At 41.3% G+C, this 72,089-nt stretch overlaps 1 protein-coding gene across 2 annotated transcripts; it reads left to right on the forward strand.

Moving 5' to 3' along the window:
• The first annotated feature begins 16,107 nt into the window (after window positions 1–16,107).
• Window positions 16,108–54,963, forward strand: LOC131246217 (F-box/LRR-repeat protein At3g48880-like). Of its 2 annotated transcripts, XM_058246126.1 has the most exons (3): window positions 16,109–16,513; window positions 22,987–23,058; window positions 53,946–54,963. In XM_058246126.1, exons 1-3 carry the CDS (start codon window positions 16,182–16,184, stop codon window positions 54,460–54,462), a joined length of 921 nt encoding a protein of 306 aa, XP_058102109.1. In that variant the 5' UTR covers window positions 16,109–16,181; the 3' UTR covers window positions 54,463–54,963. The 2 variants fall into 2 exon arrangements, with proteins under 2 accessions (XP_058102119.1, XP_058102109.1); XM_058246136.1 differs by lacking the exon at window positions 22,987–23,058 and having other exon boundaries at window positions 16,108–16,513.
• Window positions 54,964–72,089: the final 17,126 nt, after the last annotated feature.

The raw sequence follows: 72,089 nt of genomic DNA on the forward strand, positions 1-72,089 counted from the left end.
GCCACTCACGCACCATCATCTGTGCCACCAGCCCTCGTGGTGACGGCTGAGCGCGTCCGCCACCACATTTGCCTTGCCGGTGGTACCGAAGGTCAAAATCATAATCTTTCAAAGAACTCCATCCATCGCCTCTGCCGCAGGTTCAACTCAGACCGAGAAAATAGATACTTCAAGCTCTTATGATCCGAGAAGAGCTCGAACCTAGCCCCATATAGATAATGCCTCCACACCTTCGGTGCGAAGACGACGCTGCGAGCTCCAAATCATGAGTGGGGTAGTTCGGCTCATGGACCTTGAGTGGCGTGAGGCATACGCCACCGGCTTCCCATGCCGCATCAGGACAACACCAAGCCAACTCTGGAGGCATCGGTAAAAACAACAAAACCCTCACTCCCATCAGAATAGTGAGAACAGGAGCGGACGTGAGGCGATCCTTCAACTCCATAAATGCCTTCTCGCAAGCGTCACTCAGATGAACTCGACGCCCTTCCGCGTCAACCGGGTTAGCGGTGCATACCGGAGAAACTCTCGATAAACCGTCGGTAATATCCCGCTAGACCAAGGAAGGCTGCGAATCTCGGACGCGTTCTTGGCTGGCCCCACCGACGCAACCGCATCAACCTTCGAGGGGTCCACAGCGACACCCTCCCTCGTCACCACGTGACCGAGGAACTTCATCTCCTCCTGCCAAAACTCACACTTCTCCAACTTCGCATACAGCTGGTGGGCACGGAGGGTCTCAAGCACAATCCGCAGGTGCTCAGCATGGTCCTCTCGAGTCCTTGAATATACAAGAATATCATCAATGAATACCACCATGAACTGATCAAGGAACGGTCGAAAAACCTCATTCATCAGCTGCATGAAGATAGCGGGCGCGTTGGTCAGTCCAAATGACATGACCAGGAACTCGAAGTGACCATAACGTGTCCGGAAAGCCGTCTTCAGAATGTCCTCCTCTCGGACCCGAATCTGATGGTAACCAGAACGCAAGTCTATATTAGAAAAATACTGTGCACCCTGCAACTGATCGAACCAGTCATCAATACGGGAAGCGGGTATCGGTTCTTAATGGTGACTCTATTGAGCTCACGATAATCTACACAGAGTCGCAACGAACCATCCTTCTTCTTCACAAACAATACCGGGGCTCCCCAAGGTGAACTACTAGGACGAATGAAACCTAACTCCCGGAGCTCATCCAATTGCTCCTGTAGTTCCCGTAACTCCATTGGTGCCATCCAGTAAGGGGCCTTCATAGGGACAGTACCGGGCACCAAATCAATCTGAACATCTATCTGCTGATGCGGCAGCAATCCTAGGATCTCCTAAAATACATTTGGGAACTCGTAAACTATCGGCAACTGCACAATACACCTTACCACAGACTCCTCAATAATACAAGCCAACAAACTCGAAGCGACTCTCCTCTGGGCTTGGTGACAAACTGAAATACTGGCAAGCCTGGGATTGGCAAGCCTCGCGGCACAGTCCAAGATGGCACCATACTCCGCAAGCCAGTCCATTCCCAGAATAACATCAAAGCTGACATCGGCATTACGAACAGATCGGCAGGAAGGAACATCTCGCCCACTAACACCAGGCAAGAAGGACAGCGACGGGTTAACACAATAGACTTCCCTATGGGAGTCGAAACGGCTAAGGCCTCAGACACGGCCTTTGACGGAATACCGGTCGATCGACAAAACTGCTCGGCCACAAAAGAATGGGAAGTGCCAGAATCAAACAGAACATGAGCAATGCAAGTAGAAACAAGAAGAATATCCTCAACGACTCCACCAGTCGATGACTGCGGGTCCTAGCCTCGCACCTGCTGTGCGGAATAAAAATAGCCCTGAGCTGGTAGGGGAAGCAAACTGGAAGACTGAGGGTCCTGAGTCTATGCCTGTTGGGTTGCGATACATACTGGACCCAGGGACTGGACATATGGATATCCCCTCTGCTGGTGTTGGTGCTGCTGCTGTCTCTACTGCTGCGGTCTCTGCTGGGGAGGTCTGCCTGGCTGCCTCTACTATAGAGGAGGAGCCCTAGGAGCAAGGGCTGGAAGCTGCGCTCTTTGCTACTGCTGCTGAGAAGGACAAGGAGGAGGCAACTGTGGTGGCCTTTGCTGCTGAATGGGGAGAGGGCACTCATGCCTTCGATGCCCGGTCTGTCCATAACCGAAGAAAACACCAGAAAAGGGGCCGGAAGATGAAGCAGCTAGCTGTGCTGATGATGAGGAAGAAGCTACTGGCTGAGCCGCAGGCTGTCGAAACCCTAATCTGCCCCTCCATCTCTGCTGACGGTGCTACATGGAACTGCCGGTTGGAGCTCTCCTCTTCCGGTCTCCACCGGAACTCTGCTCTCTTGATCTCTGGGTCATAGCCCAATCCTCCTCATAAAATAGTGCCCAATGCATAACCTGGTCGAACGTCTCTAAGCAATGCCCTACTACACGACTACGAAGGGCAGGACGTAAGCCAGTCACAAAACGATGGGCCCTCATCTTCTCATCGCTGGTGAGATGAGGAGCAAATAAGGCTAAGAAACGGGCCTCATACTGAGATACGTCATATCACCCTGTACTAGGGTCTCAAACTCGATCGCCCGCTCGATCTGAACGGGGAAGAACTTCTGGTCAAAGCGGACCACGAACTCCTCCCATGTCCAAGCAAACCGAGGCCCGACCATCCTAGATACGGATGACCACCAATGACGGGCCTCACCTCGAAGAAGATATGTCGCAAGGGATACTCTCGACCCGCAGGACACCGAATAGTGTCAAAAATCCTCGCAACCTCGGTGCTCTAAGTCAGCGGCAGAAGGGTCGGGGTCACCACTAAACCTCGGGGATCATGCCGGAACTCTCGAGCTATCGCACTAGCACGCGGTAAGTCGAGCCCAGAAACCTCGGTGCAGTGGTGACGGGGCCGCAATGCGGTGGCAACAAGTGCATCAATGCTGAAATGCTCGGCTCCTATAGGTACTGTCGGAAAGGCGGGCGGCACTCGCCTCAGTGGAGGCACGGGGTGGCCGACGGAGCAGAGCCTCGATGAATCGGAATAGCAGTGAGTAGGGGAATAGGTGGGGAACCGGAGCAAGGAGGTATGGGCGCTACGGGCTCAACTGGAGGAACAGGCGGATCGGGACCTCTGGAATCGGATCCTCAACAACGGGAGCCGGATGTGCTCGAGTAGAAGGGTAACTCGGGCACCTCGTCCACGTGCACCACGACCACGGGTGCCACGACCACGGAGCCACGTCCACGCGGCATCGTCTACAAAATAATGATGACTCAAGGAATCAAGACAATTACAGGCTCAATACGGAGCGAAAGGAAGGATCTCGGGACACTACTTGTCCCATGTTCTTAGCAGACCTGCGATGTCATCCTTAGTCTTTCCAGACACAACAACATGAAGAGCACGTGTCACGCCCCAAGCTCGGTAACCGGACTCACAAGGAACCCGATGGCCGGTTCTGGCCGCAACAGCCTCCGTAGTACCCCATTCTCGGCTCCTGAGGTAGGTTCCGATACTGGGATCCTACAAGGAGGATTTTCATAACAATATAATCACTTCCAATTCAAGCATACCCAAGATCACAGCAAGTACATCTGAGAATAACAAAGGCACACATCACAAAATCCACTAAAAATTTGAACTTTTACAATCATCCAAAAGGTCCAAAAGGACATACATGAGAATAAAAGGAAAAGAGAGAGAAATCAACAACACTGGAGTCCTCACTGCTCAACTCTACTCCACGCTCTGCTGCTACGGTGCCTACCTAAAGTCTCCTGCACGTATCAATCATGCATAAGCTTATAGAAGCTTAGAGGGTGGTGTAAGTGTGTGACAATGGTGCACAGAAGAATAGTAGGAGGTATAAGGAGAGAAGCATAATCAATGAACATATCACTAGTCTTACCAAGGCTTACCATGAATGCGATGCAATAAGTAATGAGTGCCATACCAAGGCAATGTATGAAGGGGGGCTTGTACAGCCAATGCTAATGCGATGCAAGTAATGTCAGTGCTCATATCCAAACCATATGTCAAGTACGTTTCGAATCATAAGGAAATCACCGGGGTCCATTACACTGCTGAATGACTACCGCTCTGCAGACCCCATACAGTCAAACGAGCGTAAGAGACCTCACTACCCGCCTGTGGACAGCCAATCACCAACAAGGCCTGAAGGTAGCGGACCCATTTACGAGCTGGTCAGACTCAGCCTAGCAATGCCTCCTCTCACCAGGCAGGTAAGGCTACACCCCTATCCAATCGACTACACGACAGTGGGAGTCGCGGCCTAACGGTATAAGGCCCTCGTGCGCTCATGTATTCCATCCGGTCACGGCGTTGGAGCAGATCCTTAGTATCATGGAAGTTTTGGGAATCTCACCCATGGGCATCCTATGCACCCGGTATGCTCAAGTAATATTTCCGGTGTCCACACATGTGGCCATCCACAAATGTCCCTGTGGAGGCAAGGCCCTGATGAAGCAAGGGCGGTATCCTCATGAAATGCGATGCCAATGCATGAGTCGCACACACAGATAATGCACAAGTTTCAGGCACTCAATGTGCACAAGGGGAGAAACTCCATCCCTGAATGACCACTATACAATGCAATCAATTCATACAGATGATGCATATGGGTCGCAACAATGTAAGTGTGCTACCTGTGGAATATGAAATCGTCTGTCCCAAGGAGGGTTAAGATCTAGGCACATCGACAGGTATTCTAAGAAGAAGAGAAGTCCTCTAGTGGGAGCCCGGTACTTTGAGATGACCCACAAACTAAGAGAGTCAAAATCTTAAGGAGGAACTGTCCTAGCCAGGCCCAAGGTGGGCCTTTAACCACCTATAAGGGCCTCTATGGGCCTACCTTAGGGCCACCAAGGAAGACATCTAACCTCAACTAGGTCCCAAAAGGTAGCCTACTACATATGCAAAGAAAGGTCCAAGGCACAATCAACCCATGGCCTAGTGGACCATACACTAAGCCCAAAAACAAAAGCAACCTGGGGGGCCCTTAAGCAAGGTTAAGGCCCAACCATAAGGGTCATAGGTTCATTCATTGTGGTGGGCCTAATGGGCAGCCCATTATCCCAACATATGAGAAATCCTTAAATTTTTAACACATGTAAGTTGGGCCTTACATCTCGGCCTAAGTATGGATTTATTATAGTGGGCAAACAAGGGCCCAACTACTTGAGTATTTGGCCCATAAGGCCCATCACAATGACATGGTAAATATAGGACCCAAGGGTTCAATGGGCATATCAAAAGTTCCAGCCTAACCAAGGCTATAAGGCCCATACTTAACTAAGAGACTAGCCCAAGAAGAATCCTATTTGGGATGGGCCTTTAATCATACACTAATTAAGCCCAAAAAAATATAAAATTAAGATGGTAAGATACTGACATAAATCCTCCTCAAATCTAGTGGGCCATATTGCCCCAAAGAACATCTATAGGCAACAGTTAATGGGCTCAATGCCAAATTCCAGCCCACCCAAATTTCTGGGTTGGTTGGAGTTCAACATTAGAAGTATTTCTTAGTATAATTAATTCTGGATGACTCACACACATCACTGTGGGCCCCACCAGATGAGAGAGGATATACAATACATATATGAAATGGGCCAGACTGTTAGAATGCAAGCCCAGCAGTAGCCTAAGGTAGGGATGTCCCATGTGTAGGCAGTCCTATGGGCCTGGGGTATATGGCCCAAAAATCCACCTAATGTGTTCTAATTGAATAAAAAGGGGGCAAGTATGATCAATCCCCTAAGGACCCTACATGGATGGGTGGTGGGACATTCAACACATCGAGGTGGGCCTACGAAGCAGGCTAGATGCCCCAGCCTGGGCGTCCCTGCCTAGCAGACCACTTCCAGCCATACCACGGGCAACTCAAATGTATTTTGGATCTGAAATTTTACAAAGTGATACTTCCATAGGTGACCTACACCCCCACAAAATTTCAAGATTTTTGGACACTTATAAATATTTTAATTTATTTAAATAAAATAGACTGTCCAGAAAATCGGACTGACCTGGACGTCCCAACGTGGTGGGCCAGTCCGGCCCTTGCCACGGTGTACACAGAGGTCCATTGGCCCTGAAATTTGGTAAGTGGGTCCTAGAATGGGTGGAACATATCTCCACAAAATTTCAGAATTTTTAGACATATATTTTTATTTTAATTTATTTAAAGAAATCAATCTGTCCTAAAAATCGGACTGATCTGGACACCGTATTGTAATGGGCCAGTCCAGCCACCACCATGGTGTGTACAGGTGTCCATTGGCCCCAAAATTTTGTAGGTGGGTCCTACCATAAGTGAACCACCTCTCTGTAAAATTTTATGATTTTTGGATACTCATAAATATTTTAATTAAATTAAGAATTTCAATCTGTCCAGGAAGGGATGTTGCTGTCCATGCATTGTTTACCCAATAAGGTGGGCCCAACCTTCATCCAAGAGGGGAAAAATGGAGGTTTAGTATTTTCTTCATAAAATAAGGTAAGGTGGGGTCCATAAAAGTGGCCCATCCTTCAGAGAAACCAAGCTCAAGTGTATGTTTTCCCTCCATACATGTGGGTTGGACAGCCCAACAAGGTGGACCGCCCACCCCTATGGGCCTCCTTTTTGGGTACCATATCATGGACCATCTGAGGTATGACCCATCACACCTCATGGTGGGGTCCACACCTTCTCATTACACTCCATACTTATAAAGAAAATGATGACAATCATGATCCAAAAATCCATGCCAAAGATTGAACATGACAATCCATGCAACAGTCCAAGTTTTTGGACAGCAATACATGGCTGGACACATCAGCCTATATCTCAATAATCTCAGCCATAAAAAGGGTGTGTGGCCTTCCTCAGTGGGCCCCACATAAGTTCAAATCACATACTAGAACTAGGACACTTGCATGCATTTGATTAAGGTGTCCGATGATCATGGAGTTAGGTGATAAGAGCATCCCACCTTGCTGGATTTTTATTTTTATTTATTTTGGGACATCCAAGGCCCACTATAAATGGGCCACACACACACTATCATCCATACATCAGAGAAAAGAGAAGAAGGAAATAGAGTAATCCGGCCATGGGGGTAGGGCCCCGCCACTAGTGGGCCCTCCCAAGAGTGAATCATACCCATACAACTACATTGATTTTACATGCAACATAAAATCACTACATGCATGATATATAATTGTTATGGATGGTTGGGATGCCATCCCAACATGATCCTTAGGGTCTAGATGACCTTAAGATGGAGTGGATTATAAAATACATCATGATGGGGTCCATGGAGAATGGCCTCATCATGGATCATGACATGCATGTAGGATGGGCCAAAGGGCCACATCCATGGGATCAAATGGGATCCCCACCATGGATTGGTGGGTCCCATATGATCCATCTAGAAAGAAAAAGATCAAAGGTTAGAAAATAAGATCAACAATTATAATCACCCACCTTGAATCTTCAAGCTACCACCAACACTAGGTACTCCAAGCTCCAAGCTTAAAGGTTCAATGGTCAAGATGAGTTTGTGATGGCTAGATGGAGGAAGAAAGGAAGGGAAAGTTGCTGGAAATTGGGAGAGGGAGGGCTGGAAATTCTTCCATGAAAGAGGAAAATGAGAGAATGAAGGAGGAGAGAGAGAAAGGAAAGGTTGTAGGGGAGTCATCATTACTCTCCCTCCTTGGTTAGAGAAAGAAATCATAACCTATGGTGATACAAACAATGCTTGCTAGGGTAGGTTAGGTGTGGGTAGTGTTTAGGATGGGTAGTGTTTATTCCATGGGAATTGTAGTGTGTGTGGGTGGTGTGCATGGGAACTTGTGCACGAGAGTGGTCCATATGCTTTTGTACAAAAAGTGGGCCACATGATGAAATGCTCACAACTTTTGATCTATAAGTCGGATGGACTCACAAGACGCGTCGTTGGAACTGCGGCGATGATGCGGTTACAATGGCATAGGTCTCAACTCGATCCGAGTCGAGTCTTTATGACTGGGCTCACAGATGACTGTAAACACTATCTAAGGGTCACGGATCACCGAGATTCGATCAGTAGGACCGTGGGATCAAGATGGACGGAATGCATACTCACACGCACACATGCACACATACGAACTCGGGTCGGGTCTCACAGTATCTCCTTTTTTTCCTAGTAACGGCGCCAAAAACTTGTTCACAACCCCAAGTGTAGGGTTACGATGTGGTAATAACTTGGTGAGACCGAAGTCAAATCCACAGGAACTAAACTTGTACGTATTATGAAAATAACTAGAACTAGAACTAGAAGAAGATCTAAATATGGTCCATAATCAAAAGGGAACTAGGGTGCCAAGGATCCACTTGTAGGTATCAGGATGCTACATTACTTGATTCAAGGAACACAATTAGAATTGGAGTCCTATCCTATCCAATTGGAAGATAAATTAATTAAATCAAATATATAAACTTTTGATTGATCAATCCTCAATGAAGGAGTATTGTGAGGATTAGAAGGGATTACATCACCCTACCATGCCCAAGAGACGATGGTGAACAACAGGATTTACCAATCTCACAATCTCAAAACAGAAAAATAAGATATCCAAAGCTATCACAACATCTATTGTAATTTGAGTCACAATAAATCATAGAAAACTGAAAATATTCCTTTAATATCAAACTAGAAATCAATAAGGTTCAAGAAAAATAAGAATCAAAGCAAGAAAAATATCCCAACATGCTACAAGCTTTACCTCTTAGCCCTAGTTAAGAGGTTTAGCCAACCATAGACATGATTGGATCTAAAACCATAAAAGAAAGCATTAAAAATAGAAAAGGAAAGAAGAAAAACTCTTGGGAGGCTGCTCCACCCTTTGGATCTGCTTCTTAAAACCTAATTCATGTTTAAAAGTCCTTGGAAAACTCATATTTATAACTTTGTCCATCTAATTTTAGAAAACCGCCTCAAATTTATGCACTCCGCGTAATTCTGCGTAACGCATTCGATGTCATTGAAGAGCCTTCTATGTTATCGAACATAACTTGAATCCGGAAGTCACGCCTTTCGCATTGCGTAACGCCTTTCACACTATGTAACTCTTCATGCCATTGAACATACCTTCGATGTCATTGAACTACTTTCGATGAATCAAGAATGTGTCCAGAGTGTTCCAGCAAGTTGTTCTAAAAATCCACAAAAATCTTGATGTCATCGAGCAGGTCTTTGAGCAATCGAACAAGTCTTTGATGTCATCGAGAACTGTATACAATTTGTCTAGCAACAAAACTTGATTTTCTGTAATTCTTCGATGTCATCGACAAGTGGTCGATGACATAGACGGTGAAGTTCAGATTCTGTGAATTTCTGCACTTTGCACTTTCGACTTTCTTCTTTCTCCACTTGGTTTCCTTGGATCTTGGGGTCTTGAAATCTTCATTCTTGGTCTCCTAAGATCGATTTCTTGCCTTGGTGATTCTCGAGCATTAAATCCATGCTTCTAATATTATTTTCAATCCAAGCTCTTAGATTCACGTCGCAATACAAACATGTATAAAATATACCCATTAAGAATTATCATGTTTATAAAACCAAGACATAAACAGGGGGAAATATGCAATATTTGACACTCAACAATATTGGATTATGTATTGTTAAATAATTATTTTATTTCTTTTTATGCATTTATGTTTATGTTTATTTTTTTATAATAAATTGCAGGAAATTGAAAATAAAATATTAATAAAAATTAAAAATAAAAAAATTTCAAGTTTTTCTGGATTTTTCGACCAGTCGAGCACGGGCTCGGGCTAGCCGAAGATCGTGCGGATTTGACTCAAAAAGGGAAAAATTCCCAAATTCCTTTCATTCTACATTTTCTTCCTCGGCTAGCCGGTGCCTCATTTGACCAACCCATCTTCTAAACTCACTTGTAAGTGATTTATTTTTATATTTCTTCTAGTATTTAGTAGTCTCATGCTAGATAATCATATTTGAGTAGATTTTTCATCATTTGAAACACTTTTTGTTGTGAGTTTTAATTCAAATCTGTCTACTCTTTTTCTTTGATATTTTTCTTGTGCAATCTGATATGGAGCATAAAACTAAGAAAATGGCTCACAAGAATCGTACCGGTTCATCTTCTAAATCAACCCCTCTTGGTGTACAGACACGACGGACACCGGAGGTTGATCTAGATTATGTTTGGGACTTTCGCATAAGAGACATAATCATAGAAAAATCTGCAACTTAGACCACATTGCTGGGTTTGGTCTTGTTCCAATTCTCTTCGAGGTTAGATGGGAACACATCTTGAGTTGGGGTAGAATGGCTTACCGCTTCATAGTGTAGGGCATGTATGCGTCCATATGTGATGTTTCACTTGAGAATTTGACATTCTCAATTAAATTTGTTGAAGAAACATTCACAATAACGCCACATGTTATTTTTACATTGATGGATATAGTTGTTGCGGATGATGGAATACCAATTGCCACATTGTCAGAGAAGATATCGAACTCTGAAAAACAAACCATTACTCGTAAATTATGTCACTTTAATGCTGAATGGCGATCGGGTAATGCCCTTCCCGCTAACCAAATGCTTCTAAAATACCACGTATTGCATCGGATTTTCACATCTAACGTATATCCTCAAGCCGGGAATAAGACTGATCTTACTCCCTTCATACTTAGAGTATTTTACTTCGTTGTATCAAGTATTTATGTCTATCTGCCTTAATCTGTTACATCATCATTCAGTTTCGCTTGAATTTCAAGCACGGTTCAATTCCCTTTACTTGTCTCATGACTTGCATTGCATTTCACTACAATATTCAAATTCCTACATATGAGGCACATGAATCTGAACTCTCCTTTAACAACTTAAATCTGAATATGATGAACCTCACTCCTCTTCCTGGAAAAAATGAAGAAGAAGAGGAAGCACAACCAGCTGCAGATACTACAATGGAAGAAATTTTTAATGAGTTGGACAATTTAGATGATCTATGTGATTTCGACTACCATCCCTCTCAGTTTGATGAGAGACTTACTACTCTGGAGAAGAAAGTGGAGTCCTTGCATGTATCGCAAGCTTCATTAGCCCAAACCCAAAAGTCTACAATGAAGTACATAAAGAAGTACTTCCATCGCATCAACTGGAGTTTGAGGCTAAATGATCCCTCGATGCCCGTTCCTTCTTCCTCTTGCTCAGATTAATTTAGATTTTCTTTATTTTTCAGACTTATGTTGGTTCTGTACTAAAACCCTATTTTGTGTTTGTCTTGGTACTTTGGATACTTTTGCTAGACACTTGCCTTTTTTATTGATGATTTCATATGCTATGGAATGTATGAAATGAATGCGATGCTATGTGTATGGAATTCTATATGTGTATTTCACAGGGGGAGTGCTAGTTGAAGGTTACGAGAAGATTACAAGACTTCAAAAGATGTGGGTGATTGCATATTTGTAATGTTAAGTGTTTTGTTTTGTCACGAAATAGATAAAGGGGGAGATTGTAACTGCTAGGATGTTGATCACACATAAGTTGTTAAATTTCGTAAAGACAAAACCACTTCAAAGTAGATCTTCAAAGATCGGTCTATATTCAAGAGAAGATCAAACTCAAGATCAATGTTTGTTCAAAAGAAGGTCAAGCTCAAGATCAGTCTATGTTCAAGAAAGGATCAAGCTCAAGATTGGTGAACTAATATTCAAGATGAAGTCTGAGACAAAGTTCGAGTTTGAGACTAAGTTCAAGCCAAAGAAAATCAGATATTTGATATATATTAGGTGGTATAAAACCCTAAAAAGACCTTAGGACTAAGTACTTTCAAAATTATTTAATTATGAATTTTTTTCACTTATTTTTTTTTTAGAATTTGACCAGCCTAACTTTTGGTTTGGCCAGCCCAACTTCAAGCCCGAATCGAATAACAACTTTTGTTGTAAATTCGGCTAGCCCGGGTTTTGGTTTGACTAGCCCGAGCTTGAAATTCGGCCAGCCTGAGAAAGTTCGGGTCAAATTTCAGCAGCATCAACTTTTGAATTTTAGGAGAATTCGGCCAGCCAAATTTTGGATAATCCTTATGCTGTGCAATTTGAAATCTGTTGAATTGAATTCGGTAAACTCGAGCTACTCGAAGTCTATCTCGGGCTAGCTGAAGTTCTAAATTCTTTGCCTATAAATTGAGTTCTTCTCTCATTCCGAATTACACAAGTTAATCATCAAAATTCTTCTGCAAAAAAGAAATAAGCTCAAGTTATTAGCAAGTTATTGGACGGTATTTATAATTTATGTAAATAACGTTTTCAATTCCTTTTAGTCTCAGATCTTTCAAGTTTAAATCTAAGAGAGTAAACTATACTCCTCTTTGAGATCTAAGAGAATTGAATTAAGTAGCTTTTGGGTTTAACATAATTAAAATAAATAGAACCCTAGACCCTTTCTATTTAACTGAACACGGAACCATCTACATTCAAGAAAGAGGTCCTTCTGCTACAAGATTCTGCTACATCTTATACGTTGAAGATAAGTATACCTTCTATAAACTCTTTTTAGGTTTTTCTGAGATTTCCTGTAAAAATCTCAGTTAAGGTTTTGTCTGAGATAGCCTGGTAAAATCTCAGTTTGGGTTTTTATTGTGATAGCCTATGAAAATCACAATGAATTGTAGCAGGTTATTAAAGTGATCCTGTGAAAACTTTTTCATAGTGAAAGCCAAATTTACGAGGGAAGTAATTTTGGGAGTAAAGTAGGTGTGGTTGTTTTTAAAGCACCGAACCACTATAATTCTTTATGTCATGTGGTGAATGCTTTATTTATTTTGGTGGATTGAATGTATTTAATTTCAGTTGTGTGGTGAATGTTGTAATTCTTTAATTAACTCTTGCAAGTTTGAGGTTTTGATTTTAAAGAAATTCATGAAATAAGAATGTCTTGCCTAAAACTTTAGGTGCAGGTTGTCCTACAAATTATTTCGAATCAAGGTTTCAATACTCAAATAAATGAGATCTTTGTTTTATTTACATATTCAGCATTTGTTTCGATTATTTGGCATTATCCTATTCATCCCCCCAGGACATCGTAAACTCTCCTTTTCACCTTTTGTTGAGTAGTTCTTTGCAGGCTAGCGACTTTCTCAGCGTTGGAGTATTTCCGGACTCTATTGAGTAGTTCGGTCATCGTCGTAGGAGGGTTTTTATTGAGTGAAAAAAGAAACCTTCATTTTCTTAGGCCTCCCATCATGGTAGTTAGAGTATTCTCCTCTTAATGTGCTGCACATGCATCGTTTCCAAGTTGAAACACTCGATATAGTCTTTCAGTAGGTCGCCTTCTTTCTGAACTATATTAAGGAGGTGAGAAGAGGGCTTTAGGCTTTCCTTTCCCCCAATAAAGTTAGTGATGAAGGCTTTGCTGAGCTGTGTGAAGGAGCTGATCGATCGTGGCTTCAATTGTCGGAACCATTTCTGAGCTGCTCCAGGCAAGGTTAGTGAAAATGCACGGCACATGATATTAGTTGATGAGCCGTGCAATTCCATCCAAGCCCTGAAGGATTCTAAGTGCTTGGCCGGGTTAGAGATTCTGGAGTATAAGGTGATCTGAGGCATGCGAAACCTTAGCAAGAGCTGTGCATGCATGATGTCGGCGGTGAATGGAGGCTCGGTCTCCTCTAGTATTGCTTTCACCGAGGTCAGGACATTCGAGCGGTAGGCCTGCTGGATGTGTCGTTGAGTTCGGCTTCCCACGTATCTTCGCTCTCAACTATTACTTCGGCCTCTGCCTTGGGAATTTTACTGCGTTTCTTTTTCTCCAATTCGTGGCATATGTTAGATGCAGCCAACATCGCGATGCTTGAAATATGGGAGGGTGGTGGTTTTGAGGTTTCGACCTGCTTGCTCCTTTGAGAGCCAGTAGATACCTCGGACTAGGAGGGTAGTTCTGTAGTCGCTCTTTTTGAAGCTTGTCTAGTCTTTTGGACGGGATGAGGTTGCAACTACTCCAATAGTCGCTTCATTGAATTCAAGTTTTTATTCGGAATCTCAACTTGTTGTTCGAGGCAGACGAGCTAGCCTCCCTTGCGCTTAGACCACTGCATTGGTCCTGCGAGCACAGAGTTAGCCTGAATTTGAGACGAGGAATCCCGTTGGCTAGCAGACTGCTCTAGTGGGGTGAGATCAGGGGCAGTGGCAGAGGGGGCAGTCTTTTTTTGCCCTTTTGCCATTATTGAGCCCGAAGAGATGAGAACGACTTTCGATGTTGATCCCACAAACGACGCCAAATTGTTGATGAAGAAATCTGGTTAGCCCTCCCTAGGCTCGCGAACCTGCACAAAGGACAAACAAGGAAGACCTTATCTCGTGTAGGGGACCCTCCAATGCCTAAGTCAGGAAAGGAATCAGGGTCTAGTTGAATATTGAGGGTTTAGGGTTAGAGATTGCACGTACCTTTCACATTTGGGGGCTTTCTTATTTATAGGTGGGGAGAGGCGGTGTCGTAGAAGGCGTCTCTCCCTGTTTTGGCAGAAACTAATTATAGTAGGATTCAGACTCCTTGCGTGGCAGATCTTTCTAGATCCTTGGCTAGAACCTTGGGGTGATTCGTGTAGGAGTCGGTTTTCGCGATCTTTGGCTGAGAACGTGGACAGACCTGATAAAGGTCAGGTCAGATCCCGCATAGGGCAGGTTTAGCTGACCCGAGGCGACCTGACCTTGTCTTCCACAGAGGTCGGGCTACGTTTGTTAGAGGATGGGTCTAGTCGACTTGAGGTAAATAGCTCAGATCGTGGTTGGTCGATAAGTAACGGGACTTGTTGCTGAGAGGTCGAGCTCGGCCTTTCTCCATACTAGTTTGGGAAGATGAGAGGATGAGCTCAGCCTTTCTTCATACTAGGCTGGGGAGACGAGAGGTCAAGCTCGGCCTTTCTCCATACTAGGTTGGGGAGACAAGGATTGGGGGTTGGACTGTAGGGTTGCGCCTGCTGCTGTCTGAAGTGCTGACTTGGCCTGTTAATAGTAGGTCGGTCTATTTTCCCATAACAATTCTTGTGAGTTAGATCCAAATCTCAAGTGGACCATACCATAAGAAACAGTGGTTGTTGAACCTTCACCATTAAAATTTCTTTCCTCTACAAAAGTTTTAGATCAACTTTATATGTTTGATTTCGCTTCATCTAAGCCCGTGTGCCCTAATTAACAAGCTAGATGGCAAATGAACGTTGAAACGCCCTTGGAAGTTTCTGCGGTGGGTGTTCATTCGCCACTGTTTCTGTGGTTCACTTTGAGTCATGGCCTCACCGAAGCAGGTGCTTCCCTTACAGTGGGGCCCACCTTGGTGTATGTGTTGTATATCTATACTGTCCAGTATTTTTAGCTCATTTTAGAAAATGGTCCTAAAAATTAAACAACTCTAAATCTCAAGCGACCACGCCCTGTGAAACTTGGTCATTGAATATCCACCATTACAAACTTCAGCGGGCTCACTGTAATATATTTGTGACATAGGGCCACTGTAATGTTTATTTGTCATCCAACAATATTAGCTTGATCAGAACTTTTGTAGCCGTCGTGATTATTTCAATGGTCTATCACCACTGTTTCCTACGGTGTGGTCCACCTAAGATATGGATCCGTTAATTTTTGTGCTATGCCCGACCGGCTGGATATACAACACATACATCAAAAGTGGCCCCACGGTTGGAAAACACCAACAATAATGTCACCGATAAAACTTAATCCGCCGTCTATGTGACCTTGTGAAAAGATTAGATGGCAGATAAACTTCAGTGTGACTTGGGAAAGTTTCAACGGTAGACATCATTATCACTGCTGATTCCTTCGATGTGGTCGACTTTGAGTCTTTGAGCCATGGATCTGCCTCTTTTTTCGGTTCCTGTCCTAAAATGATCCCGCAAAAAATTGGACGGCGTGGATAAAACCCATACATCATCACGTTGGGCCCACGGAGCCCCTCCCTATACCTAGTGTGTCCAACGGGGGCAGGCCTAAAGCAGCTTCCGAGTTATGCACGACACGTGTACAATGTCGGACTTCCTGCGTATCAAACGTCATACGGGGCGAGAGTTAGAAATCCTCTCACTCCTCCCCAGCGTCACGGCTCCTTGTGAGCAGAGAGAGAGAGACGAGCTATGGAAACGGAAAGGAGATGGGAAGACCTACCAATGGATTGTTTAGTCCACATTTTTGATAGATTGGGCCTGGAAGACAAGTCATTGGGAGTGCCTTTCGTCTGCAATTCTTGGTACATAGCTTCTCTCAACCCTCTGTGTTGGAAAGTCCTCGATTTCCGTCCCCTTGATTTTGAGTTGGATAGCCCCTTCATCCGTCGATTCCAACAAGAATACCGTATCACCAGCTTCTCGTTTACCGGATTCCTGAAATTCGCAGTCAATCACAGCCGTCGATCTGCCAACATGATCCTCTTCCCTGAGAAGGGATTTGAGAGGATCGAGTCCGACGGGTAAGCAACGAAACTCCCACTAACCGACATGCGTGCATGGACGGATGATCAGAACGGTCCAATAATGACACTCAATGGTTTTGTGGGGTTTAACGTGGGCCATTCATAATTGTTTCCATCAATGGTTCACGTTCAGCTATACAATTCGATGGCCAGGATATCATCTGTTATTGTTTTTCTTTTCATAAATTTGAAAAATGAGAAGATGGACGGTCTCTGCGTAAAAAACTCTATTGGGTCTCGACAGGACACTGAAAATAGTATGGCTCAATGATATCGGTGATCACAATGAAACACCTAACAGTGATTACGATATCGATACTATCGGCTGATATATCAATATTGCATGTGGCTGATACGATATACAGGAGGAGTTATTAATTTCCCTTCTATTGCATAAAACATTGCGATATATTGCCGATATATCACGATGTCGATGTATCTATACGTGGCGATAATTTGCCAAAAACCCTTCATAAAATTCCCCCGTATTGTCAATGCATGTGATATGTATCGGCAATACATTGCAATACATTCCCCCACTGGAAATTTGAAAAAAATTCGCCAGAAACCTCACAAAATCCATTTTCTCTGGAATTTGTTTGGGGGAATCTGTTTTCATACTTGTATTGTATGATTTATGAATTATATGAACTCATTTTGGATATAATTACATCACTTCTATCACAATGGTTTATTATTATTATTATTATTATTATTTATTTATTTAAAGAAAGCTATCCCAATGCGTAGTTTAGGACCCTGTACAAAGGAAACCTGTTGTGCATACTTGTTTTTTTTTTTTTTTCCTAATATTTTGAGTTCTAAATGTATAATCATGTCTCTTTCAACATATCTTGAAGTTTTATTTAAAAATTCCATCATTTCCCAATGTTTTCCTCAATTAGCGATAAATTCTTCAATACATGCGATATTTCCCATGCGATACCAATATGTTGCTGTATCCCTAGGGTGCAATACATGCATTGATACTGATATTTAAATCACTGAATCTAATTAAATCCCAATCACACAACCAAAAAAATCTATTACATCCACATCTTGAAAAAAGAAAAACTGTTTTGAAAAAGAGAGAGAGAGAGTTACAATTCCCGGAGGGGAACACATCACTTCCCCATAACGTGATGACTTGGTCTGTTTTCAAAGTAGATTTCCACCAAAATTGGTTCGAGTAGAGTTCTGCCAAAACTGAGTGGACTTAGTACGAAATGATATTTAGAACCATGGTTTGGGAGTTGGGAAGTTTTCCTTTTCTTTGTTTCTATATTAGGTTCATATTTTGCATTTATGTATTGTGTAGCTGTACATAATGTTTTGCATATGTGGGACCATATCGGGTGCAGAGAAGTGTTCTAAAACCTGGGCCCGATCACAATCAACCCCCAAAACGGGTTGGGTCAACATAATAGTATTGGTTGGCATATTGGCCAAAGTTTGTCCTAAATTTTTTTAAAAATTATTAGGAAAATATGAAAAAATGCAAAACATCAGAATCTATCATTTTTTAATGTTTTTAAAATGTATTCAATTGTGTATTGCACCATTCTTTTATAAGAATGTTGTCTATTGGCTTGATCTCTTTCAATCAAATATGCCCTAATCTAAAATAAATCAAGCATGCTTAGAATAGGGCCAATTATATTGAAATACAACAAAAGGAAGATGAAAACAAGAAAAAAAAGATAGTTTTCGTCTTCATCTAATTTTACCCAAAGATGGTTCATTTCACTTCAATTTATCGAATATCGCTCAAATATTGTGTTTTGATCGCCAAAAGAAGCTTAGATCCAAATATAAATGAGTTTTTAAGCTTCCTCCATGGTTGAAATGAAGAAACAAGCAAAAAAAACTTGAGAAAAGTTTCATTTTTTTTTTTTTTTTTTTGAAATGGCTCTTTATAGCCACATCTACCCTGTATTTGTGCTGATAAGGGTTGTATCTTGTATCGGCCAATACAGCCCTTTTATTTATTTATTTTTAAAACAGATTTGTTCACCCCCACATCACATAACCAGGGTGGTTGATACAGTTACGATATGGCCGGTATCCTAACTGATTTTCAAAACCATGGTTAAAGCTTGAACACACAGCCTCTATTGGAGAACCGAACATCTTAAACATTGTGTTTTGGTTCATGGTAGCTGTTAATTCCTTTTAGTTTTACTATTTGAAGTTAAGTAGATTTCTATGGCCAGAACAGGTCTAGCCATGGTCCGGTCCAGGTTTTAAAACATTGGTATGGAGTATTAGGAGTCTAGATGAAAATGTTGCTAGTTTTTGGGAGTATATTTGGATGGGTGTTGGTGGGCTTAACATAAATTCGGTTTTATATTGGAAACAAATGACTTGACATAGTGTGGAGCTACAATTATGGCCTGTATAGGAGATTGTTGAATCTGAAATATATACCAGACTTACAGAAGAAGGGGATCCTTTCCAACTAATAGCCACCACATGCAGGAAGAGAGATTAACAGGGGATGGAATGTGGATAATTCAGGCCAACGGCAAGGAGCTTCAAAGGGAGTATATGGAGATCTGCTAGTACGATGTCATTAGAAGTGACAGCATGGGACAAGGCTAGCATGGATCAGTGGTTCAGCCTTGTGGTGCATCGTGCGGGCAGAGTAGTGGGGTTTTCTTTAAGTGGGAAGAAGGAGATATGACAGCCATGTTTCGGCTACTAGAATAACGTGACAAGATCAATAACCAGGTTGAGAGCCCAAATCCGATCAAGAGTTGTAAAAGGAGGTTGGAAGAGAGAACTTCTTAGGTTAACTTTGGAGTCAGCTATGATTGTTGAAGGGGCAGTTAGAGAGGCTCAATGGGAGGTAAGTGAGGAGCAAATCATCTCGTTGGTTCGTCAAGTAATGGGGCAAGAGCCAAATCGTGGGGAAAGCTAAACAAGAGCAGTTCAAGTTCCAAATCAATGTTTTTTCGTGGAATGTTAGGGGACTGGGATGTCTGAGAAAAGGTTGAAGATTTTAGAGAATTTTGTAAAAACAAGAAGACTCAGCTTTGGTCAAATTTCATGAAACAAAACTTCAAACACGGGACAAAAGATTGTTATCTTCCCTTTGGGGTACACTTGAAGGCTTTTAATAGGAGTCTAGAGGTCTTCGTCAAGGGGACTGGCTTTACCATTTTCTCTTCATTGTCATGGCTAGAGCTCTTAGTAGGATCCTGAACCAGGCTAGGGAAGTTGGTTTTGTTCAATGGTTTTAGACTTCTAGATCTCCCATTTTTTGTCTGCCTACAACGCAATCTTGTTCTTTGAATCTGATTAATTCAATTCAACAATTTACACATAGTTATCCATTGTTTTTAGGAAGTTTTGAGGCAAAAGATTAACATTCTGAGAGCAAAATGTTGCGCATTTGTTTGGGGGCCAGATTTTTGGTTGGAAGTGGGTAAGCTTCCCTCAAATGTATTTGAGGCTTCTTCTCTATATTGGCAAAGCTGACCAAGCATCTTTGGGATGCGGTGGAGTGAATTGAGAAAGGAAAAAGAGCTGTGTTGTGCTTTTGTGTCATGTCATGTTGATTAAGACACCTTTGTGAAACATGCTGGTTTACTTGATGTCTATGTTGCATTGTCCTGCTAGCATCATATATAGATTGGATGATGTCCACAGTAATTCCCTTATGGCAAGGGACTGAAGGCCAGCATAATTTTCATCTTTGTTGAGTGGTGAGAGGTTCGCAAGGCGAATGAGTTTGACGGGCTTGTAATAAGACCCCCCCAAAACCCTTTGATGTGGCACACTTTTTTTTTTTTTTAAATGTAATTACCTGCATTTGAATGTATTTTGGCATTTATTAATTACAAAGTTAAATGTCAATTCATGACGTTGACATCTTTACTTTTTAATTGGTCTTGGCTCAAAAAGTGAGGCATATTGTGTGGGCCCCATGCATTGTATCCATGCCATCCATTAATTTTTTTGGATCATTTTAAAGCCTGAGCCAATGATCCAAAAAATGGGGCAGATCCAGAGATCAAGTGGATCACATCATGGGAAACAGGGGGAGGAATAATGATGCCACCATTGAAGCCACTGTTTTCTTTGGTGAGGGCCACTTGAGCTTTTGCTCTGCCCCATTTTTAGGCTCATAGGCTAAAATGATCTGAAGAAATGAATGGAGAGAGTGGATATAGCACATACATCATTGTGGGGTGGAGCCCATATAGTTCCCGTAATAAAATAATGTTGAGATGTGCTGGTGTAATTTCATGGTTTCAAACAGAGGACGTACATAATTATTACCCTTTTACAATGTAAATACAGTGAATTACATCAAAACAAACGGGCCCTTAGGGAAGTAGCTATGAAGGTTTGGGACAAAGAGGGCAGCCTGTGGAAAATATGGGTTATGTGGAGGCAGTTTGCACGCCTTGCAATTTTCTCAATATAAAGCTTTTGGATTTTGGAAAGTAGTGTTTTAGGGTCGAACCCATCTATAGGAGAGAGGTTCGTTTCTCTCTTGGGGATGGTGTCTGTGAATGTTTCTGGAAGGATTGGTGGTGTGGTGATAGGCCCTTGGATATCATTGTTGTTGGTTGTTCTGTGCTTCCTTTATAGTGTGGACAACGTGTGTTCCATGGATTATAATTATTCGTATCGCATCAGCCAAATGGTTGTATTATGTCCATATGAGGCCAAACCAGCCACCTCAACTAAATGGACTGCATCGGCATGTCTCAGCTGATACAGGCTGTCTCAGTATTGTTGCAGATCCTGTATATCAACTTGTAACTATGATGACTCTCATAAAAGCCCATTTTTTCTTCTATTTTTTCCCCATTTTTACACCCTTTTTTCTCCTGAACTTCTTTTAGATACTAGGGAATGTTAGGCCAATTTTGAAGACCAGAACATGAGATTTGGGCTTGATTTGATGAACCAAGGTGTTGGTGGCCATTTTGGAGAGAATAAAAATAAAAATCTAACCCATCACATTTTTAATGTTTATTATTATTATTATTATTATTGTTATTTTTATGTTGTTTCTATGGCATTTTAACGAATAGGACCTATTTGGTCAAATCATGCTTGGCGTGTGTTCGATAGAACCTATTTGGTTTATTTTACTACATATTTCCAAGACCTTTATGGTCAATTTTCTTTCATTTTAAAAAAAAATGAGTTTATAGATGAGTATGGATAGCATTTTTCTTGTCTAGATCTATAGATTCATGCATGTTTCTGGTACTAATTTTTTTTTTTTTTTGGGGGGGGGGGGGGTCTTTTCTTTCTTTTTTTTTTTTTACAATTTTTTGAAATTTTTTTCATATATATATATATATATATATATATATATATATATATATATATATATATATATAGAGTCATGCTCCCCTGCGCACCTACACACATGCGCACCTTTGCACACGTGCCATGGTGTCTAATCTGAACGGTCCATGTGATGCGGAATCCCATAAAACCCCACGTGACAAATTTTCACCCCGATCTAATATTCTGGTGGGCCATAGCAAAGAGAAATGCAAATCAAGGGAGGAAACTGTTTTCATTTTTCATGGCCCATCAAAATTTTAGATCAAAGTAAAACTTGGGCTTGGGGGGTTTCAGGAGGTGCTGCTTCACATGAACAGTTCAGATTTTGGATCCACATCACGTATGATGGGTTCTCAAAAAAGTTCGTACGTACTACGTACGAACTGGTTCGCAGGTGAGCGTTTCCGTGTGTATATATATATATATATATTTATTTATTTCTCAAAGTTGTTTGGGAGAATTGTTGTTTTGAAGTATCTTGCACATAGATCTATGCATGTATGCCATACTCGGGGATATGATGGCTTAATTGGTTTATAAATTTAAATATCATTGTTAATGTGGTACATGGCACATGGTGCAAGACTGTCACATGATTTTCGTCCTTGGTGATCCAAATATGGTAATTATTCCATGTTGATGATCACAATGATGTGCTTAGGAAAACACAATTGAGTGCATGCTGATTCATTGACCTTCCAAAGTAGGGTCATTGGAGTACTTTGGTTGATAACAACAAAAGCACTTTTTCTCAGATAGAGCAACTATGCAAGTTTAGGCAGCCTTTTCATAAGCAGTCAGTTGTTCTTAGCAGTATTACTCTTGAAGATACATTGCATTACAATATGATGCCACATTCATTATAGGACTTGGTTTGATGACTTTCAAATTAAAGCTTTCTTATGTAACTTGTCATTCTTGCAACACTAGTTATTAAACCATATTGACATGCGGATGTGGCAGCCAAATGTGCAGAGCTCCATTTCCCCGCTACTCACTAGGTAGTGAACTTGGGGTTGGTTTACACCCAGCTTTCGAACTGGCCAGCCCAGATCTCCTGGGTTGTCCCTATTCTAAATTATGATTCTACTTGGCCTGTGGCCTGGTCCATTGACAGCACTAAGGACAATTTATTAACTCTATTGAATTGCGTACAGATTGCATGCACCAGAAGCTCCTTCTCCATATCTATATTTTACACTGGAGGACTTGACTTATTTATCAGATGAGTAAGTTCAAAGACCCTTCAATTTCTTTTTGTAGTTTAGTTTCGAAAGGGTGAGTGTTAAAATTGCGGTTCCTTACCCCTTTAAAGAATATTACAGGCCCCAAAATGTTATGATTTGTTCAATGTTGGAGATGGGGGAACAACAATGCTGCTAATATCTTAACGAACTTCACATTTAGATAAAAAATGACTCTAAAGCATAAGGGTATGGGTATGGTTTGCATCTTCATGGTAAAGTAAATTTATGTGTGTTCAATTCATTGGTTTTTCATTTCTTTTTTGTTAACATGATTGTTTGTGCTACTTTGCAACTATGTTCTGTTAAAAAAAAAAAAAAGAATAATTGTTTACAACTATGTTACTCGAGTATGGATATGGGTACTGCAAGGGTTGGTTACAACCCAAAAGTACAATCTTGATAATATATTTCCCTAGTAACATCACAAGTTAGGTGTGTAGCCCAATTGGTACAATTAATTACTAAATACCTAATAGGTAAGAGTTCAAATCCTAGTATATGTGGAGTTTATATCTCAGAAAAGAGGGGTCCCTTGTGATGCAGGACAATTAACCACTTACTCTAAAAGCTCGAACTGTTAGAGCATGGCGAATTAATCCCTTTATCTCATAGCTCAGGCCCCACATCTCATGGGTTAGGACCTTGGCCGAACCCCCCTCGTGGTCCCCAAATCACATGGTTACCGCTTCACACGGGCCGCTCACCCCGAATGTGTCCCTGCATCTCACAAGATACCCCACTCGAGCCCGGTGTGAAATGCGCATTAATCACCCCCGGTGAGGAGTCTTGAACACGAGACCTCTCCTGTGGGCCTTGCCCACCCCAAGTGTGCCCCTGCATCCCACAGGCGACCCCACTTGGGCCCGGTGTGAAAATGCCCTTGCATTAATCACCCCCGGTGAGGAGTCTCAAACACGAGACCTCCTGCTCTGCTACCAATTTGATGCAGGACAATTAACCACTTGCTCTAAAAGCTCAAACTGTTAAAGCATGACGAATTAATCCCTTTATCTCATAGCCCAGGCTCCACATCTCATGGGTCAGGACCTCGGCCGAACCCCCCTCGTGGGCCCCAAATCACATGGGTACCGCCACACATGGGCCTCCCACCCCGAGTATATCCCCGCATCCCACAGGCTACCCCACTGGAGCTCAAGACCTCCTGCTCTGATACCAATTTAATGCAAGACAATGAACCATTTGCTCTAAAAGCTCTAATTGTTAAAGCATGTCATATTAATCCCTTTATCTTATAGCCTAGGCCCCACATCTCATGGGTTAGGACCTCGCCTGAACCCCCCTCGTGGGCCCCGAATCACATGGGTACCGCCTCGCACGGGCCGCCCAACCCAAGTGTGTCCCTGCATCCCACAGGCTACCACACTCGAGTTCGGTGTGAAATGTGCATTAATCACCCCCGGTGCATGGCTGCATCCCACAGGCGATCCCCACTCGAGACCGGTGTGAAAATGCCCCTGCATTAATCACCCCTGATGAGGAGTCGAACACGAGACCTCCCGCTCTGATACCAATTTGATGCAGGACAATTAACCACTTTCTCTAAAAGCTCGAACTATTAGAGCATGGCGAATTAATCCCTTTATCTCATAGCCCATGCCCCACATCTCATGGGTTGGGACCTCGGCCGCACCCCCCTCGTGAGCCCTAAATCACATGAGTACCGCCTCACACGGGCTGCCCACCCCGAGTGTCCCCGTATCCCACAGGCTACCCCACTCAAGCTCGGTGTGAAATGCGCATTAATCACTTCAAGTGAGGAGTCTCGAACACGAGACCTCCCCTGTGGGCCCCGCCCACCTTGAGTGTGCCCCTGCATCCCACAGGCGACCCCACTCGAGCCCGGTGTGAAAATGCCTTTGCATTACCTTGTCTGAGTACCCAAGTACCTGATCTGGGTACCCCAATTTTTGGATGGATTGAGTATAATTGGTCTGTATGGTTCATAAAGCACATAAATAAAGAGAAAAGTGTTAAAACACAATATCTACTAATGAGAGGGGAAATGCAGGGTGGCAATGGTCAGGATAGGTAAGATTTTAGTCTTGCAATTTGTATTGCTAGGGATAGGCCTGTTGGGCCAAGGCTATTCAAAACTTAGGTTTGGTCAGACCAGGCCCGGCCATTTCCCACCCTAGGGACACTTGATTGAATATTGAGCTCAAATTATCTCGCATAAGTTCGCGACACTAGTGCTGCTACACTGTTTTTGGTTTTTGCACTGCAAAATTATGCTCAAAGGTAGCTCCTTAGCAGTGCCTAAGGCTGGTGTTGAGCACCATAGGTTTATTAAAAAATGTATTTCTTGGGCAATATGATAGATTACTATTGTTGTGTTTAGAACTTCCCCAAAAGATCCTTTGTAGTTTTCCTTTTCTTTCAATTGTTTACATTACAAAATTGCAGAGAAATACAATAAAAATGTAAAAAATTAGGTTTATTAAATCTTAATGTAACATGTCTGATGAAATTGTTTCCTATGTAAAATGTTCACTTTTATCCAATTTTGTTAGAAGTGGAGGATGGCGATTGGGGCCCTCAACCATTTAGATTTGAACTCTCGTGGCTTGAAGCGGGGGGCTTTGCAAATTTGGTGGGGTGGTGGACGTCTTTCTTGGTGGGAGGTCACTCGGGCTTTGTTCTATTTCGGAAGTTAAAGCTTCTCAAAGGCAAGCTCATAGGTTGGAAAAATGAGGTGTTAGGGAGCTGGGAGCAAAAGCTAGGGTTCATGCTTTCCAATATCCAAGTGCTTGATATTAAGAGGGAATGGAGTGAATGGCAAGAAGGGAGGCTCCTTCTCTAAAATACAAGAATCGACTGAAGGAAAGAGGAAATAAAATGGAAGCAAGGGAGACAGGAACACGTAGTTCTTCTATGGAGTAGCAGGCACCAGGGCAAGGAACAACAAAATCCATTCCATGGAGGTGGACAGAGTTACGCTGGAGGAGAAATCTGAAGTGTGTGACACTATAGTAAAGTTTTACAAAGACCTTTTAGGTGAGGGGTGGGTTTGGCCTAGACTCAATAACCTTGCTTTTTTGATGATCCCTATAAATGAGGTGGCTTCTCTTCAAAAGCAGGTTTTTGAGGAGGAGATAAAGGTGATGATGGATGCTTTGGGGAGGGAAAGGCTCCGTGGTCGGATGGTTTCCCATGGCGTTTTTCCAAGTCTTTTGGGAGCTGGTAATAGGTGACATGCTAGCCTTTGTTCGATTTTTTTTTTTTGGAAGCAATCAGCTTCTGACTACATTGGGTGCATCAATCATTGCATTGATCCTGAAGAAAGTGGGACCTTATCATTTGCAGGATTTCAGGCCCATTATCTTGATTGGAGCTCTGTACAAAATCCTAGAAAAAGTGTTGGCCATGAGATTCCGTTCAATCCTTGTTCCATCCAAGGTGCATTTATAAAAGGTAGATAGATTATGAATAACATGTTGATCGTGCATGAGTGCATCCACTCATGTCATAGGGAAGGTGTTTTGACCAGAAACAAGAAGTATTTGATTCGAGCGATTATCTTACTTAATAATGACAAAGAGAGAATAAAGAGAATAATCATCAAATTTATTCATTCTGAATTCATCACATCCTTTTTGTCCTTTGATTCCAAGATAGAGTCTTTATAACTAAAAGTACAAATGCTGAATAGATTCAAATATAATTTTTGGCAGCATTCCGGCTCATATCATTCATGTCTTCATAAGAGATGAGTTGTGCGGATCTTCTCCATGCATGCATCTTTCTTCATTGATATAATAAAAGAATGCTAGGAATCCCTTAAGGAATGACTTGAGGTGTTCCTGAAAAAATAGTATAATGTTGCTTCATAAGTCATCCGTGCAACTCCTTGGTGAGTTGCGCAGGCCCGTGCAACTCATAAGGAGTCGCGCGGTTCAGCCCTCTCTTCTCTTTCTCTTTCTTTCCAATACCTGTTGAAGGTACTAATCTTCTGGAAATTCGATCCCTCAAATGAGGGGGGAGGGGGATATTTATAGGCTTCCACACGTGTGAGGCCTCGATTCTTGTACCATGGGGCCCACTTCGCATCTTCTTTGGTGCAATCATTCGATTGCTACAAACATGAGTTGTGCGGACCCGCGCAACTGTGATGAGTTGCGGGGTCCGACGCAACTTGAACTCTGCATTATTCATCGCTCCGCGCAACTCGTCGGCTCTGCGCGATTTAAACTTTTCTTTGTCTCTTTCTTCTTTCTTCTATTCTTTCTTGCTTCTTTTTTCATCTTCCTTAATCAAATTTTATGCTCCAACAGATGCCCCCTTGATCCAATGTTTGACTAATCATCAAGTCAAAATGAAGGATTAAAACATTTTTGCTTAAGAGACAAGTTGCGCGAACCCGCGCAACTTAACTGAATTGGATCCCATTTAACTGAATCGGGTCCTATCGGCTATAAATACTAGCTTTCACAACCTTTCTTTGCTTCAGAAATTTTCTTGTGCATGAAACCCTTTTCCGCGTAACTCCTTGAACCGCGTAACTTGTCTTGCGCAACTCGTTGCTCGCGCAACATACTCCTTAGCGCAACTCATTGCTCGCGCAACTTGTGCACCTACGCAACTTCTTTGTACTTAGTACATATTTTCTTATTTTGAAACTCTGCCCAATTTTCTTCAAGTTATGATTATTCTCTAGTCCTTGAACTCTCCTTTTATCTTTTCAAAACTTTATATTCAACCTGGTAATCCCATTCTACCGGTATGAAGTGTTTGAAAACTTCGTCTTCAAGAAGGAATAGACATTCGCCTAAACGAAGCCTTGAAAATACTTGGGATTGTGTAGACATTAACGAAGAAGTCTTGGAACTTCACGACTCTTCCATAAATGAAACAACTACCCTCCCTGTCAATTTCTGACGTCATTGGTCGATCTTATATAGCGAACCACCAGATCAACAGAAAAGCCTCATTTTTGTAGATAATTGGATCACAACAGAGCCTAGAATTTTAGAAGGACGTTTGGAAAAAACACAAGTCTTATCAGAAAGCCGGCACGATCCATAGAATGCGATTCTTGCGTCCTTGCTACAATCCTCATCAAATCTATCCCACTCATTTCTTCGAGATTGCTCAACAACGTTTCTTTAATACAAATTTACCCTGGAAGACGGAAGAATTTCTTGCAAAAGGTCTTTTATCACCTCGGGATTTCTATAACGCTTAGTCTTGAGCTATTGTTCGAAAACATACCGTCGTACTAAAGCAAATCGGTCTTTTCGATGCAATAATAGCTACGTTAGAACATTTCTACAATGATACAACTATTTTCAGGGGTTTTCTCAATCACTGGTCTCCCATCACCAATTCATTTCATTTGCCTCAGGGTGAAATTAGTATCACCTTATGGGATCTCCTTTGCATAGCGGGTCTTCCCATCATGGGTAATATTTTTTTATGAAGACATGCCTTCGAATGAAGAGCTTGCTCTCACTTCTGAAGGAAATGATAAGTCCGAAGTCTCAAAAACTTCTCTTGAACTCTTTAAGGAACTGGCTAATATCTCACAGCCTTGGGAAATTCATTCTCTCGATTGCCTAGCTCATGTTTCTCGCAACTTATGGTATGACTTCTCTTCTCTTCCTTTATAATCCTTATATATATATATATATATATATATATATATATATATATATATATTCATATCTCTTGTTTAATATTTTACACCATTACCTTGACAACTTTGCTGGTCATAAAGACCTCAAAATTTTCCGCTAGACTATCAAGAACTCTTTTGAGTACAGTTCCTCTTGTGAACTTGTTGATTTCTTGGCCTATTGGCTAAGCCTGGTGATATTTTCTAGTTCGACACAAGCTGAAATCATTAGGCCATCCCTCTTCGTAGTTGCGGGCGCGATGGCAGAAGGTCGAAAATATCCATTAGCTCCCCCAGTCCTTTGCTCAATTTACCGTGCTTTCGGAGACATCACTTCTGATTCTGCAAGATCATCTACTGAGCCTCCTTCGGTCTGTGCTCCCTGGCATTTCTTTGTCGGCTGGTTAGGAATATATTTTCCTTGGACCTTTGATGACTTTGAAATAGCTTATTCAGATACTCATCGACTTCCTCTCTAACATTATCAATTGAAGAAGATGATTGAAAAATCAAACGGCTGGGTCACCCGAAAGAGAAAGGATAGTGACCCCATTGATTTCTTTCAATTTCCATTCTCCACTTTTCCAGAAGATACAAAAGTTGTTGATGATGACTCATTCCTTGTTTCCATCAGATCCAGTACTCTCTCGCTCGAGAAGGTAACAAATTCTGGCGAGAACCATACTATCCCAACAGATTTGCTCGCCAATTCGGCTTTGATTAAACAGTACCAGAAACTTGCGACATTGTCACGAGATCCATGAGAAGTTATGGCATTAGACCATATTATCGCTGTCCAGCGACATGAAACCCGCACGAAACCACTCGGAAGTTCAAAAAAGAGAAAAAAATGATTGCATCGCGTGATATATTGTAGGATATCGCCCCATTATGATCGATATCGTGGATATCACCGATATTATCACTCATCGTTGGATCCGTGGAGTTCGTAATTACCCAAAAAAAAAAAAAAACACAGAGGAAAAAGCGAAGGGAGGATTTTAGTACCTGTAGACTCAAATTGCATGATCGGAGGTCAAATTTGATGGGCCACTCCATCAACAGTGGTAATTTCAATTTCCCTCTTTATTTTTTCTTTGAATCCAACCGAGATTTAACATCGTAATGGAGATTTAACATCGTAATGGAGATTTCGGCGAAGGGATTTCTGCGACCGAGATTTTGGCGAGAAATCGGGCATGTTGAGGAGAAGATTTGAGATTTTTAGGGTTTGGAATCTCCAGAACCCTCTTCCCTCTTTCGAAATGCGGCTTCCTTCGCTGAAATTCATAAGAAATCTGATTGCATACTAAGTTACTCGTACACTTTATCGTATTGATAAAACTTCGTGGGGCCCACCATGAATGTATGTGGTTTATCCACGATGTCCAACCGTTTTCACATCTCATTTAGGGGGTTGATCCCAAATTTTAAGCATATCCAAGCTGAAGTGGACCACACCATATGAAACAGTGGGAATAATGATTTCAACCGTTGAAAGCTTTCCAGGCCCCACAGTGATGTTTATTTGTCATCCAACTTGTTCATTAGATCACAGAAATAAGGATGAAGGGAAAACATAAATATAAGCTTGATCCCAAACTTCAGTGGCCCTCAGGAAATTTTCAATGGTATATATTCAATTGACACTGTTACCCATGGTGCGGTCCATTTGAGCTTTAAATGTGCTTCAATTTTGGGATCGAGCCCAAAAACTATCTATTAAAATGGATTGAAGGAGTCGATAAAATATATAAATCACAGTGGGTCCCACGGTTTTTACTAAGTGCATAAAATAAAACGCACCCGTAAATGCACTCGGTGGATTGGTGCTACATGAGAAACTAACTTATTGGGTGTTACGCTTGATACAGGGACCACGTCGATGAGATGTTGTAGATCCACTCTGTTCATTCGTTTTTATAGCCCATTTTATGATGTTATCCAAAAAATCAAACACACTAAAATATCAGGTGGACCGCACCACATCAAACAGTGATTAATAAACACTTACCATTAAATGATATGCATCTGCTTAATTTTTCTGGTGTAGCCCACCCAAAATTTATATCTGCTTAATTTTTGGAATAATATTCTTAAATTATATGAAAAAATAAATGGACGGCCTGGATAAAATATATATACAGCAAGGTGGACCCCACGAGACGGGCTGATGTACCACACAGGTTGTGTTGTAAGAAGACGAGCGCTGACGCTCCGAGTTATACAAATGGTTCAAATGAGATCAAAGTTACATGGGCACATAATGATGTATTATTATATCCACTCCGTTCATCTATTTGGCGAGATCATTTTAGATCATGACCCTAAAAATAAGTCATATCCAAAGCTTAAGAGGACCACACCACAAATAGCTGAGGGAACAATGATTCTCACCATTAAAATGTTTGTAGGACCCACCATAACATTTATTTTCCATTCAATCTGTTCATGAGGTCACACATACCTGGATGAAGAGGAAAAAAAAATATCATATTGATCCAAATCTTTTGTGACCCCAAAATGGTTTCAATGGTAGACGTTCAATCCTCCACTACATTTTGCAGTGTGGTCCACTTGATAATTGGATCTGACTTATTTTTCAGCTCAAGTGTTACGACTAGCTTGCCAAATGGACAGCCAGTTTGGATATAAAATATACCTCATGATGGGACCCACAAAACTTGTTGACATCAACACACCAAGGTGATGTGTGGTACACAAGCCGATCCACTTATGCGGATTTCCTGGAAAGCCTTTGGCAGGAAATTCGCATTGGAAACCTAGGTGGGCCCACCATAATGTTTGTAAGAAATCTACCCCGTCCATCCTTTTTGTGAGCTCATTTTAGGACTTGGGACCAAAAGTGAGCAAGTTCCAGGACTCGAGTGGGCCGCACTAAAGGAAAAGGTGGGTAGGGAAATTCCTACCGTTAAAACATCCCTAGGTCGACGGTGATGTTTAAATGCCATCCATACCGTTTATAATGTCATTCCTACTGAGATGAACTGAGAAGACAAATATTACCTAATTTAAAACTTCTGTGGCCCCACGAATATTTCAATTGTTTACGTTCAATCTTCACATTTTTAGCACACTTGAGTATTTGATCGGCTCATTTTTGGTACCATGTCCTAAAATGAGCTCACAAAACAAATGGGTAGGATGGATTTCTCACAAACATCACGGTGGGCCCTATCTAAGTTTCTAGCGCATGAAACGGTATAGGCCACAACGTCCCTATCATTTATATGTATATTTATCCATTTTTATTTCTTTTGTTTTTCAATAAATTGGTTGTGTTTTCATACATGTCTTCCATACATTTATAAATGTCATGCATTCAATTTAAATATAGTTGCATTAGTTCAATTAAACATCACATAACTTAGGATCTTATACAAACAAAATTTATTATGTGCACCTTTTTTTTGAGATGTTATGATTTAAAAGTGTGTATTAAGGTCCTTTTAACAATCCATGAAGTTTCATTGAAAAATTCAACCATTTTCTCAATGTTTCCCCATGTTTCCCAAAAAGTGCGATACATTATGCGATACAAACGATATATCCCGTGCGATAACCGATACGTATCTGTATCCCAAGGGTGTGATTAAACAGTACCAGGAACTTGCGACATTGTCACGAGATCCATGAGAAGTTATGGCATTAGACCATATAACTGGGCCTTAATATGGAAGCAGCTTCTGAATGTCAATACTGGATCTCGCTTCCCAATTCCCGATTATGATTATCCGGTCGTTGGTGGGCTCATCAATATTTCTTAGTGAGCAATTACTACCCAGTAAACTATGCCATACGTATTTTTCCACCTCATGCAAGAAGCTATCAGAAAGTCCAAGGCATAGGATACTTTGAAGAAGCATATCATGCCCCCTGTCTAGGCCAGCTTTGCATAAGAATTTCCTCAGAAGACAATATTTGTGAAACGAAGTTTGCTGATACTCTTGAAGGATGGATAGCAATTGGCGTTCCTTTAAGAGATTCGAAGCGTACACTTGTACCCTCAAACTGTCCAGCAGAAAATGACAATCATCTGCAATTTCATTCTCCGCCGCCTTTGAGGATTTTGCGAGGTAATATTCCTTCATCGTCAAAAAGACAAAAAGTGGAAAGACCTCATAGCTCTCGTCAGAAAGACGAATATATTATAATTGACTGGTAGTTATTCTAGAAGGCTGAACTTTTGAATAGAATACTGCAAGCATTTCGAATGTTTTTAATATTGCTATAATTGAAACCTAATTCAAAAGAAGATATAACATTTAACAGTGCGTTTCTATATGCGATGAATGAACATATGCATTTGCAGAGTTATACGCTAGTTTGAGACTAATAATTATATTTCCTATGGTGATTGATTCTGACTTTTTAATTTAATTAGCTCTAAAAGCATCATATACAATTTAAGCTTGAGCAAGCATAATTTTAAGAAATGATCAGTTCTTGTAAGTGTATGTAATAAGTACATGCTAACACAGTAACAATCTATATACGACTGTTAGCATAGCATCGCCTATATGGCATTTTAAATGGTCGGAACTAAATTTCAGTTTTAGTTAGTTTCACACATAGTTTAAGCTCACGAGTAGTGGAGCGATCACAGTTTTTCAGACTCATAAGTAGTTGGAGTCAGGTCTCACGCGAATGTTCTCTGTAACTCTCTAGAGTTAACTAGACTTATCGCAGTCGGGGAGTTCACAAACCGCAATCCATCAGAGCAGCCCAATGAAGCTACTGGGGTGGTGAACTCGGTAGGTTTTACGCACGGGGTTGGCCATAGTAACTCTCTAGAGTTCACGGCGCGCAAGGCTATCTTTAGGTACCAAATCCAAGGCCACAAGTCTATTAATGAGGGGTCATTTGCTTAAGAGATCTGTCCTCATGAGTTACTACTGAAATCAAGCCAGAGATCTGGGGAGTCATCTTGCTTCAGGGACTCACTTTTTCTTCGTCTGATAGGTCAGACCCATTCACGAGAGGGCGTTTTCTCACCAGCTCTCGTGACGCTGTCAGAAACTGTACAGACAACATGGGTCTTATGTGATTTCTTCATCAACTGCCCGCATGGGTGCATGTGATGCTCTTTGCGGGCTTTTTTAAGGTCACAGGCTTCTCACTGCTGCCCGAATAATCTCATTGTATTGCCATCACCAATGATGATAAGTCTTATGCGTAGTAAATGATAAATCGCCATCGTTGTCATAAGACTTATACGTGGTTGGCTTTATAAGCTTGTTCCACTGCCGTAAATGATGAATCGCTATTGCCGATGATATTTATATGTAGTTGGCTTTATAGGCCCTGTTGAAAATAATAAATCGAAATTGATATATCGCCATTGCTGATGATATTTATAAATTTTTTGGTTAGAATAGTGTATCAGCTTGGTGGTGATATTAATTTTGATGAATTTAGATAATAAAATGGCCTTTGCGTCAGCAATATGGCGATGGCGATGACAGCTTTTGACGATAATCATGGGCGCTTTTCATTTGGCGATAATCATGGGCGCTTGACAATAATTTGCTTGAACTTGATATGCTTGAAAGTCTGCATTTTTATTCATTGCACAGAGAAGAATACACGGCGTTGCCTTTTGAGGCCTTTTCATCATTCTGCTTGTCCTGCCCCCTTTTGATTGAGAAGTATTATGCTGTGAATCTTTTGAATCAAAACTTTGTGCATATTCAGGGACGATATATTTTTATGAAGCGAGCATTGACCAGTATACTTATGCCCGGTCCATCTTGATCTACCACCCGATAGGCTCCATTGGAGTACACTTCGGATATTATGTACGAACCATCCCATTTAGGGTCAAATTTGCCCCCTGTTCTACGGGTGACCACTATCGGCCTTTTCAACATTAAAACCATGTCGCCTTTCTTGAATGAGCGATGCTTGACTTTCTTATCAAAGGCAGCGAAGATTCTTGCCTGATATAATTGTAACCGTTGTTGGGTTGCCAGTCGCTTTTCATTGAGCAAATCCAATTCCGCCAGTCTTATCTTGAGATTTTCATTATCAGTGATTGACTAATGTACTAATACTTTGAGCGATGCAACTTGCGTTTCAATGGGGATAACAGCTTCAACCCCATAAACCAAAGAATTTGGTGTAGCTTTCGTTGCAGTACGATGAGTAGTTCGATAGGCGCATAGAGCTTCCTGCAACTTCTCATCCCAATCAAGCTTATTTCTCGTGACTGTTTTCTTCAATATTTTCACAATTGTCTTATTGAATGCTTCAGCTAACCCATTAGCCGGTGGATGGTGAGGCGTCGAAAATGAATACTGGATATCGAACTTTCAGCATAATTTCTCCATACCTCTGTTCTTGAATGGAGTTCCGTTATCAGTGATGATCCTTTTCGGGATACCATGGCGGTATATTATTGCATGTCGTATGAAATTTACGACGTCCTTCTCTTTGACATTTCTTAGTGCGATAGCTTCGGTCCACTTCGAGAAATAATCTGTCGCCGCCAAAATGTATTGTCTTCCTTTAGATGACGGTGGATTTATAGGGCTGACAACATCCATCCCCCAAGCTGCAAAGGGCCAAGAAGCCACTGATTGATGAAGATTTTCAGGAGGTACATGTATGACGTCACCATGTATTTGACATTCGTGACATTGCTTCGCATAATCAATCACGTCTTTGAACATTGTAGGCCAATAATATACCATTCGATGTACCCGATGGAACAAATTCCTACCAGCTTGATGGACCCCACATTCACCTAAATGAGCTTCTTGTAATATTTGATTTGCTTCTTTCATATCCAAGCATCTCAACAACACCTCATTATATGACTTTCTGTAAAGCACTTCATTGCATATAATGAATTTCTTCGCTCTTTGCTTTATCTGCAGCTTCTGTGCTGGATCCTCTGGCATCTTCAGCTACGGGAAGTGCTTCAGAGATTTCGCTAACATCTTCAGTGGACGGTAAGAATCTTCTTTCTTTGATTGTTATCTGAAGAGGACTTCGATTAGGACAGGATAAAGCTGCAGCCAAGCTAGCTAAAGCATCTGCCCTTGCATTTTCTGATTGCGGTATCTGCTTGATTTCAACGTCTTGAAATTGCTCCAACAATTGTTGTGCTTGTCGATAATACAGTAGGAGCTTTTACTTTCTTATTTCGAATTCTGTCATAAGTTGGTTTATCACCAACTTAGAATCGCCGAAGATTCGTAGCGCTTTTATTTTCATCTCTTGAGCTATTTCCATTCCTATAATGAGAGCTTTATATTCAGCTTCATTATTAGTACATGTCGTACATAATGTAAAGGAATACAGTAATAGGTCGCCTTGAGGACTGATGAATATCACTCCGGCACCTGTGCTTAAAGTCCTGGAAGCACCATCGAAGTACATTTTTGACAAATTAGGCGATTCTATCATCATTACCTGTTCATCTGAAAAATCATCGTTGATTGTTTCATTGTTCGGTACGGGGTGAGCTGCTAAGAAATCTGCTATTGCTTGTTCCTTCACTGCTTTTGCTGGTTCGTAAGTGATCATATATTCTGAAAGTAGAAGCATCCATTTAGCCAACCTCCCTGATAGCATTAGTCTTGTCATCAAGAACTTTATGGGGTCCGCTCGCGAGATTAGGATTATATCATGAGAAAGACAGTAATGTCTTAACTTCTGTACTGCAAATATTAGTGCTAGGCATACTTTCTCAATGGCTGAGTAGTTGCATTTAGCGCCTATTAGAGTTCTACTCAAATGATATAGCGCGATTTCTTTCCCTTGTTCGTTCATTTGTACTAACAAAGCCCCTAATGAATTTTCTGCCATAGAGATATAAAGAATGAGGGGTTTGCCTTTTGCAGGAGCTGACAGTACTGGGGGCTGTTTCAGCAATTCCTTAATTGAATCAAACGCATTCTGACATGATTGATCCCATACAAATTCTGTCCCTTTCTTCATTAGATGAGAAAATGGCTGACATCTTCCATGGAGATTAGAAATGAAATGATGAATATACGCTAACTTTCCTTGCAGACTTTTCAATTCTTTTAACATTTTTTGAGGCGGCATTTCCTGAATAGCTCTAATCTTTCCCGCGTCTATTTCAATTCCTCTGTGCCTGACAACAAAACCGAGAAACTTTCCTGACGAGATACCAAAAGCACATTTAGATGGATTCATTTTTAGCTGTTTCTTTCTGAGTCGACAAAATACTGAAGTTAAATGTTCGCGATGTTCTTCATGATCATTTGATCTAACTACTAGGTCGTCCACATAACGTTCGACATGCTTATGTATCATGTCTTGGAATATATTCTGCATTGCTCTCTGATATGTTGCGCCAGTATTCTTGAGACCAAACGGCATAACTTTATAACAGTAAATTCCTAGAGATGTTCTGAATGCCGTAACTTATCTTCTGGAGCCAATCTTATTTGGTTATATCCAGCATAAACGTCCATGAAGATCATAACGGCATATTTAGTTGTACTGTCAATTAATAACTCAATTATCGGCAATGGGAAGTCATCTTTCGGGCATGCTTCATTTAAATCTCTGAAGTCAACACATTCTAATTTGTCCGCTTTTCTTTTTCACCGGGACAATGTTTGATATCCATTTAGGATACTTGACTTCTCTAATAAATCCAACTTTAATTAGCTTATTCACTTCTTCTTCGATCAGAAGAATCAAATCTGGGTGAAATCATCTTTGCGCTTGCTTAATTGACCTCTTGTCTTAGGAGATGTTCAGCCGATGGGTTGCCACTGATGGTCCTAAGCCGGACATTTCTGCATACGTCTAGGCAATCACATCTTTGTTTTATTTTAAAAGCTTAATATACTGATCAACTTGTTCAGGGAGACTGGTGCTTATGAATGTATTTCGTGGTCCTTTTTCTGTTCCCAGATTTATTTCTCACAAACCGTCAATTGTTGGCTGGCCCCCGTCTTCCATCTGCTTCGGAGTTGCTTCAGGACGCTTGATTATTTCAGAGTCTGTCTCTTCCATTGACCCAACCGTGACCATATTTACTGAAGATTCTTCCCCTAATCCACGGAATTTCTCTCGTTTTTCTTCATCGACTCCAATCGGGATCAAAATACCTTTTCCACTATTTAACCCGGTTGGTTCTTCGCAATCAAAACCCATATTTTTCATTATTTTTATGCTAGCAGGATTGTATCTTTCTAGATCTTCAGATGTTAACTTTTTGAGATTCACCTTTTCATCTATCTTTTCTTCTATTTTTGCCTCCGAAATTGCATGAAATTCAATAGGCTTGGGGTTCTTTGAACTAGCTTTAACATGAAACCTCTTTGGCATAGCCGGGAATGGCTTCTTCCTTTCTACGTGTGGTAATGACATCGTATAATTTGACTATAGAATCTCCAACTGTTCAGGTGATAACAATGTTAATGAGGGATGTCCTGATCGTCTCAAGTGTTTTGGCACGAAACCTCTTTGGCATAGTCAGGAATGGCTTCATGTTTTCTTTCTTAGATAACTCTATTTTCGCAACTTCATTCTGCACTATCTTTGTTTAGCTTCCTCTTGCCGTTATGCTCACATCATTCCCCTTTTTATTTTCTGTAGCGAATCCGTCATAATAGTTGGCGTTAGCGAAGAAAGATTCTGCTTCCGTAGATGGTTTTGCGTCGGCCATTACCTTACACTGAATTCTGTCTGTACAATACTTGAAACATTGATGAAGGGTCAATGGTATAACGCCGTATTGATGCATCCATGGCCTTCCCAAGAGGAGGTTATATGTTGTTAATGCATTAATGACATGACGACGACGTCTGTCGTTAACTCTCCTATCTCCAATGTTAGTGTGATCTTGCCGAGCGCCCGTTATCCGTCTTGATTAAACCCTTTTATCATCATTTCACTAGGGCGCAAATGGGAACGACGATATCCCAATTCATTCAACATTGTCAATGGTAACAAATTCACCGCGGACCCATTATTTAACATTATTCGTTTGATCCGCCTGCCGCGAAGATGAGCTACGACCATCAACGGCCTATTGTGCTCTTTATCACAAATTAGATCATCATTGGAGAAAGAAATTACTGGCATGCAGTTGTTTCGTTCTTCGTGTTCCATTTCTGTGAGCAATGCTTTTTGACATTATTATCGGATAGAGCTTGAATCAGGCTATGTCGAGAATCTTCTGATAGTCGCAACGCGTCGTACACACTTAGTCGAGCTGGTATGCCTTTCAGATGACTTATTACATCGTATGTTACCTTCTCAATCTTATTCTTTTCTTCTTCTCTATTGCTACCATGGTATTCCTCAGATGTTTCTCCTCTCATCATTTCAATGCTCTGTTTTCATGGACTTTTTATTCTTTTGCCCGAGCATAATGTGATTACTACGGCTTTGCCTATTCGTCTCAGCGAGCGGTTGTCATCCATTTCTCTCCCTTTTTTTTTCTTTTTTTTTTTTTGTTTCTTTACTCTTAAACAGTTAATACACTCACTGTTGCTTTATTGCAATTCTGTCAGAGAAAAAAAGAAATGTCAATTAGTATCTATTTGCCAATACACTCTATCCTAGAGATGAAAGGAAGGATGTTCCCGTCGAGAGTCGCCATTTTGGTGTCTTATAAGAAGCCAAACAATGATGAAATTCTCCAGATTGTTCCCAAGTCAATATCAAGTAAGATAGAAAATCCCTAGTAGAGTTGTCATTTTGTTTCGACCAGAAATGAAAAGTATTTGATTCGAGGGATTATCTTAATAATGACAATGAGAAAGAATAAAGAGAATAATCATCAAATTTATTCATTATGAATTCATCACATCCTTTTTGTCCTTTGATTCCAAGATAGAGTCTTTATAACTAAAAGTACAAATGCTGAATAGATTCAAATATAATTTTTGGCAGCATTCCGGCTCACATCATTCATGTCTTCATAAGAGATGAGTTGTGCGACTCTTCTCCCCGCACGCATCTTCCTTCATTGACATAATAAAAGAATGCTAGGAATCCCTTAAGGAATGACTTGAGGTGTTCTAGAAAAAATAGTATAATGTTGCTTCATAAGTCATCCGCACAACTCCTTTGTGAGTTACGCAGGCTGAGGAGTTGCGCGGGCCCGCGCAACTCATAAGGAGTCGCGCGGTTCAACCCTCTCCTCTCTCTCTCTCTCTCTCTCTCTCTCTCTCTCTCTCCAATACCTATCAAAGGTACTGGTCTTTTGGAAATCCGATCCCTTAAATGAGGGGGGTATTTATAGGCTTCCACACGTGTGAGGCCTCAATTCTTGTACCATGGGGCCCACTTCGCATCTTGTTTGGTGCAATCATTCGATTGCTATGAGTTGCGCAGACCAGCGCAACTGTGATGAGTTGCACGGTCCGGCGCAACTCAAACTCTACATTATTCATCGCTCTGCGCAACTCGTCGGCTCTGCGTGATTTAAACTTTTCTTTGTCTCTTTCTTCTTTCTTCAATTCTTTCTTGCTTCTTTTCTCATCTTCCGTAATCAAATTTTATGCTCCAACAGAAGGTATGAGCGGGATTGTCTGTAAGCTTAATCTAGAAAAGTTATATGATCATATCTATTGGGAAATCTTGGACTACATGCTCGGTTAGTTTGGGTGTAGAGAGAGATGGAAGGGATGGATTCATGCATAAATCGGGTCTGCCAAGTTCTCGATTCTAGATTCTAGTCAGTAGGTCTCCAAAAGGGTTATTCAAATCTTTGAGGGAGCTTAAATAAGGGGATCCACTATCGCCATTCTTGTTTGTGGCTGTAGCGGAAGCCTTAAGCAGAATGTTGGAGAATGGGATTCCGACAGGCCTTGTAAGCGGGTTCCGGGTGGATGAAGGAGAGCTCCAGGTTTCTCATCTATAGTTTGCAGACAATACCATTCTCTCCTGTGGTTTGGATGTTTCGATGGTGGACAAACTTAGGAAGATTATTTGTTGGTTTGATGTGGTGTTAGGCCTAAAGGTGAATGTAGAAAAGTGTGAGATGCTAGGTATTGGCATTTCAAAGGAGGAAGTTATGTCATTTACGGAGGTGTTTGGATGTTAGGTTGGATCGTTCCCCCCCCCGGGGATCCCCTTGTGTATTGGTAAGCGTGCCAAGAACTTGTAGGATAAAATGATCAAGAAAGTAGAGAGGAACTGTCATCTTGGAAACACCAACATCTTTCTTTGGGAGTCGGGCTGACTTTTATCAAAGAAACCTTATAGAATCTCTTGTTCTACTTATTATTATTATTTCAGTGCCCAAAGGATGTGTTAAATAGGTTGTAACGACTTAGGCATGGTTTCATGTGGCGGGAGCAAAGGATAAGAATAAGTTCCATTTGACGAAGTGGGAGAAGGTGTGCAAATCATTTTGGGAAGGGGGAAGTGGGCATTAGGAAGTTGGAGATTATTAATGATGCACTTGTGGGCAAATGGTGATGGAGGTTTGATACAGGGGGTAGTCTTTGTAAGGAAGTAATAGTTAGGGAACCACCTGAAGTTGGCTAGTCAAGCCCTGAATTCAGAAATCACTATTGCTCTTTGCTGCTTGTCTTATGGTTCAAGGGTAGCGTGGACTTCTCCATGCTGAAAGAATCTGTTGGAAGAGGATGAAGAATTTTTACGATTGTTGAAGTGACTCTTGGGTATTTGTTATTGTCCAATGGCTATGGATGTATTAATGTGGCTAGAAGATAAGTTCGGAAAATTTTCAGTTCGATCCTTCTACAGGTTACTCGTTGGGGATTCTTCAAGAAAGGAAGTGGCAGTCACCTTCTTGTGGTTCTATAGGGTCCCTCCCATGGTTTTTGCGCTTGGTTGGTTGGTGGGCTAGAACCAATGTTCGAATTATCTCCGATATTATCTTTATCTCCAGCTCAACGATACTAATAACACTAGTAGCGATAACGATAACGCTGGTAGTATCAAAATTTTCAGGTATTAGCAATGTATCGCTAAGTATCGCCAACGTATCAATATCGCTAATGTAATCGCCAATATTTTCAGCTATGTAAATTCTAGGTGTCGCTTGTATTGCCAATGCATTAATATCGTCAATGTATCGCCAATATTTTCAACTATGTAAATTCTAGGTAATGCTTGTATCATAAGTGTATCGACGATATTTCAATAATATCGCCAATGTATTGATATCATCAAAATTTTGTTTACTACAAAAAAAATTATTTCAATATATTTTTTTTTCTTAGGCACATGGTTGTATGTAGTGTTCAATTTGTCATTGGTGATACCTCGATATTATCAATATCACAACATGTGTGACGACAATCTTTCGTTTCCTTTCCAATTGTTGATGATTTTTTAGTGAAATATCATGTATCGTTGATTTTTGCATAATTGATGGAAGGTTGGATGGTTAAATTGGCTGGATGGGATGGTTGGATTGATTTCTTACAACAACACATGCTTTAAGGCCCCATTAAATGGAAACTTGTTATATATGCATTCTTTTTGCAATTTTTTTATTTCTAAATATGCAAATATGTACATTTTAGCATCTCTTGAAGTTTCACTAAAATTTCCACTGTTTTTTCCATGTTTCTCCGCATTTCCGGTTATCAGCGATATTATTGGTGATATCGATAATTTTTTCATATCCCTGGCCAGCGAAACTTGTAGCGATACCAATACTTAGAACACTGGCTAGAACAAGGTGCTCACGATTGATAATCTTCGGACAAGGAGAATGACAATCACCAATATATGCCTTCTCTTTATGTGGAATGAGGAATTAGTCGACCACCTCTTCATTCATTACGCTTTTGCAAGGTTAGTGTGTGAGGGCTTTTTGGGTCTATTTGGGGTGATGTGGGTGATGCCAGAGTCAATTGAGGGACTTATTCTTTTGTGGCACAAGGGCGGAGTTGGTCAGAATGGAAGGAGGTGTTGGAGGCTAGCTATATTGGTCAGCATTTGGGCCTTATTGGGGAAACGACACAACCGATGTTTTTGCATCCCGTGTGGGGGAGCATTGGAAGTTTACAAAAGAGCCAAATTAAATGTAAAAGAATGGGTTTTGGTCTCAATTGTTGGTGATGATTGTGATCTCTTTTGTATTTAAAGGGTTGTTTTATGATTCTTTTGTCCATTTCGGCCTGCTTTATCAATAAAATTGTAACTCTTCCATAAAAAAAAGAGTTAAAAGGTTATAATAGTGATAAAAAGGTGATGGTAAAAGAATGTCAACATATTGTCAATACACACGCACATATGTACATATATATGGACCCACATGCGCATGAACATACACGTGTACATATATACATATGTAGATGGATATGTAGACATACATACATGTATTATGAATGTATGTATCTACATATGTATGTGCATATATGGATTATGTTTGTGTGTGTGTGTGTGTGTGTGTGCTTGTGCGTATGTGTGTTACCTAGGAGATCACTGAACGAAGGATTGACATGCGAAGATCATACCGTGGGTTGCTCTGATTGAACAGAGGTGCATGAACTCCTAGGAGGATCCTAGGTAGAGGCCTCTCTCCACTTTGCTAGTGAACCTAACACAATAATGAACAGTGACATGGAAAGAGGACCTGGACCCGGTGACATGCAAGGAGGACTTGAACCCAGTTTGTTCATATACCAAAGTGGAGAGTGGTCTCTACCTAGGATCCTCCTAGGAGTTCATCCACATTTGTTCAATCAGAGCAACCCATGGTATGATCTTTGCATGTCAATCCTTTGTCCAGTGATCTCCGTTGTTTCTTTGCTTTTCTCTCTAATCGCTGATACCCCTATCAAGTTAAGCCAATTTTTTTATTTTTTATTTTTTAATACTTCAAGTGTGCACGCGTGCATGTGTGTGTTAGTCATCAAGTTATTTCTAAAATGTATAAGAAAAAATCATAAAAATTTTCAAGGGTTGCCTTATGTGAGTCAGTTTTGGAGTCATTGAGTCAAGTTCAATTTAGTTGTTGAACCTCACTTGGAGTTTTTTCATATATATTTTTTTTAAAAATGGAAACAAATTGTTTCAAAGCTTTCTACCTCGAAATAGTCTGAGAGTCATGCGAAGATATTATCAAAGCTTTTCTCAACTACGACTTCTTTGGCTAACTTTCTCTCCAATTCCTCAATTCAATTAAAAAAATAATACATATGAAAATGGGAAACTGAGGAAACATTTCTAATGGAGTATTTCTCAAAGTGGGGAGCCTACTGTATGAGTGCAGACGACGGCGATCTATATGCTCTAACCGAGCTCGCTTTCCAAGATGGAAAAGTAAAACCCCTTTTCAAAAAGACAAGTTACTCCCTGATAGCTTCATAAAGAGTTTCGATGGTGAAACTTCCCCAAATTTGATGGACCAGATGAATATCTTCCTCAACAAATGAAAGTAGCCTTGATCATATAAATGTAACAGCCCGACCAGCGTTGTACGATGTTGTGGTGGTTATATGTGGAGTTGGAACCTTCATAGTATGAGGCCTTTTGGGGGCAACCCCGAGAACAAAACCGTGCAGGTCCAGTGGGACCCAGAGCGGACAATATCATACTGTGCTGGTCGGGCTGTTACATTGGTACATACCCACAATATTATCCTTATTCCTACAAAATAAGCAGTAGACAGTGCTACCAAATGGAAGAAATATGACCTTTTAAAAAAAAAAAAAAAATTTTATTTTTTATATAGGCACTCACATAGTTTTTTGCAAAAAAGAAATGTGGGACAATTAGCTTTATTTCCCAGGAGGAAATACAGTGGAGACAATAAATGGAAATCGACAATCAAGTTATTATCCACTGAATGTACCCATCCAACTAAATGACAAAGTAATCATTATAGAATTTGTTCAACTCGACAATGGTGGCTATGACATAGGTCTAGGCATCGTTACACTCAATAGCCTTGGGCCATTGATGGTCACAAAAGACATGGTATTATTGCATTTTGATGACAAAAATGAGGTCCTTCCAAGAATCCGTCCGATATTTAGATTAAAGACAAAATTCATAGCAGAAACTCGTTGATAACAACTATCATACAACAACAGCTAAAGATTGAAGAAAAAAGAGAGGTATGAGTGAGTTAGGTAACTTAAATCAATTCATGAAGATGCTTATCCTCATATTTTGTCTCTTGCTAAACTAATGAAGCTGCTATAAAAGTGTTGTACTGGGCATCCACTAGAAAAATGGGATGTTGACTCTCCAAAAGCCTATATCCTAAGTCCTAACATCACAATATTTCTGTCCAAAGCTAGGCCATCAAGCACAATAAAGAAGATGAATAGGTACTTACTAATGCGAAAGCTTCTTAGTCCGCAATCACAGTGAGCAGAAGAGAGGAAAAGCACAAATGGTGATAAATTATATCCCGCTAAACAATGTTAGGGCTCGTTTGGCATATCTACTCTAATCTAATAAGAGGTTTTCAGATAAGAACTACTCTGATAAGCCCTTTTTGTTCTAGCTCTTGTTTTAAATAAGCTTGTTTGGTAAAATCACGTTTTCAAAACCAGAAAAAGCTCTTATTTAAAATAAGCAATTTGGTAAAACATTCAAATAGGAGCTATTTTTAGGGGTAATTGATGTCATTTTTAAAGTTTATATCATGTCCATTATAAGAGCAATCCATATGGTTGTTTTGGTGGATCTCATCATAGATTGTCCATGCCCCAAATAACAAAAGAATGGATGGCTATAATCTTCATGTTTTAAGACATTTGGGCCGTCCATTATGTCAGACATTGGATGTGGATCATCCATCATATGGAGCCCACCTTTGATGTGGATCATCTATCATGTGAGCTAAACCTTCAAAGTGTGTTGTCCATTATGCAAAGCCCGTCTTGGATGTGGACCATTTATCATTGGGGGTTTACCTTTGACAAGGACCGTCCATTATGTGGGGCCCACCATCCATGCTAATTGTCCTTTATGTGGGGCCCCTCAACCTCCACTACCCATAATGTGGAATCCTCATTTGATGTGTCCATCTTGTGGGCCCCACCTTCGAAGTGGTTGCCCATCATGTGGGACCCACTTTTGATATCCACCATCCATCGTGTGGGCGGGCACACCTCTATGTGGATCATCAATCATGTTGGGCCAATTTGGATATGGGCTGTCCATAATGTGAGACCTTGGATGTGAATTGTCCATTTGGTGGGGCCCACTTGATGTTGAATATTATGGGGAAAATCGAACCGATCAGCCATATAAGACACGTGGCAAAGACCATCAGAACAATCCCCCCTGAGTCACCGATATGTCTACCAATGGTGAGGCCGAGTTGAGCGAAGAATCCATTGACCAAGTTGAACCGGTCACCCGAGCTCAGTAATAAGATTCAACCTGATCATCCCGATTAAGCTGTTTAACCAAGGTCAACCTTGGATACCGACATTGTTCTTGGAATGGAAATATCCGGAGAGAATCTCACGTCGTATAAAAACAGTATCGATTCGACGAGATCCTAGCCGAAAATCGTGCCGATCGAGATAGAATTGGAGATGTTCTCGAGAGTAAAATCCCACTCCAATACGGGCTCCTTCAGCGGCAGATCCACTCAGATATGTGAGCTGCGTAGAAAACCTATAAATACATTACCTCGCATGAGGGAAAAGGTACGCACAAAAATCCCGACTCCAGCCACATTTACTCTAAGTCCATCTACTTGACTTAAGGCATCTGAGGGTTCCTGGCAAGGTGTTCTGTAATGGTAATGTTGGCTATAATGGACACCACCATTACCTTTATGATACGTGACATAACGGCTGTTATGGCCCCATAACGGCTGTTACAATCTCTCTCTTCTTTTCTTTTTTTATTTTTTAATTTATTGGAAAAACCCCTGAAAAACCTGTATCTGTCCCATAATGTTGATTAAAAAGTATGAAAAACCTGTATGTCCCGTAATAGACCATTACGAGGCTATTATGGCCTTTATAGGGGATGTAACGTGCTGTTAACGGCAATTACGGGTTATTTTTTTCCATAACGACTGTTACAGCCATTATGACCCCATAACGTATAACAGTTGCAACCGTTACCTTTACGTAACGGCCTTTACGGCACACCATGGTTCGTGACCACAATCGGCGCCCCCAGTGTCCATCCTTTTTTTGGTGCATGTATTAGTAGCCTACAGGTGGAGTCACGGGTTCAACCAGTTTCCAGCGATAATAGTTTGGCACAGTCTGTGGGAATGACAACAAAGCCATTAAAACCTTCCCCATGACATTGGCGAGCCCAACAACCCTTATACTTCTCCCATCTAGATGGCTAAAGGAAAAAAGAAGAGCTTTGGCCACTAATGCCGAGCCAATACTAGAAGAACAACCTTAGAACCCTCAGGCTTCACGATCAGGCCCTCAGCTTGACCCTCCTTCCTCGGTGATCGTGCAGAGATTCCAGAATAAGGGAAGTCAATTCGTCTCCTTGAAAATCAAGTCGAAGCTCTGACTGACAACATTGACCGTATCATGATAATACTAGAGAGGCAACATCTTCTCCCTGACGACCAAAACATAGAGTTGGCGGCAGCAACCTAGCAATCTTGCTCCCTGCTTATACCTCCTGAATCATATGTATCAAAAGATCAACCAACAAGAAGCAAGTGCATTCCCACGCAAACTTTAGGAACCACCGAGCTCATTGAATCAAATTTGCAACATACATTGGAAAAGAGAAGACGAGCTCGAGTAAAAGCCCCATAAGTCACAGTAGAGAACGTGGTCCCATGAGAGGCATAACTAAAAGAAATCCGAGTTCAACTCGGGGACATCCAAGATGCTTGCCGGGCCAAGGCCCCTGCCTCCGTGGATGCCCTTCTTGAAGAAACCGAGCTCCCATTCACTGATGACATTATGAAGTTCCGATTACCGTCCAGATTTCGAATGGCCAAGATAACTCCCTATTCAGGATCATGGGATCCGGCCGAGCATCTAGAGTCCTTCCGAGCATGGATGGAACTCCACGGTGCTTTCAAACATGTAATGTGTAGAGCGTTTTCTCTGACATTGTGGGGGGCCACACGGAAATGGTATAGACACTTAAAAGCCCAAATCCATCAGCTTGTTCGCCCAGCTCAGTAAGGCCTTCATTACTAAGTTCATCGGCGGGAAGGATAGAAGAAAGCCCATGACTCACTTTCTCATGATAACACAGAGAGAGGACAAGCTTTTAAAGGACTATATTGTGTGCTTCAATGCTGAAGCGGTTCAAGTGGACGGCTACTCCAATCAGATAACTCTTACCGCCATGATGACTGACCTCAAACAAGGGAAATTCATTTTCTTGATCGAGAAGAACCCCCCAACTACACTCACCGACTTGCTTAACCGAACTCAAAAGTATTCAAATGCAGAGGAGCTCTTCAATGCTCGGATGGCTACTCAAGGCAGAAATAGTTCACCAAGAGACGGGAAGCGAAAGGAAGAGGGAGAGCCACCCGTATTCAAAATATGCATATTTCTTTTCATTTCCATAATGGATATGATAAGCTTCCTTCAAGTTTCTTATTTCAAAACTCTGATACTTGGGTCCTTCAAGAAACTAGAATATCAGGTAAAGTTACGGACGTGAGATCCCTTCCCCCAAAGATGAAATTCAGATATAAGGACATTAGTTGTTTAGATTTATAATGAGTCATTTCAGCTTTGATACTTGTGTCCTAACAGAAAATCCTACCCAAAACCTGTGTTTAATGCTGTATCTTACATTTGATTCTGAAATTTGGAGGATTGCCTAATACTTGATATTTGTACCTCTATTAAGTATTAAGATAATTTATGAGGTATAGATCTTTCCCATACCCGTGTCTTGAAAATGTGGATTTTAGAGGGTCCTCCATATCTCATCCTTGTTGTCCTTGAAACACATTCTAGTACTTGAGTTTCATAGTTCCAAACACATTTTTCTTCCAACAACTCCATGCTTCTTCCAGTGTCTTATTTTGAATAGCTTTGGATGGATATTTTTCAATAAGTTAAAAGAAATTATCCAATGACTTCTTAATACAGGAGCATTTTCACACCGGGCTTGAGTGGGGTTGCCCATGGGTTGCAGGGGCACACTCAGGGTGGGCGGCCCGTGTGAGGTGGGTGGCTTGTGTGAGGTGGTACCCATGTGATTTGGGGCCCACGAGGGGGGTTTGGCCGAGGTCCTAAGCCATGAGATGTGGGGCCTGGGCTATGAGATAAAGGGATTGATTAGCCATGTTCTAACAGTTCGAGCTTTTAGAGCAAGTGGTTAATTGTCTTGCGTCACTTCTGCTCGGAACTGCTTGGGTAACAGTGAGTGCTTAGTATGCTTCTAATCATTTAAACTATAGTTTTATTCATCCTTTTGATAGTCAGGCTTGATTCTACTATGCTTAACAGATGTAACAAGCTATTTGAGGTCTATTCGCCTCTATTTATCATTGACTCCTTCACGTGATTAAGTAATTTGTTTTCCCCCAAAAGCGTCATGTTCTCTAAAAATGTCAAACGCCTCTGATCTTTTGCTTAAAAAAAGTTTCCTAGTTTTTTCTACTAAAATCATAGTGAAGGTGAAGAAGTGTCAATCCTTCACACTTGGAAGCATCTTTTGAGTCGTCCATATCTGTAAAAATGTATGAATCCCAAAGTTTCTGTGGTTTGGCTGAAATTGATCCTATACACACTAGAGCATCTTTCAAATTAATGTGAATCTTTTCCTTTTAGATGGCATAAACTTTCATGTTGCTCCCAAAGTTTATATTGGAGCAAATTGTGAACTCACATATCATCTCCTTTCTACTCAAACATCTTTGGTTCATCATACATCGAAAAAATCACTGTTCCAATGTTCCTCTTGTGCAATACTGCACTAGTAGTAAAGTAGCAGAATTTTCATTTCTAGTTGGCTACTTTGGATGAAATTATTTATCATTGGATATGTTATATTATTGTGGCATTGTGATATTGAATATGTAATTTTTCCTGCTAGGCATGTGTTGCCTTTTCCACTTTGGCCAGATCCCAAGCTTTCTCGTTGGTCTTGACCACCTTCACCATGATATTCTTCCTTCCTACTGTTTAAGCCTAACTATCATTGAAGAGCTCCTTCTTAACACTTTTTCTAGTTTCTCATTTATTTGTTAATTTTATGGGCTTGCTATCATGACATAATACTCAAACTGCAATCTCAGTGTTTGAAGAATTTTCTCCGTGGAAATTGGTAAAAGAATCTTCCTTCGTTTCATGATTAAATTTCATCCAACTTTCACAGCCAACATGTAAAATTTGCAGATACTTTCAAGAGTTTTCATTCCAAGAAACTTAAATTGTTGATGTCAACTAAGTTGGCTTGTTTGAGGCCTGCCTGATTTTTCGATTGGCATGATCTTTTGAATGTTTGTCCATTCAGGTGAGGGACACCTGGTGAACAGCATGGATAGAATATACACACCATGGTAGGTCCCACACACAAACCTATGTTTGGCGTCCCCTCCCAACTGTTCCTTGTGGTGTGATCCACTTATTGTGGATTTGGCTGCTTTTTGGCCCCAGTGCCTAACATTAAGGGGCGCACCTGATGTACAGACTGGGTTTCACTCACCAATATGGTGGGCCCCACTAAGCTTGGGTGTTGTACTCACTTGCATCATATGGTGGTGATTTGTTTCTTTGAGATTATCTAGTGGCCATGCACTTGATATCACCATGTAGATCACCTCTAGACTTGAGGATTAGGTGACAGTAGCGATGGACCATTCAGTACTTCAGATCAAGACCTCATTCAATTTGGTAATGAAAGGTAGCTCTTAATCAACCTTTCGGAAAAAAAAAAGAGGAGAGAAAAATGAAAAGAAAAAAAGGTAGCTCTTAATCTTGGACTTACCTCTTATTCAATTTCGATCTTATTCTTTTGGGTAAGTGAGAGGTAGGTTTTGAAGGCTGGGAGGATCTAGATGGAAAATCACTTAGCCTTACCCATAATCAGGTTGTGGCTTGATTCAAATTTTCAGGTTTAAAAATTGAATAGATCGCATCTTCAAAAACAATAAAATAGTTCTCATGGGTGTAGATTGTTAACTAGGATGGTGATCGGAAGTGTAATTTTTCCAATCTCTTATGTATGGAAATTGAAAAATTCGATTTCTTGTTCTGTTTCATATGTAAAGCTGTTTATAGTATAATTATGAAATATGGGAATCCAATGGTGTTTGCAAAAGTAAGGAATTGAGACAATATGGTATGTTTTTCAATTTTTAGCGGAATTAGAAACTAGAATTATTGAACAGGGGATTATATCAACTCTCATTTGGAAGTGATGGGAATCATGAGATTGATATAGGCCATCCTTGCCCAAAGAAGAAAGCAAAATATGAAGTTTTCTTTGCTCTGGGAATTTAGACGGTAAGCTTGGGCTTTTCCAGTTTGAAGTGAGAATAGGATTGGGTGGGTTCCTCTCCTCTACAATAATTTCTCCCACCGCATAAAATTTCCAAGAGAGGGATAAAAGGTGCCTGGAGGTGGAGTCAGAATTTACTGCATTTGTCCACCACTACTGTCAGATTCCTCCAGATTCATTTCAAGGGGAATCCAAAGTAAGCTCTAAACACATCTTAATGGTTTCTACCTGTCACTAAAATAATTGAAAAACCTGTTGATCCGAGATTCCACCAAATGATTCCCTGATCGGTAAACTACCAACATATTTTTCTAGTTTTTGTAATCTATGGTGGCAAGGTGTGCCATAACGGCCGTTATGTAATGGTAATGGTGGCAACTGTTACGCAATACGGGGTTGTAATGGTCATTATGGAGAAAATGACCCGTAATGGCCGTTATGGCCCCCGTAACAGCCTATTACGGGGCCAATAGAGGGTTTTTTTTTTTCCCTTAAAAAAAAGGAAAATAAAGAAAGAAAGAAAAAAAGAGACCGTAACTTCATAACAGCAACAGTGGTGGCCAATATGGCCACCTTTACCATCATGGAATACAAGGGTTTTCTTCTATTGGCAAAAAGATCTGCCATTCTTTGCTGATAAAAGAAAATTATGGTGAATCTTCCTTTGATGGAGTTTAATTGGATTTTTTGTTTTTCCTGTTTCCTTAGCGTTGTATCAGTTATCTATCCTATGGGAACTGATCATATTTCTTTTTATTATTCTTGACTTTGAGGAAACTCTGCTTGGTAATAGTTGCACTGGCCAGTCCCCAATCCAGGTAAAGAATGAGGGTTGATGTATGGCTTGCAGCCTATTATTGAAGTTCTGCCTAGCTACCATGAGAATAACTGACCCCCAAATAGCTGGGACAAGATCACGATGATGGTGGTGTTGCTATTAATTGCCTATGGACACATGTATCAGTCGATTTGTACATGCTTCTTAGTCCATCCGACAAAATCACACAGATCAGATATATTCAACCATCCAGATCGATAGTATAATAAATGGATGGTCAAGACCATTATTAGATGATAGGTCCAATTATCAATCTTAGCCATCCACTTGGTGTTTCCTAATGTATATTGTTTATGGTTTCATAAAATCACCATGATCATCCTATGCATCCCAACCATGGGTTCCAAAATGGATGAGTATAAATAGAAGGCCAACAATTTTTATTTTATTTTATTTTTTTTCTAGTAGGTGGACAGGACCATCAGAATCTTAGTAACAAGAAATTCTAATTGCATCATAGGCGGGGAGGGGGATGAGGAGCCTCACCTCCAAAGAATACACATGCGTCACTAAAATAAAACATGTAACAACTTACTCTAATATTGAACCTGCCTGTCCCATCCAAAAATAACTTGGTCCTAGCTGAACTTGGGTGCAAAGACCAGTGATGAAAGGAATTGGACACTGAACAGCATTCCCAATTAGCAAGATCATCAGCTACTTTATATTTATTTCTTTATTTTTCTTTCTCTAAACTCATGAACAAAGGAATGCTGGATGAACTACTAAGCCTTTTTAATTGTGTCCACCAATGCCAAGCGTTCCAGGTAATTAGAGAATCTGCATTAACCGTATCAATCAGACTTTTTGAATCACTTCCAAAAACAATATTGCTGATATTAAGACCTTCACAATACTGAAATTCCATCGACCAAAGTTCTGATGATGTTATTACAAACACCATAGAAATGAGAAAATCCAAATAGGAATGCCATTCCAATCCCGAACAGCACCACCCCCACCAGCCTGCCCATGGTTCCCTTACAATCCACCATCCACATTAAGGATCATTCTTTGTTTGTATATGAGTCATTTGATAGTGCAATCTTTGCAGGGTAGCCTCTGATGTGTGGACTAGACCTAATGAGCTGTTTAGATCAATTAGTTGGGTTGTACATGTGCCTAAATGCAACTCAATGCACTATAACCTCTTGTGATATGACCAGGTTATCAAAGACCAAGACATGGATCATTTATTCTTGTTTACTAACTTGTAACATGGTGCTAATTACTTTTATAAACTCATTTTGTTTCCTTATTTATTGTATTTGCTCATGGGCGACATCTCTGCTATCATGCAAATCAATTGTATTTACAAATTTACGCACTCGATACAGTCATACCCACTAAACTTCAATGCTTACATTCTATTTCAACTAATTTCTATTAATTTCAAAGCTTTCATCTTTTTTATCAGTTCTTCCTATTTTAAAACAGAGAAAAGCTCCAGTGCTCTCAGGGCATTATAAGTTCTAGTGCTCCTAGTTGCATTGTGACACTTTGACTGTCCAATCCATTGATGTAGACTATCCATTAGGTCCAAAGCACATTTCACGGGCAACGATGCAATCATCATACCAATCTAACAAATATTAACCATTTGATCAATAGTCTTTTATATGGATGGTCAAGATCTACACAAAATAGGTCCAATCAACTCTTTGTTAGAGAACATCATGGATTTTTTTATGATTCTAAAGAATCACTTCTGGTAGGCAATCATAGCCATCCCATCCATACTTCAAAAAAAGGATGGCTATAGAAAATAAGGCAAAATCAGGGATGGATTGTATCAACCAATCACCATGACTTTTGCATGGTAGCCTGAGAAATGTGTTTAGGATTTGATAGACAGTCCAATCATCCACTAGGAGCTCTATAACATTAACATATTGTTCTCTGACAGCACCGGAGCATTTCTTTTTAAGGATTACACCTCACCTCATCTATACCTTCTGCCTTTAAAAACATTTCTTTCAGAAATTACCTTCTTCCATAGATGTCTGGTGCACTCACTTTCGACTTGAATTTATACAGATGCCCTGCATTGAAAGTCTTTAGATGGCGTTGTCCGAGCGAGGAAGTCATGAAACATTTTGCAAAGTACATTCACAAATGGAAGGATCTTGAACAACTATTCATGAAGATAAGTCCATCATCCTTCACTGAAGTCATAATGGAAATCTCCTGTCACTGCAAGAACTTCAAGGTGTTCGGCACATCATCTTACATCACTGAATTGGCAGCTAAGGCCATTGTCACATTCCTTCCTAAGATCAAGTACTTGGATCTGAGCCACTCTTTTATGAGCAAGGAAATTCTGCTAATAATATTGGATGGCTGCAAGGATTTGGAGGAATTCTATGTCAAAAACTGTATTGCTTTCGAGGCTGATGATGAGATACTGAGAAAAGCTTCTCATCTCAAAGTCTTTGAGTACGAGGGTTCAGAGATACGTGTGGACCAATTCAACCGCTTGTTTGTGCAAGTTAGAGAGCAGATAATCATGATATTGTCTAATTACCTTCCTGATGATAGTTCAGATGAAGATTAAGATCCTTGACATTCGCGATGAAGGAAGCATTTTGGTTGTAAAATTATATTGCTTTTGGTTTGGAAATGCATGGAGAGACATTGACATTGGAAGATTAACAAGCCCACATATCCTCTACAGCACGATTGCAGTTATGAGTGGGTGCTCAAGGTGTGTTCGAGTTGACACACACATCAGCCCAGTTAACCTGGCCAGATTGCCACGTGTGCATCAGATGCGGACCATCGGCATGCTTTTGTAAACTGTCCATTGTCTACGTTTGATGGTTGTCCACATGATTTGAGGACCAGATTGATTTTTTCTTTCGATCATCTTCTCAGTGGAGCCCACCTTTTGCACAGGTCAGATTTTGTACCCATGTGCCAGGTTGGCATGTGGGTCATGCATTAAGTGTGTGTGTGGGAGAAGGTACATGTGGAACTGGCAAACTTCATAATATCATACCTTGTGTATCAAGCAGTGAGTTTCCGTTTTCTTTCTTTAAAAAAAAAATTATTTATTTATTTTTGAGTTAGGTTGGTAGGAAAGGGATAAAGGGAACCTTTTCGATAATTATAATCAGCATGGTTTTTTTTTTTTCATCTTGCTCCGGGTTGTGAATGAATAAAAGTCACCTTCATCAAACAATCCCTATCATCCGAGTACTGTTGGACATTCAACTGTTTCTCATGGAGTGTTGACTATATTTTTCTTTAAACTTCCATCTGTAGGCCAGTCATGATATCTCCCAAGCAAGCAATTTCATATAGCATGAGCCATTAGAGGGATACACCAGATGGGCTATGGGTTATACAGTTGGATGGCTGGATTCATATCCTTTGGGATAGAGCAATGCAATCACACCATAGACCAAAATAGGGAGCTGAAACAAAGAGATTGGTGGCGTACTTGAATCAACTATTCAAACGGGAGGATGAGCCTGTTCACACCCCGTGATTGATTATAATTATGGTGACCAACAATCATGGCTTCAATAACGTCATGTCACGGTAGGACCCACTGCAATCACCCTTCTTCCTTCCATTTCAGTATCTTTTACTCTAATCTTCTTCCGGGGAAATGCCTAGCATGGGATTTGAACCTAAGATAGTGGTTGGGGATCCCTTGCTTCCTGCTCTCGATGCTGTTGGGGGTGCGGTGGTTTTTTCCTTGGATTTTGTGTATGACTGAGTTTGCCACCGTGTGTTGTCTTCCTGGGTCCACCTTTTCCTCTTATTGCCAGAATGCGCTCATATTTTGTATACTGGCTGAGCTGCAATTTTCTGGCTGGCGTTGATCTTCGATTGTGATGATCTGGCTGAGCTGCAATTTTCTGGTTGGTGTTGATCTTTGATTGTGATGATCTGGCTGAGCTGCAATTTTCTGGTTGGTGTTGATCTTCGATTGTGATGATCTTCGAGGCCATGTGTAGAATCTTCCACTGGGAGAGTACTGTTACTGTTGTCTTGGCTGAGTTGTGTCTCGGCCTAACCGACTGTGCCTTGGGATGCACCCGTATCCTCTGCAGCTACTATTCCTTTCTCTAGGTATCTTCTGATCCCCTAGCTCGTCTTTTATTGCATTTACTTTATTTATGCTGCTCTTGCTGATGCTTTCATGTTTGGCAGGTGTGGCTTTGGGAGCGGCTGTTGATAATTGCTCCTCTCTCCTGATCATACTCTCACCGGGTAGATCTTCTATCTCACCTACTTAATTCTCTTCCTCTGATGGCTGAGTGCAGTGAGCCACCGTACCGTTGGATGCTTTCTCATTTGCATAGTTGGGAGGTGCGATGGGAGGAGACCTGGCTAAGAGTATTCCCATTGATTTGCAGTTCTGACTGCCTTTCTCTCTTGCTCGTGGGGCTTCTGCGAATACTGGTCTTGTCGCCCCATCCAATTCCTCTGGTATTTTGGATATTGGCAGGACATCCCTGCCTTTGCATTTGTTAGCTTCAAGAACTGTCCTCCCAATCGTCCAATCACCGGCCTTTTTTTGAGGGTGCAACTTCTGTGGGAGGGTTGTTTGGATGCTGACGCTTTGGGCTTTGAGTCTTAGGCTCCTCCGTTAGTGACTGTACCCTACCAGTGATGGGTAGCAGAATAGTCTTTATTCTGATGCCTCCTCAGCTGGCATCTAGCTAATGCGGAGGATGAGCTTGACGTTGCGAGGGATGTTGCTTCATCATCAGGTTCTGTCACACCCTGAAATTTGGACCAGAGTACGATGACCATGATCCCAAATTCTAGGGTTTAATTAATATTTCATGTATCAGAATAGTCTCTATTCCGATGCCTCCTCGGCCGGCATCTAGCTGATGCGGAGGATGAGCTTGACCTCGCGAGGGATGTTGCTTCATCGTCAGGTTCTGTCATGCCCTGAAATTTAGACTAGAGTATGATGACCATGATCCCGAATTCCTTGTTTAATTAATATTTCATGTATTCGTTCATCATATGAACATTCAAATCATCATTCATCCAAATCAAACCATAATTAAATCATCAAAGCCATAATGATTTAAACTTTAAATTGGACGTTATCAACTATAAAATTTAAGTTCAATATTACTGCCAATCCCTCTCATCACTCCTACTTTAAGTTTAGTACAAGCTTTTAAATAAAATAAAACATCTAAAACTAAACTCTAATGAAAGTAGCTATCTAAGTATTATTCATCTCTAGCTCTTCTCTCTTCCTATAAAGATGTAGCCGATCGTATCGAGCTTGCTACCATTCCCTTTCCTCAACTTTGCTTTCTTGTAATATCTGAAGTGATGAGATTTCAATTTCGATTGGTAGAACTGCCTCTATTTCATATGTAAGTTCGAAAGGAGTTGCGAGTAGCAGACCGTACGGATTTGATAAACCAAAAGTGTATATAGAAGTATTTTCAACCAATCTTAATATGTCTTGACCATCTTTTTTAGTATTCTGATGAGCATCTTGTTTACAACCTCAACCCCACCATTTATTTGAGAACTATAGGGTCTTGATCAATGGTTTTGAATCTTGAACTTTTCGAGGAAGTCCTCCATCTTCTTGATAACGAAGGGGGACCCATTGTCTGTGATGAAGATGTGTGGGACCCCATATCGACTGATAATATTGTTATTCATAAATTTTACTACATGAAATGTTATGATAATGTAGGATGTTGCTTCTACTCACTTTATGAAGTAGTCGACTACCACAAGTATGAACTCATGACCATTTGGTGCCTATGGGTTTACTTTTCCAATGATGTCGAGACCCCCTATAGAAACCGGCCAAGGCGTGGTCAAGTTATAAAGTTCAAAAGCGGGGGTGTGGATTTGGTTTGTCCTGATACTTGAAGCATCTCCTGACACGTTGGCAACAATTTATATTCATCGTCAATAAGAACTAACCAAGTTGTAGAATCTTCTTCGCTGTCATATGTTCATATATGTGTGGGTCACATACACCATGGATTTCCGTCATGATTTTTGCAACTTCATCCACACACCAAAAAAGGACTTGATTAAAGGATTGCTTGTAGAGAATGCCTCTGTTGATCGTGAACTGTCTTGCCAGCCGTTGGATGGTGCGACGATCTATTGGCATAGCCTCTTCTAGATATTCCTAGTATTCTAGGTATTTCTTGATATCGGTATATCAAAGTTTGGTACTAGGGGTGGTTTTGACCTATTTGATTTGTGAGAAAAAGGCGTGCTCTTCTTGAATTTCAACTAAGAGCTCCCATTCAGAAGCTCCCTTTAGAATTTCCAATATTGATGTCAGGGTGGCAAGAGCATCCGCGAACTGATTCTTGGCTCGCGAATGTATGAGAAAGTGACCTCCTCAAATTTGTCAACTAAATTCTCATGGTAGACATGATAGGAGATCAACTTCTCATCTTTAGTCTTCCAGTCCCCATTAGTCTACTTGATGATAAACTACAAGTCTCTAATTACCCACAACTTTTTTACGTTCAAGATTATTGCTTCTTTTAGTCCGGTAACGCTTGCTTCACAGTTTGCCACATTATTGGTGCAACTCAATGGTATTCACGTGGAGATAAGAATGGGAACATCATCAGGGGAGTAGAAGATTGCCGCGACTCCACTTTCCTTTGAATTTGTCACACTGTCGAAGAATAAAGTCCACTCTCCTACCTTCTTTTCATCTATCTTCAGTGGTTGGTAATTTGGCAAGGAGCGAGAAACTAGATGGTCTAGTAGTGTTGCCCCTTAGTTGCCTTCTAAGTGACATAGCCGATGCCAAACTTATACAGTAGTAGGCTATCATTTTACTATCCTTTTGGTAAGTGTTGGTCGGCTTTTTGAACAGATACTTGAGCGGGTCCATGCGGGCGAGGAGGATCAAGAACATAATCATGTACTTACGGAACCGTTGGGTCGCCCAAAGAAGGGCGATATAGGTCTTCTTGATTGCTGAATACCCGTTCTCATAGTCGATGAACCTCCGGCTTAAATAATAAATTGCTTGCTCCTTCCTTCCCATCTCATCGTGTTGAGATACAGAGTAATAGAGGTCGTACGGGAGCTAGTGATACTAGAATTGACGAATTCATTATATATATTTTAATTCTATCGAAGGCAGCTTGACAGTCTTCATTCCATTCTTTTAGTAAGTTTTTTCTGAATGAGCATAAATATGGGCTCACAGATAGGGGTGAGATGGGCGATGAAGCAGTTGATGTACTAGATTTTGTTGAGAAAGTTCTGAATTTTTTTATTTTTTATTTTGGGTCCTTGGAGGTGGCATCTCAATGATTGCTCTTATTTTCATTTTGTCGACTCTTGTGCCATCCTCGCTTACCACGAAGCCGAGACGCTTGCCTTCGGTTGTGCCGAAGACATATTTTTACGGGTTAAGGCGGAGTTTAGACTTTTCTAACCGTCGAAGAGTTTCCTTATATCTTCAAAGTGTCCTTCGATTGTGCGAGACTTGACGATCATATCACCTACGTAGACCTCAATCTCCTTGTTCATCGTGTCATGGAACAAGGCAGTCATTGCCCGCTGATATGTAGCTCATGCGCTCTTTAATCTAAATGACATAACCAGATAGCATAGTATTCCCCATTGCGTGATGAATGAAGTTTTCTCACAAGCTTCTATGACCATCTTGATCTGTTTATATCTAGAGAAATCATCCATGAATGATAAGATCTTGTGGTTTACCGTGTTATTGATTAGAGTATCGATTTAATGCAATGAGAAGTCTTTAAGACTGGCTTTGTTGAGGTCCCAAAAGTCTATGCACATATGGACCTTGTTATTCTTCTTTGGTACTAGGACGATATTGGTTACCTCTTCTCAAATCTTCAGTGTCCATTTTGGTTTCATTCTTCTCAACTTTTGCTTGACTGACTTCATTTTGGGTCATGTCAGCAGATGGTGTACAATGAGCTCCTCATCGAGCCCAAGCATATCTTTGTATGAGAACTCAAAGTTGGACAATCTTGGTGTTAGGAATTCTACCATTTTCTTCTTGTATTCGGGAGATGAGGATTTTTTTTATATGTGCATTTCCTTAGGAATTTCAGGACCCCATAGGTTTACAATCTCAAAATCATTCATGATGACATTGGCTTTGGATTCAAACTTTTGGAGGAGATCCTCTAGTTCGGGGATCGGATAATCACCTTTCCCATTCTGGACTTCATCCAAACCCATGAGTTTGAAGTCTAACTCGAGATTGGAATCGTATAAGTCAACTTCATACTCAAGTGCTATTACAGAACTCATCACATTATTGCATGCAATTTTTTAAAGGTTTTCTAATTTTTTTTAATGGTTTGAGAAATTTTTGAGTTTTTTTTTTTAAATATCTAGTGCTTTTGGTTTTCTAGATTTTTTTTTTTTTTTTTGGCATTTTTGTTTTTGAGGGACCCTGAGTAGGATGACATTATATATGAACCATGACTGATACTGACTTGGCTCAGCGTACTAAATGCTGCTTACATTGGCATTTTTTTAAGCTAGTGCCCTTGATGGATCACCAACTATTTCCATTGTTAGGGAAATGACAGACCAGTTGGATCCCTACTCTCCTTCCTCTTGGGAGACAAGGGCTTGTGGAATAAGTGAATTATCATGGTCTGGCCTAATGACCATGATTTTTCCAGGATTGGGTTTGATATCTAAATCAGACCAAGTCCCTCTAGGATCGCTCATTATGCATTGGAGCTCTTCCGCCTCCTCTGGTCTGTTCTTTTGTGCGATCAAGATATCAGATCAATTCAGGGCAGGCCACTTCCCCTTTTTGGTCCAATGTTTGGGCTCATTTTGTCCCTTGATAGGGTTGATTGTGGGTGGGGATTCCTTCCCCTTGTTGGTATCAACAACGACTGATGGGGCTTGCAACCCCTGGCTCAGAGGATGGGAATTTCGTACCTCTGGTTGGTTGGATCTAAGACAGGCAACTTTTTTCCTTAGCTGACTGAAGTTAAGATAGGTAGGTTGTGCCCCTAGTTGGTTGGCTTGTTAAGAGACATTTCTTGCCTCATTGTGATTAGGTTGGGCTCTTTCGACCCTTGGACTGTGTGGGTGATGATGAGGGTCAGACTATCCCTAGTTCGATTCTTGTTGAGGTACCTCTTTTCCTTCATTTGGGCTATAATCTTCCCTTGTCGTTAACTCTTTCAATTGTTCCTCCGAAGTGAGACCCATGTCCTTACAAGGGGTCCCTGGTTTGAAAAAGTGCACGTGCTCACTTGAATGTTCACCTTTTTTGGTGGTGGGCTGTTCACTCTTTGAATGATGGCTAATATCCCAGCCCCCAGCTTCGTTGGTATACAAGTAACTCAATTATTGCAAACTTTGCATGAAACTCTATATGGTATTTAAGCGCCTGACGCTCAACTGGTGGGATGACATAGTCAACATTAAGAGGAGATGGATTTTGATAAAATTTTTAGTTTCAAATTCGAAATTGTAGTTGGTATATCCTCCTTCGAATGCTGGATGTCAATGATTGGGATATTTGGCTCCAGCATTGCAAAATTGGTTGGGAGAATGAATTCAGGCTTAGTTAGAACGGAGATCACTTGATTCCCCCAAATGTATTTGACCCCTCTGGTGGAGGGTGGAGAGAATGGCCCCGACTTTATAGAGCCAGGGCCTTCCCAACAGAAGTTTAAAGGAAACAAAGATGTTTAGGACTTGAAAGGTGACAGTTGAGAGGTCCAAACCAATCTGCACTTCTATATCAATTTTTTCCTCCGCCAGTCTCTAAAAGTTTCAAATGCCCTCACGTTCATGTTGCTGGGCCGGAAGGAAGATGGATCGATCCCTAGACAAGCCACAATCCTGAGTGGGAAAATGTTTAATCTTGAGTCATTGCCTATGAGGACCAATGGAATCCGAAGTCCTCGGGGAGCGTATTAGTTTCCTTGAACCGAGGCAACAATGTTGTTTAGTTTTGTTGTTTGTTTGGCGGAACTATTACAATCCTTGTTCCTATATCCTATGGGCATTCCCTATAAAATTTTCCTCTTTACCAAGGTGGTCTGGTGAGTAGGGCTGAAAGTCGGGTGGGTTGGGTTGGGTTGGGTTGGTGCTCAACCCTAGCCCAACCCAAGATTCCTATACCTCAGCCCTAACCCAACCCAACCTCAGGTTGGGAATCCTCAACCCAAGCCCAACTCAAGTGGGCTTGGTCAGGTTGGCCGGGTAGATATGTGCTAATATTTTCATTATTACATTAGTCTTTTATATTTTCAATACAAGTCTTATTTTTTTGTACCTATAATTTTATTGATTATATATGACCAACAAGCTAATATAGAGGACAACTGCTCTAAAATTTGTATTGTGCATCAAGCGTGTATCAAGCAATCTATTTGGGAGAGAGAAATCCGGCGTAACTTGTTACCTTGAGTCATCGGAAATGACGTGGACCAATGAAACCTAACGGCATTGGAAATTCCTATGCCTTCAACACAAACGATCCACACTCAATTATAATTAATTTATAAGGAACTTATATATTGATTGGGTTCGGGTTGGGTCGGGCAATCCGAGACCTCAACCCGAGCCCAACCCAAGTTTTATCGGGTTAGTGTTTGTATGGCCCAAGCCCGAGACCAAACCCAATATATCCTGCCCAAGCCCAACCCAATGTCGGTTCGGTCACAGGTCGGTCGGGTTGAACCCACCCAACTTTCAACCCTACTGGTGAGGCCAATGGGAGATTGACCCAACCCTTATTCCAACTTCGAATGGTTTTATGGCGCATATAAATTGGGTGAAGTTCGCATAAGGGTAGAAAATCAATTACTGAGAAATACTCAAGTTTGCCAAGTGGATGATTATGGAAATTTGTTCCTCGTTAATTGGGGTTCTCATTCTAGCAGCCATTGCAGACAATGTTTCGTAACTTCTCTATTTCAAGGCACCCAGGTATGCTCTCTTGGGTGCCATGTTTAGATAGTATGCAAATCGATCAACGAATGCCACAGAGAGCTATTCCCAAGTCTTGATCCTATGACAATAGAGGGACTTGTAATAGTCCAAGGCATCCTCCTTCAAAGATTTTTGAAAGAGACAATTGAACTCTCTATCATTCCCTGCCACAACGTTTAGCTCTCTACAAAAAAGGCTTTCAGGTATGTTGTGGGGCAATCGCTACCATTATACCTCTTGAATTTGGGTACCTCAAAGTTCTGAGGCACCCGTACATCTGGAAAGGATCATAAGTCCCTAGATTTTGTAGATGGGAGGTACACTCACTGTTGCCTCTACGACTGACTTTGCATTGCTTGGAGTTGCTCTTGCAGCTCCTCCATTTCTATTTAACTAGTTTAAGGGAGCTTCACCCTTAGCCGTAAGGCTTGGCTTGCTTTTTTATCATAATGGTCTATTTCTTCAACCATATAGCTCACGTAAGTGTGTGTGTGGGATGTTGTTGGTGTTGAGGCACAAAATAAGTTGCACAACCACGCTACTAGGAGACCTTGCATGACTGCGCAATAGGGAAGGTGACCAGGAATACACTTGAGCAAACTGATGGTGTTGCTTACAAAGGATTTAGGTTGCGGGACCAAGAAAAATGCTAGAAATTATTAAGAGTTGTTGCACGATTGCACAACATGCCAAAGTCAAGAATATGTATGCGATAACGCCGTGCCAGAGTCAAGAATATGTATGCGGCTACGCAACTAGTCTGTTGCGCCCCACGTAACTATTCCTGAATTGCACGTAAAGGATGTTTCGCACATGGGGGAGGCTATGAATACCCCCCCTGACTTCTCATTTGAACACTTAACGACATTCTGGAGCTTTCAAAAGACCTGATCCGTGGAATAGCTGTATCAAGAGGATGACCCGCGCAACACACCCTTCATGGGAGTCATACACTGACATTGGTCGCATCATGGGTCAGAAGAGTTGCTGGAGTAGAACAGGGGTAGCATGATCATGCAATCAAGGCACCTGCGCAACTATACAAGAGACTGTTGTTGGCCCGCACAATAAGGGTTTTGAACCCCCAATTCGAGTTTATTCAGCTTGCTTATTAGCATGAAGAAAGGGTTTCAAACCTGTAGAACCCTTTTGTCATTTCGAAGGACATACAACAGGGGTCGAAATGCTCCCAACATTATTCTTTTCAATTGTTATTTGATGTTATACGTTTAAATGTATCTTGTTCTAGAATCAAGGGTATTGTAAGAAATATAAAAAGAATTTAGATGAATAAAATATTTGACAATGAACATTATTCTTTCTAAATTTCCTTTGTTATTGACCATAGTGCATGTGTTCCAACCCCTAAACCAAAATAAATCATAATTTTGTTTTAACAAAATGACGACTCTACTGGGGATCGAACCCAGAATCTCTGGTTGGGAGTTGGAACATTTTTATTTAGTGATAGCAGTGGAATAATTGGAAGATGTTCGTCGTCAAAAGGGCACCACGAGGGCACCAAAATGGCGACTCTCAATAGAAACATTTTTCATCTCTAAAACAAGATATAATTTGAATTAAGTGGCATGTTTCAATGCAAGTGTTATATTCTTGCGCAATCATCATGGCTTTTGTTCCTGCTAATGTGTCTGTTTACTTCATGCCCCATGGATTCACTGTAGCTTAAATACATAAGGCTGAAGTGCCACCAAAGAAGGTAGCAAAGAAAAATGATAAGTTCTTGTCCAAGATGGACAACCACGAGGAGTAGCAGGGGTGGTTTCTTGTAAGACCCGTATCCTAGACCGTACTGTTCCGTAGGCTTCTGCGGTCCTTCCGGTTGAATTCCAGCAACCCTTGACCTGTATCCGACATTTGCGCGCGATCCTAAGTTGAGTCCTGCATACCAATGTCAGCTCGATTCGAAACTTGTACCTTAGCGACCGCGCCGTCATCGCGGTTCTAACGTCGCGACTTGCGCACCGAACCGATACCCAGGTCAGAAGATGTGGGCCTGTGTTCATTTCGAAAAAACGCCACGCATTACGAATTTTGAGAGAATCTCTACAACATGTCCCATCAAATCAAGTCAAGTACATCACCTTACCTCAATACCACCTCACCCTACAACAAGTACACATGACCTCTCTCTCTCTTTTCCCACAAGTCAACACTTCCCTCCCCTAACCATCCCTCTTTCACACCATTTTCAACTAAGGCCATACTTCCCATCACCTTTCCTTACACCCACCACTTAACCATCCCATTTATTACTCTCTCTCTCTCTCTCTCTCTCTCTCTCTCTCTATCTCTCTCATTCCATCTCTTCATTCCCAAGCAACAAGCTTCATACGTCCAAGCCTCTCCAAGCTTTCCCAAACAACAAGTGTGGCCTACCCTCTCATCTCTCATGCCCACCATCAAAACCCCATCAACCACCGCTAAAAGTGAAGCAAGGAGCTAAGGAGGCTAAGGGAGCAAGGAGGAGTACAATAGGTGGGTGAGCTAGCGTCAATTTGCATTCGAGGCCCCACTTCTAGGTGGGACCCATTATGATGTATGTGTTGTATTCATGAGGGGCCCATAGTGGCGGGGCCCCTCCATTCACCGTCTCTCTTGTCCTTCTTTCTCTCTCTCTCTTTCCTTGTTTTCTTTTTGATGACGTGGCCGTGTGGCCCACCCAGATGTACCCCGCATGGTGTATGTCTTATCCACACCATCTAGCCATATGGTGGCCCACCTGAGTAGGGCCCACCTTAAGTATGCATTATGCCCAAATCATTTAGCGTCCAGGGACGCTGGACGTTTAATGAAAACAAAAATATAAGCTTAGTTCAATAAGCCTCGGGTGGACCATTCATACAGGCCTCACCATGATGTACAAACCAAATCCAAGCCGTCCATCCTTTTCCTCAGATCATTTTAGGCGTTGAGCTGAAAAATGAACTCAATCTGATTTCCTGGCGGGCCATAGCATTGAGAATAGTATTTTTGTCGTTGAAATACACCCTGATATTTCTGTACACCAAAACCCGTCAAATATTGAGCTTGATGGGTTTGTATTGAGCCATGGAAACCAGTGGCTGGGTTGGATTTTCCTAAGGCGGGCCCCACCTATGAAAAACCACAAGAAAACAGTTTTCAAAAAAAAATTAAAATACAAGCAGCTGCAACAGCGGGATGCTGCCGTGGACGTGATTTAGGCAGGGAACAGAGGTCCCAATCGTGGGCCCCACCGTGATATGTAATGTGCATCCACACCGAGCATTTTGATGGCCCCCTTCTGGCTATGGGCTACCCTAAAAATCAGCCGTGTACGTGACTCAGGTGGCCAACGTCACAGGAAATAGTGGATTGAACCGTCTGCCATTGGAATCCTTTTGGATTCACAGGAGTTTTGGATCCGTATGAAATTTGTTTTCCTCTTCATTCCAAGTCTGTGTGACCTTGTTAACTGTCTGGATTGCAGATAAACTTTACAGTGGGCCCCACGTGAGACCCACAACGATGTATGTGTTTTATTCTCACCGTCCACAGCATTGGACGGTGGAACCCACGCTGATGTATGCATATTCATGCCATCCATCCTTCTGGCATCCCAGCAGCCCACGTTGATGGGTGTTTTTCCCATCCAAACCATCCATCCATTGGATTTATTGGTGGGCCCCACTCTAATGGATGTGTTCCGTCCAAACAGTCCGTCCATCTGACGTGCTAGTGGGCCCCACTTCCAGATGGTTGGACGGTGGACTGTTTTAAATATATATATATATATATATATATATATATATATATATATATATATATATATATATATATAATAAAAATGAAAATAAAAGATGATGAAGCTGAATCAGTCCTTTGGTGGGCCACGTATGTTGACCCCACCTTGATGTATGTGCTTCATCCAAACCGTCCAACCTTTGGCAAGCTCATTTTTTAGGCTTGAGATTTAAAAAAAAGAAAAAAAAAAGAAAAAAGAAAAGAGAAAGCCAGATTTAGGATCAGGTGGACCACATTATAGAAAACAATGAGTTTGAACATCCACCATTAAACCCTTGGGAATTCTAATGGTGGAAATCCTTATCACCACTTATATTTGGGTGTGGCCCATTTGATATACATGTGGCCCATGTGATGCGGCCCACTTACCATATTTATGGCCCATTGTCGAGGCTCACCTTGATTTGTATAAGGCCCGTTGTTGAGGCCTGCCTTAATAGATATGAGGCCCATGTTATGAGGCCCATTTTGATGTATATAAGGCCCATGTGATTAGGCCCAACTTGATGCATTTGTGGCCCGCCCACTGAGGCCCACCTTGATGTATATATGGGGCCCATGCTATGCGGCCCATTTGATGTATTTGGAGCCCTTGGGTCAAGGCCCAATGGGATGTACATAAGACCCAGTGTAATGTGATTTCACTGTGATTTACGTGATGATCTTGATAGCGGCTATGCCTTGGGAGCAATGATGGTTTGACGTCCACATTTAAGGATGATGTTGGTTAAATGTCCGCATTGTCACTTAACCTAAGGCCCATTGATAGGCCCATACTTGTAGTGTGTAGGCCGTTTAGGCCCATCTTCGTTATGAAAAGATCTCAGCACCATATAACATGTTTAGTATATATCCATGATTCATGCTCATACGCATCATATGTCTGCTTGATATGAGGAGTAACTGATCATAGCATATGCCTTCAGGCAGATTGTTTATGGGTTCCCTGATAGGGAGAGTTGCCCTTCATGAGCGTATGGTATGTGCAGGATTGTTGCATGACTAGTAGTGTGATTCGTGCACTTCGCATTTGTATGACATGATTTCTATACGCCCTAGCGACATCAGGGTTATGACCTCTACAGACATATCGTGGATGGCAGGATCGGACACCGAAAATATTGTTACTAAGCATCGGGGCGCCATAGATGTCCCTGGGTGAAAATTCCTAAACCCGATGGTACCAGAGGATGACTTCAACGTCGAGACCAAGTGGATATATGAGCATACGAGGGCTGAACACTAGGAAGCCGAGTCTCCCACTGTGTAATGATCGGTTGGAAAGGGGTGTGGCCTTACTCACCGGGGGTAGGGGGCATTACTAGGTTGAGTTTGACCAGCTCGTGAATGGGCCCGCTATCGATGTGCCAGATAGGTATTGACAGACTATTGGCCAGACAGATAGTGAGGTTTCTTACACTCACTTGGACTGTGCGGATGGGAGAGGGGCAGTGCCATTTGGAGTGTACTAAACTCTGGTGATTATCCAGAATGAGAACTGTACTGATATATGATGAGGATTGGCATGCTTGAGTTGCATCTCGCATCGCATGGCCGTGTTATGGCCGATAGCATTCATATCCTGCACCGCATAGCCTTGATATGGCTAATTGCATTCATGTACTCACCAGCATGATTCCGCATTACTCTAACCTTGCATTCTGAGCACGCTTATATTGCACACACACTTACACCACCCTCTAAGCTTTTCATAAGCTTATGCATGATTAATACGTGTAGGTGATGCTAGGACGCAGTCATAGCCTCGCCGTAGTTGGAGTGTGTAGCCGAGCTTCTGGAGTTTTTGTTACTTTCATTATCTTGTATTTTCCTTTTTTACGCACTGTACTCAAAGTTTTTTATCATAGTGAATTTTGTGATGGTGTTCTTGTGGTTATTGTTCATGGGTTATGCTTATGGTTATGCTTATACTGGATCAAAATCATGTTTGAAATCCTCCTTATAGAATCTCAGGATCAGAACCTGGTGTATAGATGCCGAGAGCCGAGAATGGGGTACTACGGAGGCTATCGCGCCAGATTCAGCAATCGAAAATTTTATGAGTCCGGTTTCCGAGTTTGGGGCATGACATTTCTGCTTCACCTATGACAAAGAAACCAATGAGGAATGGATAGTCACATCCAGAAAAAGAAAGACCCAATTACCTCTCGCGAAATGCCTAATTTCGTTAAGGATGATAAGGGGACCGGTCACACAGAATGCTGCTAGGCGCAATCCCGCCATAGCTTCACCTCCACTCTACCTGGGAATGGTTGAATCTCTCTTCACCACACGACTTTCTCACGCTTCCAACTACGACAGGAAGCCCATCCACACCGGCTTCGCCAAAAGTCCAAAGGGAGAAAGGAAATGCAATCATGACAAGTGAGTTCTCACTTGTGGTACTACCAACAATCAACTTGGTGCAATCTTCTGAGTCGAAAACATCGTGTTCTCGGTCGGCTAGTTCCTCGAGGCAACGAAGCACTAGTTTTAGGTTGAGCAACAACTCATTTTCCATAACATCACCGACCACCATGTATTCATCTTCTTCTTTAAAATCAGGCCGACCAAGGAATAAGTAAACAATAGTCTCCATGGTGTGCACTAGTCAAACTAATCCACCTTCGATAGATGAGCATCTAGCTAAAATGGTGCGCATGCAGGCCCTCTTAATGGAGGAATATAAGAACCTTGGCAAAGCGTTGGTAGCATTAAGCCGCGACGCTCAAGTCTCTACCCTTCCAATGATGGCCTCTATGAATGATAATGGGCAACAAGCAGACGGTCACATCCGTAAAGGGTCGAATCTTGTCGGTCAGTGACTATACTTTTCAAACTATAACATAAGAAGGGATTCAATAAGTTGTCGTTAAGGCCGTTTTCCTAGGAAGGGAACATAATCAAAGAGGAAGGTTTTAGTATCAAACTCCATATCCTCTAGAAATTGAAGAAATACCATTTCTCGCCAATTTTAAATACACAGACTTTTAGAATTTTAATGGAGACAACTCGCCAGAGGAGCATTTGATGCACTTTATAACGACTATGGAGAATTTTTCTATAGACCCTCAGTACTACTTAAGGCTATTCGGGTTGTCTTTGACAGGGAAAGCCTTTAGATGGTATTCAGCTTTGGCTCCAGGGTATATTGCCATTTGGGATCAGATGCAAGATGCTTTCATGATGAGCTTTTTCTTTTCTAATAGAGAAGTTAGCTTGACTGAACTTGCTTCCGTTCGCTAAAGAGAGGATGAACTGGTTAAAAAATTCATTAATCGATGGAAATCCCTAGGAGTGTCATGTTAAAAACTTCAAGGAGAAGGAGAACATGTTAAATTGTGCTTGGGTTGTATGGAACATGTTATATGAACTTTTTCGTGATCTCGCCACGAAGGCTTGCGCTCTTGAAATCATGGGTAAGAAAGTGCTGGCCTTCTGGACGAAGCCACCATGTCGAAGCTCTAGTAAAACATCAACAAATGTTGCTGATAAAGAGAAAAGAAACAAAGATCCTCGAAGTAGGCAAAAGACAGCTAAAGAGTGGGCATGAGTGGTTATACAAAGATGACGGATAAAAGGCCCAGGCAATATAAGGACTATGAGGGGTATGCGTTTGAGAAAGAAGATGTAATCCCCATGATCAATTAATTATTAGCCGTAGGAACAATTATCTCAACCAAAACGCCCTGAAGAAGTAGGGAAAACGAAAGAAAAATATTATTTCCATTATCACTGCATGCTTGGGCATCAGACTGAAAATTAGGGGTGTACACGAACCGAGCTAGCTCGACTCGACTCAAAAAAGCTCGATTCGACTCTGTTCGAAGCTGAGTTCGAGCCGAGTCGAGCTGATTTTTTGAGCTAAAAAATGAGTTCGAGCTGAGTTCGAGCAGGCCCCAGCTCAACTCGACTCGGATCGAATCCAGCTTGAATCGAACTCAGATCGAACCAGTTCGGTGACTCGATTACTTTGCCATTGATGTTGCTCACCAAGTGTTTGATAAAATGACTCAACAAAGTGTGGTTGGTGGTAAGGAAGGTATGTACATGAAACAAATACCCTTTTTTTCTTGGTTTTTATGTTGCTTAGAAGGTGTTTGATAAAATACCTATAAAACCATTGCGTCTGTTTCACATATAGAGGGATTTTGAGGGTGCAGTCCAGGTGTTTGTGGAAATGCCTCAATGGTGAACTCGGCTCGATCTTGGCTTGAACTCAGCCCGAGCTGCTAATCGAACCGAGCCAAGCTGGCTAGTCAGGCTCAAGGACTGAGCCGAGCCGAGTTCGAGCTGAGGTTAGCCAGTGGCCGAGCCGAGTCGAGCTGAGGCTAGCTCGACACGGTTCGACTCAATGTACACCCCTACTGTAAATTATTATACTATTAAAAAAAAAACTTTAGAAATGGTAAAAATGGAAAAGGAAAGAAGGTTGTAATGAATGTGGTGTCTATTAACAACCCATATTAAATGGAAAAGATACCTTTTAGTATGATATCAAAGCCACTCCTTTCGTACTCCGTCCAGAGGTTTTCAATTCAGAGGTCGAGAGCAAAGGCAAGGAGCCAAATGAAAAGTCATTAATGGCTTGTGAAATGGGAAAAGAAAGTCTAAAGAAAGAGAGATTGGTGGAAAGCTTTTTAGAAAAAAAAAATGTTATGCAAAGTATGACCGTCTCTACAACTCCTAATAATCGTCATCAGAAGAGAGTGAAAGTGGTGTTGGGAGTCAAGTCCCGTCCAGGCGTCACAGAGTTAAAAAGACATCAAGAACCGAAACAGTTCTATTTTTTGGAATGGAGTCTGTTGTAGAATGCTTGCTCCAATATGTCAAACAGAGCACTCATCATGACTCCAATAAATCATTCTTGATTGAATAGTTTAGGGAGTCCTTGACTGACACGACTAACTTATGGTTCAAGTTAAGAGCCATGGAAGGGGTAATTAATTGGAAACAAGTCTATTATTTTTTTAATTCGATTTTTGTGTGCCAAGGAGAGCTGTTATGCTAATAGAGCTAGTAAGATGGAAAGCCAATGCAGAGGAATGCCCTTATAGATATGTATTGAAATGGAGGAATGTTGTTGGTAGTTCGTACAAGCTGCTTGAATATGCTGAAATTAAGATGACAAAATCATGTGCGGGGTGTAACACCCCGGTTCCTGAAATCCGAGTACACTACTCGTTTTTCGAAAACTCGAGTATTAACCTTTAATGGTGGTTCAAATTTCACGTACATTTTTTTTTCCTTATCAAAGTTAGTGATTTTAACGAAATAGAAACAAATCAAGTATAAGAGGGAGTCCAAATATACAAAACCAAATATTCTTGTGGTTTCCTGAAAATTTATACAAATCAATGTCTTAACTTTTACAAATTAATTAGCACTGAAATCAGGAATAGAGAGTCGCGAGACCATCTTGTTCCTCTTATTCCATAGAAACACCAGCATGCGCATCATCTGTATCTC

Source organism: Magnolia sinica, chromosome 1 (genome assembly GCF_029962835.1).
Source record: "Magnolia sinica isolate HGM2019 chromosome 1, MsV1, whole genome shotgun sequence".
NCBI lineage: Eukaryota > Viridiplantae > Streptophyta > Magnoliopsida > Magnoliales > Magnoliaceae > Magnolia > Magnolia sinica.

Excerpts from the sequence above, each read along its gene's own strand:
- LOC131246217 (XM_058246126.1), top strand. The coding sequence starts at position 16,182 with ATGGAAACGGAAAGGAGATGGGAAGACCTACCAATGGATTGTTTAGTC. Across the intron at positions 16,514-22,986 it reads GAGAGGATCGAGTCCGACGG|ATTGCATGCACCAGAAGCTC; the intron begins GTAAGCAACGAA and ends AATTGCGTACAG. Across the intron at positions 23,059-53,945 it reads TTGACTTATTTATCAGATGA|ATGCCCTGCATTGAAAGTCT; the intron begins GTAAGTTCAAAG and ends GAATTTATACAG.